Source organism: Solanum tuberosum, unplaced genomic scaffold, assembly GCF_000226075.1.
Source record: "Solanum tuberosum cultivar DM 1-3 516 R44 unplaced genomic scaffold, SolTub_3.0 scf00046, whole genome shotgun sequence".
Taxonomy (NCBI): domain Eukaryota; kingdom Viridiplantae; phylum Streptophyta; class Magnoliopsida; order Solanales; family Solanaceae; genus Solanum; species Solanum tuberosum.
In genome coordinates, this window is record NW_006238971.1 from 31,709 (window position 1) to 103,797 (window position 72,089).

Genomic DNA, 72,089 nt, shown 5'->3' on the forward strand with positions numbered 1-72,089 from the left:
ACTCTTTCTGGGTGAACACATACTGAAGGTTTATAGTCTGTGAACACATCTACGTGAACACCATAAAAGTAATGTTCTCCAAATCTTAAGTGCAAACACCACTGCTGCAAGCTCGAGGTCATGAGTTAGATAGTTCTTCTCATGCACCTTAAGTTGCCTAGAAGCATATGTCATAACCTTACCTCGTTGCATCAACACACAACCTAGGCCGACTCTGGACGCATCAAAATAGATAACATAACCTTCTGAACCCTCTAACAGAGTCAAAACGGGAGTTGTAGTCAACCTAGTTTTCAGTTCTGCAAAATGTTTCTCACAATCATCCGACCATTGAAACTTAACCTTTTTCTAAGTTAACTTAGTCAATGGAGAGGCTACTGATGAAAATCCTTCCATGAACCTTCTGTAATAACCAGCCAAACCCAAGAAACTTATGATATCTGTAGGAGAGGTAGGTCTGGGCCATTGTTTTACTACTTCTATTTTCTGAGAATCCACTCAGATCTCTTCGCTAGACACAATATGACCAAGGAAAGCAACTTATTGCAACCAAAAATCATATTTACTAAACTTAGCAAATAACTGGCGATCTTTGAGAGTTTGCAGGACAACCCTCAAATGATTCACATGTTCTTCCTCATTCCTAGAGTAAATGAGGATATCATCAATAAAGATGATAATAAACAAGTCCAAATACTGCTTGAACATTTTGTTCATCAAATCCATGATAGCTGCAGGAGCATTGGTTAGTCCAAATGACATAACTACAAATTCATACTGACCATACCGAGTTCTAAAGGTTGTTTTCGAGATGTCACTATCTCTGACTATGAGCTGATGATAACCGGATCTGAGGTTTATCTTTGAGAAATAACTAGCACCCTGAAGTTGGTCAAACAAGTCATCAATCCTGGAGATAGGGTACTTATTCTTGATTGTGACTTTGTTTAACTGCCTATAGTCAATGCACATTCTGAGAGAACCATCTTTCTTTTTCACGAACAACACTAGTGCACCCTATGTGGAAATACTAGGTCTGATGAAGCCCTTATCTAGAAGATCTTTCAACTGCTCTTTTAATTCCTTCAGCTCAGCTAGAGCCATTCTATAATGAGGAATAGAAATAGGTTGGGTATCTGGAAGGAGATCAATTCCAAAGTCAATTTCCCTTTCGGGAGGAACTCCGAGAAGATCTTCTAGAAACACTTCTAGGAACTCATTGACTACTAGAATTTACTCAAGAGTTGGGGTTTCGGAGCTTGAATTCTTAACCTGAACTAGATGATAGAGATTATCTTTCTAGCCTGAAGGTAAGAAATGAATCGACTCGTAGGCGCTAAGCTACCACCCTTATTCTAAGATTGGTTCGTCTGGAAATTGAAAATGAACAATCCTAGTTCTACAATCGACCGAGGCATAACAAGAATGTAATCAATCCATACCTAGAATGATATCGAAGTCTACCATTTCTACTTCTACAAAAAAATTTGAGGTGACTTTCTGAGAGACTGTGACATGGCAATTTTTGTATACCCGTCTAGCTATAACTGGGTCACCGACTGGAGTAGAGACTAAGAAGGGTTCTGAGAGAGTTTCTGGACTAATATTGAAGTTGACTGCTACATAAGGAATTACAAAGGAAAGAGTAGCCCCTAGATCTAACAAAGCATAAATATCTAAGTCAGAGACTCATAACATACCAGTAACTACATCAGGAGAATCTTCTTGATCCTGGTGAGCCTGGAGAGCATACAACCTGTTTTGGCATTGTCCGCCACTTGTAACAGATGAGTTACCTTGCTGAGTCGGGCAACCTCCTGGTGCTACTGAAGTTGTAGACTGAGCCCTACCATTATTTCCCCATTTACCCTGTTTTGGCTGAAGGACAATCTCTCAACATGTGACCAGACTAACCACACCCAAAGCATTCTTCCTTTTCTGCAAGACACTCGCCAGGATGGTTCTTACCACACTTTGGACAAGCTGGGTAGGTTCTGGTGCTTGAAATACTACCTTGAGACTTAGAGCCTGATGCCCTACCTTTCTGATCAATTCGGAACTTGGAGGATGGAACACTAGCTGATGAAGGTGCTGGAGCTGAAGACTTTTGCTGAAACTGCGAGCGATTTCCACCACCCAATTTCTGTTGAGAGTACTCATAGTTGAGCACGAGCTTATCTCCTTAGCATGTTCCCTAAGCTTATCTCCGTCAAACTGCTAAGCATGAGTCATGAGCCTAGAGATGTTCATGTTTTCTAGCAACATAGCATTCCTACACTCTGTTTTCACTAGGTCGAATACCCCATACAGAAACTTGTTCATTTGAGCCCTGGAATCGGCAACCATGTGAGGAACATACCCGGAGAGTTTGGTGAACTTGAGTCCATACTCTTGGACTGTCATACTACCCTGCCTCAAATTCATGAACTCCTGAGCTTTTGCCTCCCTCAACTCTCTTGGAAAGAACCTGTCCAGAAAAGTCTCACTAAAGCATTCCCAAGTGATAGGAGTTGCATCTATACCCCTATTCTCCTTCTATTGAGTATACCATATATGAGCTACGTCCTTAAGTTGATAGGATTCCAACTCTAACCTATCATTACATGTCACTTGCATCACTCCAAAGATCTTCTTGACCTCATCTATGAAGTTTTGGGAATCCTCAACAATCTGCGATCCAAATAACTCAGGCGGATTCATCCTAACAAAATCGCAAACCCTGCTTGCCACTGATCCACCACTAGCATTTGTAGGAACTTGAACCTGCTAGATGTTCTGGTTGGTCACACTCTAAGCCAAAACTTCCTGAGGGACTGGAGGAGATGCACTAGCATTGTGTGTATTCACATTCCTTCCATAAGCTCTACGAGGAGGCATGATCTGAAAGCGCATAACGATGGATTAGAGAGGGATCATACCTTACGCACAATAAGAGTAACAAGAAATTGAAGTTTTCCTAAAACACTTTGCAGCCTACTTTTCATTAGATGTGGTGCACTTCACACCCATGAAAATGACTGTACTTAGAGTGGTTTTTCAGACATCCTAAGACTCTTAAACCTAGCGCTCTGATACCAAGTTTGTCACGCCCCGAAGCTACCCCCAGGATGCGGACACGGGACCTAGGATCACGAGTGAACCCAAGCTAACCTTTCTGGCATATCATAAGCATACTAAATAAACTGGAGTAAGAAAATACTATGCGAAAGCTAAATCAGAAGATAAACTGAAATGATGGGGAATACCCAATAATGTCTGAATTTATAAAAACTGAGAGTTTAACAACAACTAAAAAGTCAAACTCAAATACTAAAGCTGATTCTAACTATGTTTGAAATAAATCCTTTACTGACTAGAAATGTTGGGACATGCCCCCAGCTAGATCTAGCAAATACTGAAAACTAAAGACTAAAAGCAAAGGAAGATAATCATGTCAATCGTCCTCGAAGAATGAGGACTCACCACTGATGCTGATAAACTGAAGATCAGGAACCGATCTATGCGTGACCTGGAAGCTGAGAACCTGAACCTACATCACAAGAAGATGTAGCGCAGAGTATTCGTCAGTACTTAAAAGGTACTGAGCATGCAGGATAGAGTAAAACTGAACAATAATATAACTGAACCAAAGCATATATCTAAGCAATGATAAAAGATAAGCATGATGCTAAACTGAGAATACTGAACATGAAATGACTGAATGCAATGACCAAGTTTATAACATTCTGAGACTGAAATCTGATTGTAACTGATAACAAGGTCAATGCAATAGAATCTGACTGTAAGGGAGCTAATAATAACTGACATAAAACCACATGAGCTAAATGTGGAGTCCGATGTATATGCCCTATCGAGAGGACCCAATATACCCTGCTAGAGGTATAAAGGCATGATCACTGAAATGATGCCCACATAGGGGACTTACAACCTACGGGGCATGTAGTTCTGGGACTTGAGGGTGACTGACCCTAGTCCACTTGGTATTAAGCTACTCCTAATTATTATGAAATTAACATTTATGATTGAATTTCTATAATACTAGATGGCTCAAAATACTGACATGCTGACGGAAAATGTCACATTAATATACTGATAATAAAACTTTCAATCTGAGGCATCTATATCTGTAATATCTGACCTGGAATGTGTAATTCATGAACTAAAAGAACTACATAGCTAGGGTTCTGAATTCATGAAGAATTCTATGCAAAATAATACTAAAATCATAGTAATCTGATATGGAACATTAAAGTAACTAATTCATAATGATCTGTTGAAATTCTAGAAACCCTAGGTCTAGATATTATTAAGGTAATCAAGAATTTGACTGAATTCTAGGGACCTAATGGGTGAAAGGAACCCACTAGTGAAATCTGATAAGTCCACAAATTAGACTCATTTAGGGCTTTGTTTTGATAAGAATAGTGTCCTCGAATGCTTATTTTGTCTCAATATCTGATGAAAACTCTTAAGTTTCAGGTATTTGAAGTTTTATTGAAAGCATGGACACTTAGCCTCAAAAAGGAACAAAAAGTCTGAAAAGAACGAAGAAGCTGAAGCCTGAGCATCGCCAAGCACACTTGGCGATTCGCCAAAGGGATTCACTCCGCCCTTTGTTCCAGTGCGCGAAGCCCTGAAGAAAAAGGATCAAAAGGCGATGAAAGGAGCAGTCGGTGCTTCGCTGAATATTTCCGCGAAGCAGTACTATACCGCCCAATGGTCCAAAACGTGAAGATGCTGAAGGCAAGCACGAAATGGCGATGAAACAGAAGAAGGGCAAGTCGCCGAGTCATTCGGCGACATCGACTAATCTCACCGAAAGATCCGCCAACACTATTTTCTGAAGTCTATAAATACTAAACTTATTATTAATTTTAAATAGTCAAATTTTTATTTTAATTTCCATAATGAATTAGACTTTTTTAGATATTTTTCTCTCAAGTTTTGGAGAGGTTTTTGGGAACTTGAAGAAAGGAGTTTCATCTTCCCCAAGTTGGAAGTGGGTCTTCTCTATTCTTCTTCCTTTGCTTAAATTAAGGTTTAATTTCTTATACCCATTTGATTTTACTATCATTTTAGGTGTATTTTGTTATTTCTTGATGTGTGGCTAAAAAACCCTATTCTTGTGGTGTTATTTAGCAAATATGTGTTAATATTATTGTTGGGTCTTGTTTGCTGATAGGTTAGATGTAGTTTAATGCTGATTTCACCTAGTGGTTTTGGTTTAATCTAAAAGGTTTGTAGTCAAAGCCACTCATGTGTTTTCGGCTTACCCGAGAGGGAGGTCGCGAAACCAAGACCACTGGACTGATGGCCTAAAGAGTGGGTCGACATTAGGTTCAGCCCGAGAGGGTGAACCCTAGTCCCATATCCTAACACTCAGCTCGAGAGAGTGAGTGGGGTAAAGCATAGGCCGGTCTTCATGTGGCAAATGGGTGTCCGAGAGGAACGCATTTGAAACAGGGTAAGTTGCTCGAGAGGGAACTTATGTCCATTTAAAGCTTAGCCTAGTCACTATTATCATTCAAATTTCTTGTCAAAAGCATGTACCCAACTATTTATCTCAACTTGTATTGCGGTCACACCCTAAGAATATTTCCCCATACTTGATTTTCTTATTAATTTTTGGTGCTTTTACTACTTGTGACAAAACCCAAAAATCGATATTTGACAGTTTCGTGTCACCCCCTTTAATTTACTATGTTTTTAATCGTTAATGTCTTTATCTACGACTAGTAAGAGCTAAATTGTATTTTTCTATCAATTCTCAAAACCACTCCCTTGGGACACGACCCCAACCTTTAGTTGGGTTACTATACTATCGACGATCGTAGACACTCATACCGTAGGTTAGTGTCATTGGTCACGATAAGCATCAAAATCCCACATACCTAGTGATGAAATTCACGTAGAAATATTTCAATTTTGGGGCTGGAACTGATGAAAACCTTGCTGCATTTTCTTGGAGGGCTGCTCGACTTTTCTCTCTAATTTGCTCTAAGTTTCACTTGATTTTGGTGAATGATTAATTAAGGGAAAGTTCTAATTTTGTTTCTAGGCTAAAACTGACAAAAACCACGTAGTTTAGGGTTTAAAGGACGTAGTTTAGGTGTCCAACGCATAGGGGGAAAGTTCAAAACGACCCTACTTAAAAATCTGACACAAGTGACTACAGCCACTCTGACGGCCCGTCAAACGAACCACGGACCGTGGAGCTGGTCGTGGTCCTGGTCCAGTAGCTGCTGGTCGAGGGTTGGCCTTTCACGGGTGCCACCACGACCCGTCTTTAGGACAACTGCCTGTGAAAGGTCCCGTGGTCTAACATCTAGGCCATGTGGTCTCTGCCTATCGACCACAAGTTCCAGTACGATCTGTGAGGTGGTCCACGACTGTGAAGGGCTCCGTAGTCCACCTCGGCTGGAAGGTACTGAAGTCCATGGGTAGGTCAACGGACCGTGGACCCTATCACGGTCCGTGAACCCTGCCGTGGTTCCCTGGTTCAGGTGATTTTCTGCTGCATTTTCTAAGTCTGGTTTCGAGGTGTTGCAGACATAAAGTAGGTGAGAAGTTTAGGTGTTAATTTTTGATAAATATGAGTGGTACAAGTGTGGAATTATGACTTTTAGATGAGAGTGATGGAGTGTGACTAAGTCATTAGATTAGCAAAAGCATTAAGAGGTGTATCCGAGATCACATGTAGTCAGACAAGATCCTAATTAAGTTTATAGTTTTCATGTATGCCTAGATAATATATTTGAGTTTTCAATGTGGAGTAGGCTGATGTAAGCATTATTTATTACCCTTAAGAGTTTGGTCGAAGGGATCATGTATCGCCAGTTATGAGCCTCTTAAATATAGTTGAAGTTTCCTCCATTTAGGTAGATATGAACTTAGGCGGTATTAGTAGACTAAGAAGGAGAAGTCAGACTATTAAAATTTATACTAAGTGTCTTTACAAGCCAATAAGAAGAGGTTAAGAGAAGCATCTTAGAAAGAGTTCTTAGAAGGAACCCTAGTACCTGCACATGAAGAGTTCAATAGCCATGAGATAAGCCTTTACCGAGTATTATAGTTAAGCAAATGTAGACTAGTTATAGATGACGGAATAGATCCATAACTTTAAAGTGTCGGTTTCAGACCTAAGGAGGAGATGCTAAGATGAGAAAACAAGTCAAGTGTGGAGAATCAGATAGTGATGTGTTTAGAAAGAGTTTTAGTGATATATAAATCCATTCATAATCTAGCGTATTCCTCAAAGTTCAGTCATTAAAACATTCAGTTGATGCCTCTGATATCAAAACTGTGTTTATGACCTATGATCATTCATTTCAGATAGATTCACATCTATACTCAGTCCCACTATGAGGGACAAAGTCTTTTGCCCATTGATTTTAATCTTACTCTATAGAGTTATAGATATCAACCTCTTGATATGAACCTATTTATCTAAGCACTCACGTCTCATGCTCAGTCTAAAAAATTCATGATTTACTCTCAATGGCTAGCAATATAATGTTATGTCATGCATATTCTTATATAAAATTTCTTAAGTGAATAGTGTCAATGATCTTTCACTCTTAGCTCTTTCTTTGATCCTTTCATGAATTTGGAGAATGATGTTGTTAATAGTAGTTGTGTGATGATAGATAAGAATGGATTGATGTTTCTTATTGTTGTAGTAGTGGAGTGATTATTCCATCTAAGCATATAAATATGGAGGAAGAAGGAGATGAGGTTTTACGATTAGTAAAAGTAAATGAGATTATTAGTTGGTTTCATATTAGTAGAGGTGATGAGAAAATGAGAAGTTCTTAGGAGTCCATGGAGTGGTTATAGTTCTAGGCTTGAATGAGCTGTTAATAAAATGTGGATGAATGCATAATGCATTAGGTTGTTCTTGATTAGGACTCGAGGTTGGTTTAATGTTGTAGTAAAGAGTAGTATTCTTGGGATGAGATTCCCTATAGAGGTATAAAACTTGAATCTTGTGGTTTAAATTAGTATAAGCATCTCATGTTTAGCACCTTGTGATTTATAGTTAGGATTGAACATAGTAAGAGCATGTAGTTTAACTTAGACCTTGGTAAGAGTAGTCATAAATCCTTGTGGGAGTTATAAGTTGCAGCTAATGAGGTGCAGTATTCATAAAGGAGGGCATGGTTTAAACGTGTTGCTAGGCTTGAAAGCTAGCAATTGTATTGTTTAAGGCCTAGTAGTCCTATTCTTACTTTGTGCCCAAACACCCTCGTTTCATGTCAAATAACCATAGATAGAGTGTGACTATGTTCAAACCCATATCGTTTGTAACATATGTTCTATAGACAGTTCCAAACTCTTAGTATGAATCAGTTCCACCTATGTTAATAGGCAAATTCAGAAGTTAAAAAAGTAGTAAGAGTAACTCATTTCCTTTCCATGCTCAGTTCAGTTGTCATTCAAGGACGAATGATCCCAAGAGAGATATTGTAACACCCCAAAAATTTATAAGCTAAGACCCAAATCATTTTGTAGAGCCTCGCAACTCTACTCTTAAAATTTAAATCATTTGTCGTAAGTATATGAGCTTGACCCGGGTAATGTACGACTTGCTCATATGTTTTAAGGTCCTTTAAAAAGTGTATAAAGAGTATCTAAAGTTATCTAGAGCCATAAGGGACCTCAAACACCAAGAAAAGTTGAAAGCATTCGTATTGGCTAAGTTCTCTCATGAGTTCATATAAAGGTCAACTTCAAGCACTCATATCTCTAAGAATCTAATGATTTGGGTGGCTTATGATCTATCAAATTAAAGGTGTAAGAGTCTTCTTTCCAACACCCCCGGGTTTACCTTATTCCAAGTTCAGATTAAAAATTTATAGTTGTTTTAGTGGAATATACACGGGCGGGGAAATTGGGCGAACTCACCTGCTCAATTGGCGATCCGCCAAATGGGTTGGCGAATCGCCAAATTGTATTGAAAACCTTAATATTTTGTCCATTTGGACTATCTAACGTCTAAATGGATGATCTAATGAGTATTTTTGGTGAGAAGACCTCCAGATTGCCGACTTGATTGATAGGATTCATTAAAAGGTCATTTTCATTGATTTTTATGGTTTTCTTATGTTCCTAGAAGGGTATTCTACCATCATTATACATATAACAACTCTCAAAATCCCCAATTCTAATTCTTCCAAAGATCAAGAACACGAAGAAGGATTTCTCCAATTTCTCAACATCTAAAGGCTCCAAGTTCAAGATTCCCTTCAATAATCCTAAGGTTTGAATCCAAGATTCTTCTCCACTCTTCATCTCCAAGAAAATAGCAAGGAAGACAAAAGCTAGGGTTTCAAGTCTTCCAATCAAGTTCTTCTTCAAACTTTTACAAAAACTTTATTCTTATAGGTATGTAAGACTATCATAGTGATGGACTGAGTTCGTCCTCACTCCTACATCTACTTCATATGAGTAAAGAATAATATAGGGTTACTTCCTTAGTTTTGATAATTCTTGAGATGAGTTTCGTTGTTGAGTTCAAAATTCTATTTCCTGATTATTGAGTAACTATATCCTGCATTAAGATTCTCGAGTTGATTGTTCATGTCCATTTTTCAGCATGAACCCTATTGTGGATTTATAATTAAACATTTAGTTAGTTATTATTGAGAATCTTTTTAACCAAACAATGGTCTTAAGCTGATTTTCTGAAAAAACAAAGATGGGTTTTGAGAAGAGTTTAAGGGAACACAAGTAGTTCCAGAAGTACTATTTTCACATTGAGAAAGAAGTACGATTCATGATTAGTATGACAGTCGAGTATGCCATTAATGTTTAATCAGTATTGCATCTAGATATGCCATCCGTGTTTATGAAGTATGACTTCCCGAGTCATCAACGATCAAATTACAATATGATTTTGGATATAATTTTCATGAATACAACCTAAATATAGGTTATTTCAAGAGTTTTAAGAGAACTTTAATGGCTCTAAATGTATCATTTTTACATTGAGAAAAGAGAAACTTTGATTTCTAAATGAGTTAATGAGTTCAGATATATTTTAGAGCAGTTACCTCTCTGAAGAGGATATTTTGAACAATTACCTCAAATTAAAAAAGAGTTTGTTTAATACATTTGAGCATCAATATATATTTATCAGGAATAGTATTGAGAACTGATATAGGGATGAGTTCAGACAACTCACATTCCTCATAAGCCATGTAGCCAACTTGGGTAAAATATCATACTTTTTAGATGACTCCTTATTGCTTTATAGCAGAGCTTTAGTGGATCCATTTATTTGAGGTGATCTTTACCTAGACAAGGTATAGGATAATTCTAGTAGCATGGGCAAGACGTTGTATCATCACATATCTCATAGTGATGGTTGTCAGTTATAAAATCTCCCAATAAGAGTAAAGAGTAATTTATTATATTTTATATACATCGTTGAGTTATAATCTTTTATTTATGATGATTTAAATATTTCATCTCTTATTATTTATTTTTATTGAGCTGAGTTGAGGTGAGTATTCTTCCAGCCTTATTAGTTCAGTTATTTATTCATTCACCTTTATTACATACTCGTACATTGAATGTAATAATGTCATTAGACCTGCATCTTTCTATGATGAAAATATAGGTGTTCATGTTCATTAATAGGGGCTCTGTTAAGATCACTTTGAAATTCTTGCTTGCTTTGGTGAGCCTTCATTGCATTTCGGAGGACTCCACTCTCGTCTTTCAGTTTAGTAGTTTTGAGGTGTCATCGGTCTTGTCCTGACATCCATGTTGAACTATAAAGGTTTCATAGATAGTTAATGTTGAGTTTCTGTCAGTATTTCCTTTGAACTATTTTGATAATGTATCATTATATTCAGAGTATTTTCAGACAATTTTGAGTACACTATTTTAAGATAGTTTGAGTTTCGAGAAGTTTTGAGACTTTTGAATTCAAATTATGTTTGAAAGCTTAATTTTTCTTGAGTTAGTCTTCCGCTAAGTAGTCAGCCAGGCCAAGGGTTCTCTTGAGGATCAACAATGGTTCTCCGGTGTCAGCCACATCTAGGGTGTAGGCTCTCGGGGAGTGACACGAGGTGTTACAAGAGATGTACTAAAAACAACCATAACTTTCATTACCAGTAGGTAGAGAGTTCAAAACATACATCCACATACTATTAAAAACATAGGAAAAGATGGAAAAAGAAAGATGTCTTCTTAACAAAACGGGGTAAACCTAAATCAAGTCTTAAACATATCCAAAAGGAAGGGAAAGTGTCCTAATCAGACTGAAGATACTTTGGGGCCGCTCACTCGCCCACGCTTCGTTCAAGAAAGGGAACTCCTAAAAAGACTTCTATGTGAGTGGGGAGCTATCCTTCTAGGGGGTACCGCTAGTGAAAATGATCTTGATGGTCTTGCACATCCTGTCTAGTAGATGGTCCCGCTCAATGTTCTTCTTCCTCTACCAAGCAAGTTCCCTATAAAGCATTGAATTCTCGTTGGTTGTAGGTGCTCGGGTTGTTGCTCTAGTAGTGGTACTTCCCATGTATCTCTAGACATCGGCCAAGTACTCCTCCATACAGTTACTAGAAAATGGTCCTGGGACTGGGAAGAAGGGGTATCATCCTTATTATCAGCATCATCCTCTTCACCCAAACCTACTGTGGCACGACTTCACTATGCCTCGTGTACACTTCTTTTCTTCTACTATGTGATAGATAACTTCCTCACCAGTAAGGGATTGAATTGTGGTTCCATCTTTGTGATCCTATCGATATCATCCTAAGGTACCCCTACCCGTATGCAAAGTACAAATATCATCCTAGGAATGAATAGGTCCTTCTTGTTATCCCTGTATAATTCCTTCCATTCAGACACTATTTGTGCCTCTATATTTAGCAGGATCCATCTGATAGGACATTCCACCATTAGGACTCGGGAATAAGTCACATCAGTCAGGTGATGGGAAAATCCTCAAGCCTAGAGGTGCCAGCCACCTCCATGCATCTGTAGAAAAGTAAGCATTGATAATGCCCTTAGTAGTGGGCCAAATACCCGAGTTTTCCTTGTCGACCAATGAGTCCCATATCTACTTCATATCCATTTCCTTCATCTTAACCTCGTATTCATAGTTGGAATTATCGAGCACCGCAGAACCTCATTCATGATCTGGACGTCCCGGGGACCTCCACCCCTTCGATGTGAAGAAAACAGTATGAGAACCCTAAAGGAACATTGAGAGTAGGTTAAAGAATTCCCTCACCCAACCTAAGCAGGCAGTACAAATAGCCTCACCAATGGACCCCAACTAAACTCATAGATTTGGTTGTAGAAAGCACCATATTTCTCCTTTCTTCCCTGCATGCAGAAAGCCCTCTGGAAAAAAAATCCCATCTTTTGGTATTCAATAAACCACTCCGAAGTAGCTTCATCAGGGAATCTCTCGTAGAAATAGCTTAATCCTTACTTGGAAGCCATTTGATTGTTGAACCTTCAAATACATGAATTTTCATATTAGAAACCATAAAATATAATTATAAGGGTTTTCAGTGAAAAATTAGCTTTTGGCTAGACTGGGAGGCTACTGTCCTCAACCTACTGTTATAGCAGGGTCTCTCAGAGAGGGAATCCATCCGCTATAGCATCTTTCATCGTCCCAAACCTTCAAAGGGGTGAATCAATGGTGCCCTTTGCCCCAAAAATCCTATTTTTACCAATTTTTATTTTAGATAAGTGTTCCTAAAGTACCCTACTACCAAAATATAACAGAATCCAGGAATTCTAACTCATAAATCATGCCCAAATTTCAGTTTCATACCAAGAACATCCATTTCATTTCCCCGACCATTTCGAACCTCTTTTTGACTCTTTTTTTTAATAATACTTATGCCTGGAATGTTGTAGTAGCATTGTAAATGTAAGAGGAAGCCCCATGATTAAACAGTTACAACAATCAAGTGCAAAATTTCAAAATTAAAAATATCAACCCAAACTCCTTTCTATTCTATCGATTTCTAGCATGCAATAATCAATACGTGCGTCATGAAGTAAAGAAAGTAGGGAACGTGATAGTTACCTTAGTTTTAACATTTGAGACGGAGTGATTGGGGAAAGAAAAGTGAGTTTGAGAGAGTAAAAGAAGGAAATAGGAAGAAAATCCATTCCTCTCCCTCTTAATCCCTATTTAGTAACCCAACCAAGCGCTGCAGTGGCTCCACAACCGCTAGAGTGGCATTACACCCACTATAGCAGGGTCTAGTTCGGTGAGTAGGGGGGAATTTTTTTGTGGCTTAATTTGTTTGAATTTCCTATCCTGGTATTCTTGGGTACGAACATATGTTTAGTGTTATGTGGTTCACCTCTTCTTAGCGTTGTAAAAATTAGGCGGTGACCTTTCTTGACCGGCTTATTCTCTCTTTCACCCTGAAAGTCATTCAGGAACGAACGAATAATGGGTAAATTGATATCTATTATAACGTCCTGAATCATCATTATTTAAAGACACCTAATGCGGAACCCAGAAATTCTTGAAGTATGGTGTCAATTTAAAATTTAAGGTGCACGATGAAAGTCTAAGAATTTGAATTGATCCAAGATGACATCAACCAACTATAGAGGGAAATGCCCCGCTATGGGGGCACCTCAATAGAGTGTGCCTACATGGACTCTATAGCGTGGTTGATGGAATTAGACCCTAGAAAGCTTAATGCCTTTTATTTTTCCTCTCACTTTCCATTGAGAGAATAGACGAGGGTTACTCCAAATTTAACCTATGCCACTTTAAGCTCAAGACTAATGGATGGGAGAGATTTCAGCACAAAAAATTTAAAACCTATGGATTTTTTATCTACGCCCGTCAACACCTGACCCCACGAAGCCAACATTTTGTATTCATAGTTCTTCTGCAGTTGCTTCACATCTAGGTAACCTAGGTTTCTTCATAAGTGAGTAGTCAGACCTGTATTTATTTCCATAATTTATTGTAGGGTGTCGGGAGATTGCATGTATAGGCCTTCAAGAATGGAGTCTGGAAGGTCGAATTTGTTGTTAGTTGTGGTTTAGTCTGAGGAGAGATTTGCTTAGTTAATATTAATTTTGTGATAAATGTTGGGTGTTATTTTGGGATAAGTGATTATGGGTAATCAGTTTATGATCAGGAATTGTTCCAAAAAGACTCTTTTCCAGTAGGTGATGGTTTTTGATCCCTTCACGTCATATGGTTATTGATTGTTTCCTCGTTTACCATGCTTGGTACGGGATATCCACATGGTTAGCTCGGGTACATGCCTAGTATATACTAATGGTTGGCTTGGGTACCACGCTTGGTACGTGAATATTCATACATGGTTGGCTTGGGTACCACTATATATACTACTGATTGACACATGTACCACACCTAGTGCCCTAACAGTTTGTGTGTGGGTTTCATGAGATAATCAAGTTTAATTCATCGTGATGTAATAGTTACATATTGGTTCTGTGAGTAGATCATGCATATTTATTGTGTTATAATTATCACATGTTGGTCCCTGCTGGTCCAATCTGGTTTATTTAAATGCTAGGATGGTTCTTATGTAGGCTAGGAGTGCATACTAAATAGTGTAAAAATGTTGTAGACCATGTGAATTGTAAATGTTAAGTTTGAGTGGGGACTTGGAGTCAAACCTATATTTCTGACAGTGATTAAAATTATAAAATTATATGTTATCTATTTGATAAATTGGTCAAGGGTCAGGGTGTTGGCATGAGAGTTTGAGGGAGAATAGTAGTTTGTTTAATGGCGTTTATAATGGCCTTGTATTCATGACATCTCTGTATGATAGAGGGGTTAGGTAATGATCTAATATGAGGGTGGGATGGCCTAGATGGTGGAGTTGGCATCGAAAGGAAGTGGGTGATTTGTGATAGGGCATATGGGTTCCAAGGTAATTCTATGTGGGGTAATAGTGGCGATTGAGAGGGTCATGATCCTAATTTTATCTCCAAGTTTCATATTTTTTTGATTATTTGCATGATATTATGTGGTGGATTCGGATCAACTAATGATGCCTACTAATACATGTTGTTTGTACTGATATTACTCTTGTTATGTCATTTGGCATAGTGTAGTTGCAGGATTCAGTAATGTTTCATAGGAGAAGAGGATCACGATCGTTGACAACTTCTACTCCTCTTTCCTTGTGGTGGGAGCTGTGTTGTATTTTTTTCATAATTTTGTACTCTCTTAGAAGCTCCTTTAACTATTTTGACTAGTTCCTTGAGGAGAGTTCAATGTAATTCTTACTAAGTGTACCCTATTTTAAAGTAAAGTTAATGGTTTTGTTATATGTAAATAGGGCGTTAGTTTTAGTTTGCTCACTTCCGCAGTTAATGTCCCTGTTTGGGGGTTAGGGTTCTCCTATCTAGGTGCCAGAGTAGGTGTCCACACGAATCGGTAGGTTGGGTCTTGACAACTTACGAGCTTCAATTTCATCCCACTCGAAGTGATTTAGACTTTTTATCTTGCTAAGACCTTAGTTTATGAATCTACTTGGTTATCACAAGCTTTAACGTAATTAATATTGATGGTATAGCAGTGACCAATATTATTTCACCAATATGTATTCTACCAATAATATTGGTGCTATCATAATTAATCAAAATTAGAAAAATTAATTTCTCAAAATAAAGTGTTTAATACAATAAAATCAATCCACTTTATCTCTAGTTGAAGCTAAAAACAATTTACTTCAACCTCCAAAGTAGAGTTAGCAAATAATTTAATTTGCTTTTCTCATTTCCAACAAATAGCACAAAGTTTTTCCATATAATTTGATTATACCTACTAAATATTTTTACTGCAAACGCAACATCAAGTCAAGTTGTTAGTTATATATCTCATATTTTTTAGGGAAAAAAGTTCGAAATATATCCAAATTTTGACCGAAATTGTTGTAACAATTTCAAACTTTGGGCAGAACCTATTACCCCCATGCATTATTTTATAGTGTATTTTAAAGATATATAGGTGTCCACCTGAACATCATAAATATTGCATCATTATAAATAGTAACTTGTCCAGCTTGACACTTATTTATCTTTAAAATACACTATTAAATAGTGGATGGGGGTAATAGGTCCGGGCCAAAGTTTGAGATTGTTACAGCAATTTCAGTCAAAGTTCGGATATATTTCAGACCATTTCCCCTATTTTTTATTAGGCTAACAAACACTTTTTTTATTTGCCACATCATTTTCAAACAATTGAACCAAAATGAGTTGCAAGATTCACACAACCAACAAAATTGTATTTCACAATTTTTTCAACATAACGTGACTTGGCAAGAAAAAAATCCATCACAAGTATTATGTTATTTTTCATTTCAAGAATGAAATTTATCTCACCCAAATATTTGATGTTAAAATGACTATTCAACATGTTTTTCATAATTTCTTTGGTAACGCTCATATTAGAGTCAAAGATCGTCAAAGCACATGTGAACAATAACATGTAATTTTTTAAAGATTAATCTATTTTAATTCATTACTCAAAGATGCAAAAATCACATTTTTCAGAGCGATTTTTTAAATTTCGTGAACTCCCACTATTTTAAAAGTTTAAATATCAATTTTGTTCCATAAAAAGAAATATCACATTATTCATGAAAAAAATTGCGTAAGAAGTTTATTTACCTTTTCTCTGCATGAATTAAGCAGGTAAGAAAATACTTTACCTATAAAACTTTTCTCTTTCATCTCTTGAAGAGAGCGTCGTTGAGCGGAATGATGTTGAAATCTCCTATCTTTATATCCATATTTTTCAAACTGTAACAAAAATTGAATCTCGTTAAAATTGTTGGTGTAATATATCACAAATTTCAAAAATTACAGTTGAAATAAAATTACAAAATGAATAAACAAATCATTCAGGCTAAGGCACATATATCTCGCTCTCTTTAAGGAGGTCAAGTTCACTGTGATATAATCTAAACCGATTCAGCAGTATAATTGTCGACTAGTCCCATCCAGGATACAACCCAACAATGTTGTACAACTCAAATAATTTTGGATTAGCTGAAGAGTCCAAAGCTTCACAAAAAAAAAACACTTTCCTTCAACATAAAATTACTCTCTTTTGTAAAGTGAATTAGTTGAAGACTTAGAATATTTTTCCTTGTCTCAACCCTCTCTTTCACTACATTAACCTCAATATAATATTTCTCATCAATCTTCCACTATATTTTCTTGTACATTTCTTATCCCCAAAATAAAGTAAGATTATGGATATTTATACGTGAAGAATTCTTCCTTGAAATAAATAAGAAAAATGTGAATAATAATATGGATCAATAAATGGCCTAAAAATTACATAAGTTACTAAAAACTACTAACACTAATGGGCACAGTTAATCACTAACTAGTAAGGATAAAGAATGCATATAATGCCATTAATCTACAAAACCAAATACTGCACAATTATTAGATGATTATAACATATATATGCCACTAAATGTTACACACAAATGACAGTAAGGAAAGGATGCAATGCCCAACGGAAAAAAGTGATACACAATGTGGCAATGCAAAGGATGCGTTTTTATTAATGCTAGTCCTGGACACGTGCTTTGCACGTGAGTCCCACAAAAATATTATATGTGGTACGAGTTATATTAAAATCACATTGTGATGAATTTCACAAATGATTTAACGAAAAAATATAAATGAAATAAATGAACAATCAACCTATATAAATAACTTCTTCATTGTAAAATGTAAATGACAAATAATTAGATATTCCGGTAACCTGCCAAATTTGGACAACAAAATTTAATGTGATAAATAATTTACTTTTTTATGTTATTAGGTTGAAACCTAGCAATATATTAGTTTGTTACTTTTCTAAGAAAGGGACAATACACACATAACATACCTTCTCAATTTGTACCAAAGTTTGAATTACCATATGTACTTGTAACAAGTATATATGTTGTCTCCATATTACATTCACATGACATAGCGTGTCTATTCTCCTTTGTAGCATGAACAAAAAATTATAATAGTTTGGTCATGGTTATTTTTCATACTTCTTATCATATTTTAATTTTATTTATCCTTTTTTTCTCTTACTTTATTATTATTTTCCCCTAAAATTACTATTTTGTATCATTTGCCTTAATTCTTGTCTTCCCCTTTCGTTTATGTTCCTTCATTTTATTTTTATTGTTTTCTCTCTTACTTTCACATTTTCATTCATAAAAAAAAAAGAAAAAGAATTATCTACAAACACAGAATAATTAAAAGTGAATTTCCTTTCACTTTTGATTGTAATGTATAAATATGTAAAATTTATTTTAAAGAATTTAAGAATATTCTATTTGAATTCATGAAATGATATAAAATAATTAGATAATTTAACCTTCGTATATTTCGAATCATGCATAAGTAAACATGCATACACTTTTCGAGATGGTGAATACATGTGAAAATGCTTTCTTGTCAAAAATTCAAAAAATAAATATGAAATGTTTGTTTAAGGAAATAGAAGTACATATTTTTTTTTATTAAACTTACTGATCAAAGAGAGCATGGAAAAATAATTCTTGAGTGGCTTGACTCCCTCCTTGCATTCACTGTTTCACAAGCTATGCTTATCAAATAATCCATGAACATCCTCATATATATAATTGATAACAATTACATTGAAGTTTGCAATAATAATTTGAAATAAGTGTCATCAAGATAACTCTTCAGTTTTGAAATGCTTGGACTTCGGCTAAAAACTTACTCAAGCTATTTCATCCATTTGAATGACTTTCTATCTTCCAATATCTTTATTACATAATATAATGCACATTTGAATACCTTAAAACTACTTCCATTTATATCTAGTTTTGTATTTAGTTATTAGAGTATATTTTTTATTTTGTATATAAAAAAATAATATTTAAATGAAGGACAAAATGGTAATCCAATTTTGAGAAGCTTCCCACTTATAATAATATATGATTAATATGTTACACTAACAACTCGTATCATACACTCCTTGTTATAAGGCTATACATTACACATATCACGAGTTATATGGTATTTTTTTTTGTGAAGAACTTATGTTCTACTAGATGGGCATGGCCCGTGTCAATACGGACCCAACGCATCATATTCTCAAGTAGGTGATGCTCTACATTGTCATTTGGTGATGAAGGATAAGCTTATATGCTAGTATCATTGACACAAGCAGAAGACATATATACAAAAATGATAAAGCTATGATAGATACGTTTTCAAATATGTATGTTGGCAGAATCAGATGTACAGACCAAAGTAATATGTGTTGCTTCTACTTACCATCAGATCTTATCACATAGATTGTATATTGTCTTTATAATTTTTTTGGCTCAATCAATTTTTATTTCTTAAAACGATTAGTGACTGACTTTTCTAATTTTTTTCCTTGCTCGTTCATTTATTTGCTATACCAAAAAGCACACTTCTACTATCTGCCATCTTAGAACAATTATGTGATGTGATTTGCATATTTTTCCTCTGCTAAAATATAATTAACGGCAAAATTTAAATATAAAGAAATAAGTCAACAAAATTATCTATTGCTTTGACAAATCTTGGTATAATAAATCTTAAAATAAATATGACTTTTACATACTTCACAATGTTAATAGATATATGTCACTAAAATTTTGATATATACGCCAAATACAAATAGTAAATGTTATAATTACTTCATAGTATGTGTAGAAGTGCATCTCACCGACTTTCCACGAAGTCGCCATTTTGAGAAGAAAAAAAAACTGAAAGTTCATTTTATTTTTTAAAAAAGATCATACAATTGCATCTCAATATTTACATCATCAAATATTTTCAACGTCTGCATTTGAATGACTTAGAGTCCGTTTGGATTGACTTAAAAAAGTACTTAGTTTTTAAGTCAATAATAAAAAGTCAATCTGAAATGACTTTTAAGTCAAAAAATAAAAAGTAGGGAGAGACTTAGGGGTGTACAAAACCGAACCGAAAACCGAACCAAATAGCAAACCAAGTCAAACCGAGAAAAAAAATCGACTAGTGGTTGGTTTGATTTGGTTTGGTATTGAAAAAAAAACCCGACTATATTTGGGTTGGTTTGGTTTTAACTAAAAAAAACCAACCCGACATTATATATATAATTTTAAAATTTTATTTTATACATAAAAATATTTACTTTGATATAATTTTTAAACATTTCTTATACTTTTTCATAGTTTTTATCTTTTAATATATTATTTCAAGTTTGAAACTTAGAATTCTGAATGGTTCAATAAAGATTATAGTCCACGGATGTTGGTAATTATAATAAAGCTTAAATCAAAATCAAATTAATACTAATGCAAAAAGAAAATCAATTCAACACTAAGAATGACAATAATATTGAATATTTGTTCTTTGGTTTTACATTAGTTTAGACAATTCAAATACATAATCTAATTTTAATTTCCTTTAATATTTAGTCATGTAACTAATACTTATTAAACTTATTTTAGCATGATTTAGTACTTTTAAATTATGATCATTTTCATTATGACTTGTTAATTTGCAATTTTTGTTTTACGCGATTTCATTATTATTATTTTTTTATTTGGATATTTTAGTGTCATTACTCATATCATATTTTGTGTTATTTTCTTAAGAAACACCTTAGACAGTTGTATTTTGGTAGGACTAAAGAAATATTTGGAGTACAAGTAAATTATATGTTTGTATTAATACTTTACTGGAAAAAACCCGAAAATCTGAAAAACCCGAGTTTTATTGGTTTGGTTTGGTTTATAGATTTAAAAATCCGACACAAATGGCTTGATTTGATATTTGAAAAACCTGAACCAACCCGGTCATGTACACCCCTAGCTAAGACCTACTTTTGGTTTTTGACTTATTTTAAGTCATTTTTGTCCTTGCCAAACACTTCCTAACTTATTTTAAGTCGTTTTTGACTTATTTAAGTTATTTTTTTTATATTTGCCAAAAAACTTCCAAAAGTTAAAAACTGACTTAAATGTAGGTTTGACCAACTTTTAAGTCAAATCAAACACCCTCTTAAACACTAACGCCTACTCAATAAATAACATATAAATTATATAATTAATTATGTATTCCTGGTAAGGCTTGTTTACATAATTTTTAAAACTTATGTAGGTGCATAAATCATGTGCAAGATTAGTTATCCAGAAGTAAGATCATCTTAACATTTAAAATAGAAAACTGCTTAATTGTTTTGGACATTTCATCAAACACTTCAGTAGTGTAAGAAGTTCTTCCTTCAGATTTCATAACAACACCAAAAGCACATAGATTCCATCAATAAAACACGAAGAGTAAAATCAAATATGAACAATTCTTATCCCTAAATACTAAACTAAAACGAAAAAAATAGAAAGCTAAAGATAACTTCAGAGGTTATTCCGTGATGATTGAACTGTGTAAAATGATAAACCAAGGTTAACTCATAAATTTATTTCGTGATGATTGAACTGTGTAAATGATAAACCAAGGTTAATTCAGAAATTTTCTTTCCTCAATATTCAACTATGTCAAACGAATATATTCTAAAATTTCAAGGAACAGAGGATTTGAGAATGAAAAAGAAAGAAGAACACTTTAAAGTACACATGTTCAAAGGAGAAGGACCAAAAAATCAATACAGACCATCAATATAGGAAAAAGAAGGGGTGAAATTGAGAATTTTCAATTTAGTACAACTAACAAAGCTTCTTGTACAACTCTAGAGTGCAGTGTTAGTACACACTCTCATTTCTAAATAAGAGCAATAATATGTTTGACTCTACAACAAAAATAATTTTTAGCGGCAATAAATATACACATTAACAATGAGTACTAAAGTTTTTCCGACATTAGTTAATTGTCATTAGATCCAATGTCACTATAGGCTTTATGAACATTTACAAAAAGTGTTAATTGCCGTTAAAATAACAAATTTACTAGCACTTAAGGTATTACTATTAAGTAATTGTGACTATATAAAGATGATATTTGGTGTAGTGTCATTAGACATGGATGCATATGTACTCTATTTGACATACCATTTTAGGGATAAACAAATATTTGGATGTTGTTGGCACCAATTGCACTTGGGATTTTTGAAAATTCAGTACCACATATTTGTATCTGTTGAAAATGTATCGTGTAATAATTTGTTTTTGAGACGATGGAAGTGTGATAATTTGCGACCTAGCTCTTGTATTATTTTTCCTGTTTAGTTTTCATTATGTCCAGGCTCCAGTATTATATTTTGACAGAGGAGAAGGAAGCAAGATGGGAAAGTAAGTTAAAGAAGAAAGGTAAGGCAAGAATATGAATTAGAACTAATGCAAACTGCTCTTATCCATCATATATACACAGAAAACTAATTAGAAGCAAAAATGCAAGCCGCAAATTAACAAGTAATTGTTGCTGAATGAAAATCTAAAAAGAAGCAATAGCCGGCTCAGATATCAGATCATTTACAGTAGCTCATATTAACTTGCATTGCAATTTGCAGATGCGGAATTTAAATAAGCTTTGAGTCATAGGCCATTCAAACAACATTATTTCTTGTGTGTGTTGGCTTAAAAACCAAAGAAATTCTTTTTTTTCTTCTTCTTCTCAATGTAGGCTAAGAGCTCCTCTTGACGGGAAAGGGCTGTCTCAAGTGCCTGCCAATAATAATAATAATATATTAGTCGTCTTACCGGCCCCTCATGCATATTAATAAATGACACTCCATCAAGACAAGTAAATACCATTTTGGTTGCACAAAGCTCTTGCTCCAATTTATCAACATGACTCATGACATTGTTAAGCATTTCCTCTTTTTCCGGTGGTAAGGAACTAGGCTTGTTGCTAAGACTAATAACCTTCTCCTCTAGCTCTCCCATTCGTTTCATCATGCTGAAGTACTCATTATTTGAGATGGCAGGTCCACTCAACCGATATTCTTGACCATGTACTGGTTTAACATGCATATCAACTCCTTTTAAAGAACCTGACAAGAGAGTCGAATCTGTAAGCTTTCTTGGCATGTTGCGTGTCATTCGCACCATTGTCACCACACCCATCACAAATGTCATCACTCCTGTGAAAAGGTGGTTGCTAAATCCATCGGGGGACTTAGAAATATCATGCATGGGTAAGAAATCTGAAGCTGAAAACAGGGAATATATGTAATAGTTAATATATACTACAAAACACCGAAAGCAAAACCAGATTTTTGACTGATCAACCATTAAAACATGTGGTATACAATTAATGAGAGAGTGTACCTTTAGCAATGGCGTAGTTGTCCGCTTTTGTAGCTTTAGGAATAGTTGGATCAATTACTTTGTCAACAACAGGGATGTATTTATCACGATCATATGCACTAGGATGCTTCTTATTTATACCATCCTATAAAAACATTTCAATTTGTTAGTATGGAATAAGCAAATGCATTAGTATGCTTTTATTCTAGTGAAGCTCAAGCTCATTTCATGTGGATTCTATTCTAATATGTGGTGGATGAAGAAGAACCTTACTTCCTCGTGGACAGTGGAGAGCTGTGTAGGTGATACGTGATCCCGCTGGATCTTGGAAGATGCAGTTCTCATATTAATAGAATTGCTCTTCTTTGCGTCCTACAACATGTATTGAAATCACTTCACTAAAATGTTATTATAAAGAATCAGAAAACAACAAATATGGAAGATCGATGAGGCACCTTTGGCTTGGCATTCCCATCCTCTGAAATTGTTTTCTCATCAACTGGAATGGAAGTTTTCTTTGTGCATTTATGCATACCACTGTGAACCATCTGGCATAAATTAATCATGTATCAATGCAAATGGCAATTGCATCGTTCAAACGTACTTAACACTAGAGGGATGAAATTAACCTTCATTATTTCTGGATCATTCCATGGCCCTTTATCAGAAAGCATACATCCTCCTTTGTCCTCACAAGTGCAAGTACCGCCTAAGAACTCTGGAAGTTCGCTGATGCAAGGCAGTGACAAACAACTCTCTTTAGCCTCTATTTATGAACTTTAGTTAGTCATGCAAAATTCATACTAAATAGATAATTTCTTATATTTTTTTTACTAGAATCAGAGTTGCACATTAGTTGGAGGTATGCTTGAAGAGAATATTTAAGTTCACCTGTATTTACCTGGCATCAATTATTTCAAGCAACTTACTCTGGTATTTGTTACCAAGAACCTAAGAAGAAAGAAGCATGAATTTATTAGTCCTATGAAAATCATAGAGGCAGTCCATTCTGATTGAAGATGAATTTAGGCTTACGTTTATCTTTGCGGTGGTCTTGGGGTCAAGGAATGACTTAACAGAGTTCCATAATAGCCTGAATCCAGAACCAGCATTGATGATATACATACGACACAAGCTCTAAACAGTGGATAAAAATATTCATGTAAGCAACACAAACTTGAAAATTTTCATCAAAAAGTATGTCTAATGGCTTCAGCCGAGCGAGAGAACAAGTACCTCTGGATAATTGTTGCCATCAACACCTTGGAGGCATTGAAGAAGTTCTCTTGCTGATTTGTTGAAATTTTTAAGTCCCTGAGGCATTCATTATTGATGTAAATTAAGTTAGTAATTGCTATAAACTTCCTATGGAAGAAATATCCAAACATACCACTCCTTGCACATCCAAAATTGTTGTGCTTGTATCAATATGTTTTTTTGCTGCAATGGAGCAGGCTGGCAATTTGTCGTTGAACGTCCTCTCAAACTCCTGCACATGGTACTTAAGATATCGGTCCATTGTTGTGACTTGTAGGAGCTTGGTAGAATCTACTTGACCAATTCTTTCGATATAAACTGGTCTTCCTTCTTTGTCAACTCCATGATGCCCTTGAGGATAGTATTTGACGACTTCCTCCTTTTCCTTGAACTCAAAGTCCTAAGAAAGAGGTAATAAAACTTGATTTATCTAATTCAAATTTCGTTACTGAATATTTCAAAATAAAGTACCTGCATGATAGTGTCTGCACCAAATTCCTTCCTCCAATTAATCATATCAGACCACATCTGCTTTGATTTCTCTAATTCAAATTTCCTGGCCTTCAAAAACCTGTAAATATCAAGTACAAATACAATTGTCATCAGGCATCAGACATTGCATCACATATGAATTTAATGAATTTACCTTAGCATCATATGATAATCGTCATGTTGTGCAGGAAGTAATTCATCCAATATAAGTGCTTGACGAAAGGCATCAACTGACTTTGATTCCTCCGCATCATGCTCATCCTCAAACACAACAGACATGACCCTGCTACTATTTCTACGGCCAGTTTTTTTTAAAGATTGTCTAAATTTGTTGGAGGCATTAAGTGCCTTTTTCTTGAATGACCCAAGCCTTGGCTTCTTATCCTCCTCAGTGTTTTCAATATCAATCTTTTCCATACCTGTACACAACATTATGAAATATATTTTACACATCGCCTAACAAGATTCTAAATCCAAGATAATTTCATCGATTTCAACCTCCAGTTCAAGATTAAGGGTAGCTTACTTGGCCTGAGTGGTCGTTCAAGAGGTCCTGTTGACATTTTGCCACTCATGATTGCAGGTCAAAAAAATAATTGTGTCAATTTACTCTCTTGCTGAATGCGTACACCTATCAAATCAAAGTGAGAAATAAATTTCAAATCATTAGCGCAATTTTATTACACAATATCAATTGAAATTCATTTCGTAATACAAAACGAAAAGGCAAATCAGGTTCCGTTTGTAGTGAAAGAAGAATTAAAGGGAAACAAACAGCACAATGTGATGAAACTTTACATTAGAAAAACCATTGTTCAAATTAAATGAAAAACAAACTAGTTATCTCATTAATTATTATTATTATTATGAAAATTTAACAATTTATATGTTGAGGTGAGTACATATATAAAAAGAAAAGAAAATTTACGTGGGGTGAAGGGTATTCATGATTACCAGTGACAAAAAAGAAATGGCAGGGACAATAAGAAAATATGGAGGAGTTTTCTCTTAAATTACCTAACAACTCTGCACGAAACAAACGGGGATCCTTATAAATAAGTGAATGGATAAGCTATAAAGTTTCTCTAATTTTTTATTTTCGAACCATACACACATTATCATATTATAATAAACAAATCATTGGCCCTCTTTTCTTCCAACCAACTACGTAACCGTACGTCTCTCATGCATCTTCTTAATTAATTTCCATACGTACTACCATTTCACCTTCCTGCTAAATTTTAACCTTCTTTCCATAAACTTGTGCCTACTAATATAAGTCTAATATTAATTACGTACATGTATAAGATAACACTCCTTGGATGAATATTCACCAAATGCGTTACATTCATAACAATAATATTAATTATACTTTTTCAACATTTTTCTGAGAATGGATTCTCAACTACACATTTATATTTTAGGAGGCTCCTATACTCCTATTACCCCCCTTGAACTATTTTATAGTAGAATTATTTGCTCCCTAATGCTGAGTTAGCAAAGAAAGTGTAATTCACTTTCTCAAAGTGAGTGAGATGCAAACTTTCTTATTTTTCTTTTTCATATTAATTTTCTGATTTTTTTTAAAAATTTATGTATGCTACTTTTTACTTTTATTTATATTTTCCATTTTATTTTCTTTCTCTTCTTTCTATATCTCTTCAACACTCCGTCTGATTTAAGTTGTCTGAAAAAAAGTATGAAATCACCTCATGATTACTACTACGCTATCTCCTTTCTTCTTCTTTTTTCAAAAGAAATCGACTTCACTTGAAAAAATTAGGAGAATACGAGATCAAATTAAAAATCAACACTTTTGCACAGCTAAGTGTTCATAAGTTGAAGCACAAAAAACCAAAATTGAACAATATAGAGGAAACTCAGTTGAGTAAATAAAATAACAAAGCATCAAAGTCAAAATTAGTTTCTTTTACAGCTAAATTTTTACTACTTCAAGTATAACAACGCACAAAATTGAAGAAACCCAGATTCAAATCAGATCCGAAAGTTGATTAGTGATTATTATACAAGTATATCAACATCAAATTCGTTAACATGAACAATGTCAAGAGCGTCTGAGTTTTGAAGAATGTCAAAGTGCATAGAACAGGTCGTACATATGTAATACAAAGTGTTTTATCTAACACGTATAGAAGAAGGAGTTCACGGTTAAGGAAGTTTTCTTAATCAATTAAGGAAAACTACATAAAGTAGGAAAACTACTACGCGTAAGTTTTTATGTGAATGAAGTCGAGTGCAAACAGGAGTCCAAGTCAAGTTCGAATTGAACAAGACTTTAAGGAGGCGGCAAAGACAAGTTCGAGTTGAACAAGACTTTGTGGAAGCGTGATCTATATATAGGGCAATAGTTTCTTTGAAGAAACTTGCGCACTTACATTGAGAGTAATATCAAAACACGATCAAAAGTTTTGATTTTTATTTTGGGGAATGCTGCGAGTTGAGAGAAATATTGTACGATTGTAGTCAAGAGTTTTTGAATACAATCAAGTGTTTGTGAGTAGGTTTTCATTTGACAAGTTTAAATAACTTGAAGAACGAATAGAAGACTTAAACCTGGAGTTTTTTGTCTTAGGTAGTTAGGAATTAGAGTTTATAATTCCTTAGGTTACATAGCTTTGTAATCGTTGTGTTATTTGGAGGTTTATAAATAAATACAAAGTGTTATACGAAATTGTTTATTGTTAAGCTTCAAATAAAGAGAAACAAGTAGTGAGTACGTGTTCCTTTACAGAATTCAGGAGGGTAGAATTTCAACAAGTGGTATCAGAGCAGGTTATCTTAATCAAGAGTCTAATAACTCAAGATAAAGATCATTATGAGATCTACACCTCCTCTCGGACACGGTCAAGGGTAACATATCAACGGACCACCATTATTCAATGGTCAATACTACTCATGGTGGAAAACAAGGATGGAAGACTTCATTCAAGCCGAAGACTATGAACTATGGGTTAGAATCACTGATGGGCCATTAATCCCTACTGTTAAGGATAGTGAAGGAAAAGATGTTCCAAAACCTAAGGATAAATACGGAGAAGCTGACTACAAGATGCTGGGAAAAAATACAAAGGCTAAATGCATTCTTGTATGTGGACTAGGACCAAATGAGTTTAATCGCATCTCAAGTTGTACCTCCGCTAAAAAAATATGGGATACTCTACAGAATGCTCATGAAGGTACAATTCAAGGTCGAAAATTCAGAATTGTTAGGCTATGCACTGAATACGAAGCCTTCAAGATGAAATCCGGAGAATCACTTCAAGACATGATTACCAGATTTACTACTGTAGTATATGATTTAATCTCCCTGGGAAAAGTATACACCACGGAGGAACAGGTAGACAAAGTGCTTAGGACCTTGCCTAGATCATGGGAAATAAAAGTCACTGCAATCAGAGAAGCCAAGGATTTAACCAATATGACTTTGGATAAACTGGTAGGTAATCTCAAACATATGAGATGAACATCAATAAAAGAAGTGAAGGTAGCAAAGAAAAAAATCTTGGATTCAAAGCAATTGAAAGTGATGAATCAGATATAGATGATGAAGACCTAGCACTGATCAGTAGAAACTTCAAAAAACTCTTCAAAAGGGGAACAAATTCTGGAAAAAAAGGGCACCACCCACCAAAGAGAAGAGTACAGAGAAACCACAAAGTGGAGGATGCTTCAAGTGTGGAAAAACCGATCATCAAATTAAGGATTGTCCTATGTGGGAAGTAGAATGGAAAAAGGAAAGGGCTGAAAAGGAGAAGAAGGAATTTTTAAACAAAAGAAAAAACAAAGAGAATGAGCAAGCTATGTATGCAGCCTGGGGAACAGGTTCAGAGATGTATGAAGAAGATTCTGATGGCATTGCTCTGATGGCCATAGAAGAATCAGAACCTGAACCTGACTCTGACTCTAAAGAAAAAGAGGTAAACCTTCTTGATCTCAAAGATAAGCTAGTAAAATTCTCTAAGAAAAAAATATATTTTCTAATGCTCACATCTATTGAGACAATCCAGGAACTAGTTAAAACCAAGAATCAAATATTTGCTTCCCTAACTAGTTTAAAATTTGAGTATATAGATCTTGAAAAACTCAATGCTGAACTAAAAGAGAAAAATAAGCTTTTATCACAAAAAGTTCAGCAATTAGAGTCTTGTAACATGTCCAATAAAACTTAAAGAAACAGGTAAGGAAAAAATATGTGATAGGTCAAAAGATGAACTTGAAATTAAAAAGCTCAAAAACGAATTGTGTTCTAAAAAGAAAAAGTCAACAAAAATGATACTTGAACTAACTCGGACTAAAAATGAGCTTGAACAAGCAAATAAATGGACTAAGTGATCTATGATTGTATCACATCTTGCCAATAATCACCAAAATCAAAAAACTGGAATAGGCTTTAAACAACCTAGAATTGATAATCCCTTGCTATGAATCATCTGTGGTAACTCAGGACACTCTAAGATAAATTGCCCAAACTACAGAGCCACCATAAAAACAAAAGGCACTTATAAGACACCTCAAAGGAACAGGTATACTCAGAAGAGATCTAATCTACATAAATGGATACATAGATATCTTATTCATCCTTTTGATTCTAGTAAATGATCCAAGTTAATCTGGGTGCCTGAAACTAACCTGTGAAATTTTTTAGGAAAAAGTGAGAGAAAGCAAGCAACATTGGTACATGGACAGTGCTTGCTCGAGACACATGACTGGAGATACATCACAATTTCTCTCACTCAAAGAAGGAAGAGGTGGAATGGTAGCTTTTGCTGGAGGAAAAAAGGGTCAGATTAAAGGCATTAGAAAGATAGGCAGATTAGATGAACACTCAATTGACAAAGTATATCATGTAGAAGATTTGAAACACAACTTGCTAAGTATATCTCAACTATGTGATAAAGGAAACGAGGTAATCTTCTCTGATGTTAAAGTTATTAATCTCAAAACAAAGAAGGTGGTTCTAACAGGAAATAGAGATAAACACGTATATATAGTAGATACATCCAAGATATCTGATGAAAACTTAGTCTGCTTGAGTGTGATTAACAAGGATCCTTTGGTATGGCACAAACGTCTAGGTCATGCTAGCCATGTACAACTAAATAAACTCATCTCTAATGAACTAGTTATAGGAGTGCCTAAAATAAAATTCAAAGAGGCAAGGGTTTGTGAAGCATGCACTCTGGGAAAGCAAGTGAAATCATATTTTAAACCAAAACAGGTTATAAGTTCAACTAAATCCCTTGAACTAATACACATGGATTTATGTGGTCCCATGAGAGTCAAAAGCAGGGGAGGGAAAAGATATATGTTTGTTCTGGTTGATGATTATTCCAGGTATACTTGGACACTATTTCTAACCTCTAAAGATGATGCAGTTGAAGCCTTTTGCTCCCTGGTAAGAAAACTCCAAAATAAATTTGATAAACAATTGACATCAAATAGGTCTTATCATGGTACTGAATTTGAAAATTCAAAATTTGCTCAGTACTGTGACTTTCATGGAGTCGATCATAATTTTTCTTCTCCTAGAAACCCACAACAGAATGGTGTAGTTGAAAGAAAAAATAGAACCCTCCAGGAAATGGCTAGAACAATAATGATTGCTAATAAAGTCACAAACCAATTCTGGACTGAAGCCATAAATACTGCATTCTACACCATAAATAGATGTATGTCACAACCCTTGCTAGATAAAACTCCTTATGATCTATTAAAAGGCAGAAAACCCAATATCTCGCATCTAAGAATATTTAGGTGTAAATGTTTCATTCATAATAATGGAAAAAGCCTGTTAGGAAAATTTGATGCACGAAGCGATGAGGGAATTTTTCTAGGATATTCCACACATAGCAAAGCCTATAAGGTACTAAATAAATGAACATTATGTATGGAAGAGAGTATACATGTTGTATTTGATGAGTACAATACTATGTCTAACCAGAACTTGCAGGAAGATGAGGAAATCTCAGAGGCATCCACTGATAATGCAACGGAACAGGAAAAAGAAACAGGTCGCCTCTATGAAAATGATGAAATCAGCATCCATACTCTTAACAATCAAGAAGAGAACTTAGAAAGAGTGCCTGAAGAAGAACAAACAGAGACAACTGATGGTCAAGATACAGAAACTCCCAATCTTGTCCTAAAAGACTACAAATATCAAGGATCACATCCTTTGGACAATATACTCACTGATCTCATTTCTGGAATAACCACTAGATCAGGTATGAAAAATCATTGTGCCTTCAATGCATTTTTGTCTATGATAGAACCAAAGAAGATTAGTGATGCCCTTCAAGATGTAGAATGGATAATAGCCATGGAAGAGGAACTGAACCAATTCGAAAGGAGGACAGGTTAGTAGTTCAAGGGTACAATCAATAAGAAGGGATACAATAAGAAGGGATAGATTATGATGAGACATTCGCACCAGTAGCAAGATTGAAAGCAATCAGGTTATTACTCATAGCATTTGCAGCACACCTGAATTTCACCTTGTATGAAATGGACGTAAAAAGTACATTCCTCAATGGATTACTAAAAGAAGAAGTGTTCATTAAACAACCCTCTGGCTTTGAGAAGATTGACTATCCTGACCATGTCTATAAGCTTGAAAAGGCTCTTTATGGGTTGAAACAAGCTCCAAGGGCATGGTATGATAGATTGTTAAAATTCCTCCTAAGCCATGGATATTCAAGAGGTAAAATTGACAATACACTTTTTCTCAGAAACAAAGGAAAGGATCTACTGATTGTACAAGTGTACATTTATGACATCATATTTGGAGCAACAAACAAGGCACTCACAAACGAATTTGCCAACCTCATGAGCAATGAGTTTGAGATGAGCATGATTAGAGAGTTAAACTACTTTTTAGAGCTTCAGCTAAAGCAAACACCTACAGGTACATTAATTCACCAACAGAAATATGTCAAGGAACTGCTTAAAAGATTCAAAATGGAAGATGTGAAACAAATAGACATCCCATTAGCCACAACCACTAAGTTAGATCTCCAAGGAACATGTTTTGTTGTGGAGCAAAAATTGTATAGAGGTATGATTGGTTCACTTTTGTATCTTACTGCTAGCAAGCCTGATATTGTGTTCAGTGTGGGCTTGTGTGCTCGATTTCAAACCAACCCCGAGGAATCTCATCTCCAAGCTGTTAAAAGAAGTCTCAGATACTTGAGAGGAACCACTGATTTAGGACTATGGTATCCAAAAGGGAGTAATTTCGAATTAATAGGCTATGTTGATGCAGATTATGCTGGTTATCCAGCAGACAGAAAAAGTACCATAGGTATGGCTCACTTTCTAGGTTCATGTTTAATTTCATGGGGATCAAAGAAACAGAACACAGTCGCACTATCCACCGCGGAAGCTGAATATGTAGCAGCAGTCTCATGTTGTGCTCAACTACTATGGATCAAACAACAACTCAGTGATTTTGGTCTTAGTGTTAAGTGTGTACCAATTTTTTGTGATAACACAAGCGCAATTAACATTGCAAAAAATCTTGTCCAACATAAGAGAACTAAACACATAGATATTCGTCATCAATTTTTAAGGGACAATGTAGAAAAAGGGGAAATTTCGATGAATTTATGTGCCACTGAACAATAAATTGCAGACATTTTCACAAAGGCATTAGCAAGGGAACACTTTGAATGGAACATGTTGGAATTAGGAATGATGAAGATCACCTGAGTATCTCTACTTACGAGAGTAAACTATGACACTTGATTATGTACTATTATGCTAAAAGTTTTTAATACTCATAACGAACTGTAACTAACGAATTCATCATTCTCAGGTAATTAGGAACTCAAGGATTTGGATTTCAAAAATCATCATCCTACACGAAAAGATATGTCTACTATACTTATTTAAGTGAGACCAAAATATTAAGACTTGTGCACTGGTACCCGTTCCTGCATTAAATACCTGTCAAAAAGATTTTTTTTAAATCGCCAAAATCAAATCAATCTGACTTCTCCATCAAATCAACATGTTCCTCTTCTCTAAAAATCCTTCCACTTCCCTGTAATCATTCTCAAAAATCAAAAACCCTTTTCTTTCTCACTCTCCACAGAAACCCATTCTCCTTCATTAGTCTCGCTCCTAAAATCATCAAACCCTATTTTCAAAATCATGGCGTCTCCCTCAAATTTCAACCTTGCCATCATCCCCTTTGAAAATCCAGAAAACTTTCTTGAATTACCTGCTGTTATGATCACTGACCCTTGCGGAATAACCCATCTTGCATATCCTCTTATAGAAGAAGCATTGATTCAGGAGGAAAGGAGAAACTAGAGTATTTGTGATTTAGGAGAAGAAACTAATGGACATAGTGAGGGGGAACCCATATCATCGAAGGAACAAGTTCATCTCTCCTATGAAGATGACGATGAAATTCCAATAGTTCAACTGATTCCTAAGAGACTTCGTTCACGACTTAGTACACAGTCCGTCCAACCACTTGCTATGATTCTTCCTGAGGCTCAAGAAAGTCCTATTTCGAATACATCAGAGCTGGTTCAGGTATGAGTGACTCGTTCTGGACAACGGACTCGGGATGCAGTGATTCGTGTTATGGCTACTCCGAAAACTCGCCCGGTGAAGGGTAAGGTTGTTCTTCCCTTTTTTTTAATAGAGATTGATGCTAACATAGTTGAATCCAAGAAGAGTAGAAAAATAAAAAGAAATGCATCTAAAACAAAGGACTCTGGTCACATAGAGAATGGTGATAGTGATCTTGAAATTGAAAGAAAGAAACATCAGGATCGGATATAGTCGTTTAAGAAAAAAAGTGTGATTCGTGGTAGGTTGATTACTGGTTTGGGGGGGCGGGGGAATGAAATGGGTGAACTGCTTATTCTGTTGAATGCACAAGGTTGGACTGCATTGTTTCTTCGGGGTAATCGACGTCGTAAGATGGCTAGGAAAGCACCTAGGTAATTCTATATAAATGATGTTGGGTTTGGCTCTTCTTTTTCGAGTAGTGTTGGTGGTGTATTGTTCACATTAACATGTGAAGTTTTGGAAAAAATACTAGGTGTACCTAACTTGGGATAGTGTCATTATGTCAAACGTAGTTGGCCTCCCTTAGAGGGTCTATCATCAGCCTTTGAGATTTCTCGTCGGTTTGCGAATGATCCTACTTTAGCGAACTACACTAGGGTGGACAAATGATCCATGCTTCCTCTACATAAGCTACTCTTTGATGTGGTACACAAAATTATTCTCCTTAGGAAGCAGAAATGTACGAAGGCAAACTATTTGGATCTCACACTCATGGAGTTACTGATTTCACAGGTTCAAATTAATCTACCTAAATTGATCGTTAGTCACATTAATAGGATCTGTGTGGATGATAGCACAGAGCATGGGCTTGGGTATGGATTTTGGCTAGGCGATATCTTTAAGTATTTTCAGGTCCCTATCGAGGAATGGCAAGAACAGACTATCAAGGATGTGTTGGGGGTAGTAGATAATGTTGCTATACCTACGACCTCAAGACGAGCAAATGTACCTATGCAACGTTTGAGAGCCTCGTTGACTGCTAAGAATGAGGAAATTACTGTATTACAGGTTTCTCACTATGCTGCAATAGATCGGTTGCACATTGATTATTGATTGGAGCATGCTAGATTGGTAGAAGAAAATTCAAGGCTCAAAGAAGAGTTTGCTCAGACTCAGGCTGCACTAAATGTTGAGAGATCATCCAATTCTGATCGTCTGAAGCACATCTTTGAACTACTAACCAAAGGCTCCCCTTCCTCGTCCTCTTCTTTGCAACCTTCTGTCTAAATACTAATTTGCTTGTGCTATGTTTTGTTATTTGGGATCTCACTTTTTCAAGTCTTTAGTAGGCATTTCTGTTTGGTGTGGATAATGGTTTTTGTCTCTGATCTGTGATGTATCTAATGACTCAGTTTGGTGTTTTTTTTGTTATAGCTTGTTGTGATATTATTGCTTGTGGCATGGATATGTCTTTATTTCCAGATTTTTTGCCTAATTTCAAAAGGGGGAAGAGAAGCGTGCATATGGCATATGTGTAACCTGTTCAATGCAAGCAGATTTCAATCCAAGCTTGAAAAATTTGCCATACTCAAAAAAGAGGAATTTGTTAGGAGCTTCTGAGTTTTAAGAATGTCAAAGTGCATAGAACAGGTCGTGCATACGTGATACAGGGTGTTTTTTTTTTATCTAAAACGTATAGAAGAAGGAGTTCACGATTAAGGAAGTTTTCTTAATCAATTAAGGAAAACTACATAAAGTAGGAAAACTACTACGCGAAAGTTTTTCTGTGAAAGAAGTCGAGTGCAAACAGGAATCCAAGTCAAGCTCGAATTGAACAAGACTTTAAGGCGGCGACAAAGATAAGTTCGAGTTGAACAAGACTTTGTGGAAGCGTGATCTATATATAGGGCAATAGTTTCTTTGAAGAAACTTGCGCACTTACATTGAGAGTAATATCAAAACACGAACAAGAGTTTTGTGAGAGTTTTGATTTTTATTTTAGGGAGTGCTGCGAGTTGAGAGAAATACTGTATGATTGTAGTCAAGAGTTTTTTAATACAATCAAGTGTTTGTGAGTAGGTTTTCGTTTGACAAGTTTGAATAACTTGAAGAATGAATAGAAGACTTAAACCTGGGATTTTTGTCTTGGCTAGTTAGGAATTAGAGTTTATAATTCCTTATGTTACATAGCTTTGTAATCGTTGTGTTATTTGGAGGTTTATAAATAATACAAAGTGTTATAGGAAATTGTTTATTGTTAAGCTTCAAATAAAGAAAAACAAGTAGTGAGTACGTGTTCCTTTACAGAATTCAAGAGGTTAGAATTCCAACAAACAACCCTGAAGATTTTCTCCTTTTAAATTGTTGTGAACCAAATCAATATGTTTACGACTTTGAAAATTCGTACACTTTCAGGGATTTCACCAATCAAATTTATATCTCATTCAAATATACTTCATTTTTTAGCTTCCTAAACTCCGACAATATTCTCATCGGAGAACACCCATTAAATACCAAACCTAGATATTCAAGATTGGCTTGTTTAATAAAATTGATAACTTCTCTGAAAATAATTCAAACAAAGATTAAGAAACTAAATTTTTTTGGATTGGCACCAGCTGAACGGCGATTGTGCTCTCTGGTATTTCTGTCTAACCTCTCGGCTTGCGAAAATAGTGAACGTTCCTAAGACAAAGAAGACCTACTGCAAGTCCAAGGAGTGCAAAAATCACACCTTGCATAAGGTCATACAATACAAGAAGGGGAAAGATAGCTTGGCTTCTCAGGAAAAGCGTCGTTATGACAGGAAACAGTCAGGTTATGGTGGTCAGACCAAGCCTGTCTTCCACAAAAAGGCTAAAACCACAAAGAAGATTGTGTTGAGGTTGCAGTTCCAAGGCTGCAAACATGTTTCACAGCACCCAATCAAGAGGTTCAAGCATTTTGAAATTGGTGGGGACAAGAAAGGAAAGGGAACCTCACTTTTCTAGATTGCCTCTGAAGTCACCCAGAACTTCCTTTTTGGCCTTCTCCTATGTTGCACTGTTGAATTTTAGTAATTTTGGATGTTGGTTCTTTTGTGTTACATTGTCTTCCAATAGATGATTTTTTGTTATGAATAGTTATATGGAGATCCTATCTATATTCTAGTTTTTTGGTAGTATGTTTAATGTTTTAGTAATTGAATTTTAAGTCATAGGGATGCAGTTCAAATGTTTTAGTTTATATAATAGCAATGTCCCTTTAAGGATTGCACACTTTGAATGCATGGTAGTTTGGTTGGAAAAAAAAAACTAAATTTTTTGAGGTTTTAGAAATGGAACTCCACTTTAATGGCAGAAAATTTGTAGTCAAAGAAAAGGAAAAAGAAAAGAAGAATGGGCTAAAATAGAAAAGAATAAAAGGGAAATAGAATAAAAAAGTAGAATAATAATATTTTAATTAAAAAAGTACAATATATTTACGTGGCATCGCGCGTGCAGCCCACCACTTACCACAAATCTGGGTGTGACCTTTTAAGGGGCACTATATTCCACTTTTAAAATATCTAGGGGGGTAATAGGACCCCCGTAAAGTATAAGTGTGTAGTCGAGAATTGACTAATAGATTGAGGGGTCATTTGACCATTTTCTCACATTTTTCTCTTTTTCATCCAATTTCACAATCATACTAGTGAACTTATTTGCATTTCGCACCATCATGATAAGAAACAATACCATCTTGTTATAAACTTAGTCGGAATAGAATTTGATTAATTTTTCATATATATATGTTTATAAAAATATTTTTCCATTATTTAACTCTAAACACTCTCTATATCATTAATTCGAAAGTTTATTTTATTTTAATTGTAAAATAATGATTTCTATTTGATAATTGATAAGGAACTTTCACAAACTTCAAAAGTTTAATATTTAGACTTAAAATATGATCGTTAATATAAACCATGCACCATAAAAAAAATTCTTTTACACTAAATTTTGAATCATTTATTTACCCTATAAAAAAATTGTATGTCTCTAACAAAATGAAAGAGAAAAACTATCAAAATAATTTTCTTAAAATATTCTCTTTTATTGTAGGTGCCAATAATCACCTCTCTATTTATAAATAAAATGATATTGATTTTCTTCACACAAGAATATGTTACTAAAATTACAATAAAGTTAATTAATCAACACTCTTAGAAAAAAATTTATAATAAATAATACTAATAAAAGATAACGAAAAAATTGGTAACGATACCACCTACACATCATTCATGATCTACTTAATTATTCAGGGCATATCTAGAGAGTAGGGTAAGGACTCCTAAAGACACAATATTTTATGAATTTAGTTAATATATAAAGGACAAAAGTTTAATAATGTCAATTCAATTTTCACATATAGCAATCAAATAATTCCCATCACAGACAATCTCCACATGCCCAACTTATAATCAAAACATATCACAATTCCCAGCACAGACGATCTTCACGTGCCCAACTTATACTCAATTTCATGTCAATGCATGCGCACAATAAGATTTCAATAAAAGGGATGATGATGCATCTCAATCAATCAAATATTGGCATGATAAATAATCACCTCAACTATCACAAATATACTGGTCCAATAAAGAAACAATCACACAAACAAATCAAGTCAATAATACATCAGCTAATGACTATATGCTTTGACATTCTCAAATTACAATCCGTCATTCTATAGTAGTAAATTTTCCCTTTAAAACACTGGTACTTGTACCAATGCCCGTCACACCATTGGTATGAGACCCCCATCTTTTTCCCTGACCCATTGTCTATTAATATTCCATTTTTAGTCTTTAATTTGAAAAATGTCCTTCAATGAATTTGAAAGTCTTAACATACCTTGAATGCCGAACACGTGTCATGAATCCTCAAGATTTTGCTTTTTCCTTTCATAAAGCTTCAGAACGTTTCCAATCTATCAAATATGTAATATTCGTAAGCAAGTGAGTCTGTTGACACCCATATTACTATACGTCTAGCCTAGACCCAAAAACTCACCCTAATCTATAATCAAGTTTATAAATCTTGATGTCAACTAATATGTCAAGTCTCATATTCCTAAATTTTAAGTCTAGAGTTAAGTCTCAATTCTTTCAAATATCATAAATTTAATTATATTTATATAATATAAAACACCTAATATTTAATCGCATATTTCACAATATCATAACTAGAATCATAACGTTATAATAAAATAAATAAAAAGATCAACCCACAATAGATGGTATCCCAACAATAGCCTACACGTTGCAGCAAACAAGAAACTCCAAAATTTGAATTTTTTTCCTTTTTTTCCCAACCCAAGTACAAATCATTAGCCAATGATAGTTAATCATTAACCCATTGGCGACAATTACCTTCCAAGATTTACAGCCATATATTTTTCAATTTCAACCCTTCCAATAGCCCACATGCCAAACAAAATTCATAGTTATCCAACGCATACATTAACTGTAAGATTTAAGTTTTAGTATTGATAATTTACCTAGAATATTTGTGTGCTTATTTTTCGTGATGTCGTGATTTTCTTTTTCTGCTGGTAGAAGCCACAATGGATGGTGGTATGACAAAAAGAAATATCAACTCCCACTTACTCTTAATTCATCTCTATATATGAGTCAAGTTACTTGGATATTAAAGAGCAACTTCCAAATATAGCAAACATAAAATTCATATTTGTATGTTATAGCTATAGTTTGCATAATTGCGCTCCATAGCAAACTTTATGTTTGCTATGGCTATTAATATGTATATTTCGCTATACATATATAAAAGAAGCAATTGTATAATCTGTTTCGGTATACATATACAAAAGAATCAATTGTATAATATGTGTTTGTATAAAGCGAGAAAGAAAGAAAGACAAAAGAAAATTGGGCAGGGAAATATCTGTATTTGTATAATCATAAGTGTATAGGATGAAAATATATGTATTTGTATTTGTATATACAATTTTCTCTCGCTTTATACAAATACAAACGCAATTTATACATTTGTGTTTGTATAAAGTGAGAGAGGCGAGTGAGATCTAGGAGAGGGAAGAGAGGAGAATGAAAAGATATGTATATATACAATTTTCTCTCGCTTTATACAAACACAAACGCATTTTTATAGATTTATGTTTGTATAAAGTGAGAGAGGCGAGGAGAGACTACCCAGTGAGAAACGAGAGTGGCGAGCGAGAAATTCAGGGAGAGTGGCGAAATAGCAACAGTTTGCTACGGGTTACAATTAAATCAAACTGTGGTTATAACATTTAATTTGAATTAATAGTTTGCTATTTTATACAATTTTCCCTTAAAAGAATAACAAACATATAAATAAGACTGGCGATTTTTTTTCAAAGAAAATTCAAATATAATAGAGAAGATTACGTGTTAAAAGAAAAGAATATATGTTGGAATAATAATTCAAAGTTCGGGTAGGAATCCTAAGTTGTATAGAATTTGTTATTTTTGGTATTTATTTAATTCTGTCTAGTTAGGATTTGTTTGTCCTAGTTTATATAGGAATACGTTTTCTAGTTTTAGTTTAATTTGATTTCTTGCTTTTATAAATATGGATGTTGCTAGTTACTTCAATATATAAAAAATACATAATAGAGAGGACTTGAATTTTAGATTCAAGAACATCTGTGTTTAAAAAAAATAGTTTCCTTCAAAGTAGTGTTAGCTTATACGATTCTGGTAGAAAATTTGAAAATGTTCGTTGCCGGCGGGCAACTATGATCCATATATGACACTTGTCTGGCCAATGATTATGTTCATAAACATCGAACAAATGATATATGCATGAAAAATATGTTAGGAGGAAAGACTTACAAAAATATTGAAGATTTAAAGCAGTGCAACCCAGCACAAGAGGAAGAAACTATTTTCTAACATTAGAGAGAAGGGTAAAATGACATAGTATTAGGATAAAATAATTAGGAAAAGACCCAATTGCCCCTAACAATAATTGCCAACCTTCGACCTACGACTTGGACCGACGGCGGTCCGTCCTGCATATCCGTCGTCAGCTTCAGAAACTGAAATTTGAGGCCATGATCCACGAACCTCCTTCACGGACCGTGGACCCAACGACGGTCCGTTGGTCCAGGTCATGGTTCGTGATCTCCTGAGCAACTTTGGCTGGCCAATCCAACAAATCTTTCAATTTCTCTTTCAACTCCTTAAGTTCTGTTGGAGCCATTCCGTAAGGAGGAATAGAAATAGGTTGCGTATTTGGGAGAATGTCAATACCGAAGTCTATTTCCCTTTCAGGAGGAATACCGGGTAAATCATCTGGGAATAATTTTGGAAACTCATTCACAACAAGGACCGACTCAAGAGTAGGAGTTTAGGAACCTACATCCCTCACCCTAACTAGATGGTGAATGCAACCCTTAACAATCATCTTTCTAGCTTAAAGACAAAAGACAAACTGATCTTTAGGCAAAGAATTTCCACTCTTTCCACTCTAGGACGGGCACATTTGGAAACTGAAACTTGACTACACGGGTTCTACAATCAATAGAAGCATAACATGAATGCAGTCAATCCATACCAAGAATAACATCAAAATCTAGCATATCAAGCTCTACCAAATCAACAAGAGTAACTCTATGGGAGAAGGAAACAAGACATTTTCTATAAACCCTCTTAGCCACAACAGAATCACCAACAGGGGTAGAGACAGAAAAGGGATCTAACAACACATCCGAAAAAATATCAAACCTCATAGCCACATATGGTGTCACAAAAGACAAGGTAGCACCGAGATCAAGTAAAGCATAAACATCAAGTTCGAAGACTTTCAACATATCGGTAACTACATCGGAAGAACCCTCTTGTTCACCTCGAGTTTGAAGTGCATAGATTCGGTTTTGCTTGGGAGCATTGGAACCCGAACCACTATGAGGAGCTTGCTTACCCTCTGTTCCTTCAGCGGTAAGCATTGGGAAATCCCTTATCTTATGGCCACTTTTACCACAACCGAAGCAACCATCTGTGTCGGCTAAGCACTTACCCTCATGCTTCATTCCACACCTAGCACAATTAGGCAACAAGGACCAACTACCATTTCCTCCTTGAGGCTTAGGGTTAGACACCCTATTTTTGTTGAACTTTGAAGGAGCATTAGAGGAACCTTGACCGAAAAACCTTTGTCGGAACCTAGAACGACCATGTCCATCGGACCTTAAATGTGAGAAATAACCATCACCAGTCTTAGCTCTCTTTGCCTCCCTAGACCTTTTCTTAACTTTCTCCTCTTCAATATGTTGAGCATGAACCATGAGACGAGAAATATCCATATCATGGATATGCATAGCTGTGTGACACTCCTTAACCACCATTTCAGACACACCCGAAACAAACTTACTCATTTATTCCCTAGATTCGGCAATCAAATAAGAGGCATACTTAGACAATTGTGTGAACTTCAAACCATACTCTTTCACACTCATACTTCCTTGATGAGGGTTGATGAATTCAAGCACCTTTGTCTCCCTCATCTCAAAGGGAAAGAACCTATCAAGGAAAGCAACTTTGAGCATTTCCCAATCTAGAGGATCTGCATCTTCCGATCTCCCTGCTTTCCATTGGTTGAACCAACTTTTAGCAACAACCTTAAGTTGATAAGCGGCTAACTCCGTCTTTTTCACCAGTGTCACTCCCATAATCATCAATAACTCGTAAACCACATTAATGAACTCTTGAAGATCTTCCTCAACCTTAGAACCATCAAACTCCGGAGGATTCATTCTAGTGAAGTCCATCACTCTAGATGTTGTCGTACCACATTTGGGTTCACGGGAAACACAACCTCCCTATTGGTTTGGGCCGTCATGGCTTGAGCCAATACTTGAAAAGCATCCCTAAACTCCGCATTAGTCACTTGCCTGGTCAAAGGGTCAACCGGAGCTTGAGCAGGAGCTTCTTGTTCCACATTTTCCTTCACATTCCTTCTAGTGTAAGCTCTTCGAGTAGCCATGTAATGTATAACATCAGGTAATGATTAGGAGAGAGACCTTATAGAGTTAAACTCTATCGCACGACTTTAGAGTAATGAAAGAAGCGGAGTTTCCTAATCATCTTGTAGCCTCTCATTCATAAATGTAGCGCGCTTCACACTCATGAACAAGACTCTACTCGATGTGGTTTATGAAACATCCTAGGACAATTCTAAACCTTGTGCTCTGATACCAAGTTTGTCACGACCCAAGGGTACACCCTACATGTAACATGGCGTACAGGACCTCGAGAGGCACAACACAAGCCACTTAGCATTCATAACACAAGAAATAGAACAAAAGAGATAAATACAACATTTCAAGTCCAAGAGTTTTATAAAAGTAAAGCGGAAGTCTAAACACTTGTCTCATTAGACATCTAGTACAATAGAATGAAATTGGACCTAGCCCATACATCACGTCCAAAACTAAAAACAAGAAAGAAAATGAAATCAATGATAATTCTTCGTCGAAGTATGAGGACTCACCAAAGCTCGGAAATCTCGCAAATCAACCTCTAGACATGAAACTAAGAACCCTGACAATCGGATCCTACATTTGGAGAAATGTAGGCAAGAGTATGTGTTAGTACAAAATATGTACCAAGTGTGATAGCCATGTATATAAACATCTAAAACATAATAAGAAGGGACATTTTCATGAGTAAGCAATGATCAAGCTAAAACACGCATCTTGAGAGTTAGAAACCATAAGTCATAAAACATGATCAATGCGAATGAACATCATCTTAAAACACACTTACGATACTTCCTTGAAGTAACCTGGTTCACCATAAAACTTTGCTTATTTGTGGGAAGTAGCCTTAACGGACGTATAAGACCATGTGAGCTATCAACATGGAATCTGGTGTCTATGCCACACCGAAAAAGGATGTCCTACTTGCCACAGAAGGACCATGAACTTCTAGCTATTGTGGATCCACTAGCTAATGTCTATCTAGACATTATCCTATGGGGGCACATAGGTAAGGGATAAGGAGATTGCTTCTAGAAACCTGGCCTCTACTAACGGGAGAGCTTCCATCTCAATATCCTATCGGTGTTAAGCATAAATTCCACGGAGTAGTCATTTTCTTAACTTATTCTTATTATCCATGGAAGGGCACGTCATCTTGTCAATCCAAGCTAAGTCATATGTCATTTATGGAAAGGCATCATTCAATGACCAATCCAATCTAGCCAATGCATCATCCATGGAAAGGTACAATTAAGTAACCAATCCAAGCTGGGTCTTATTAGAATAGCTCCTAAAATCTTTTTTTAAAAAATAATTTGTGGGCCAGTGGTCCTTTTTATTAATCAATCCTCAACCAAAATACAAAAAAAACAGGTCTCCTAAAATCCCTCTTTCAGCCCAATTGCTAAAAAAGCCTAATAAATCAGGAAGTCTAAGTGGATGACTTAGTTCTTTCCATTCCCTACAAAAAGGTTTCCTAAAGCACTCTTTCTTCTTCTTGCTTTCAAAAAATCCTCAGCTTCTATTTTCCATCTCCTTTCTCAGACTTTTTGCTCTTTCTCCTTCTTTGGGTGATCAATGTTCTCCATCCTTGGAACGGCAGAGTAATATCAGCTCGCCAAGGTACTCCCCCTTGTCTTCTAGTGTCCACTTCCTGATTTTTTTCTAACTTTACTTTTTGTGTAAATGTGAATCCAATGGAGGTGTTTCTGGTTCTTGGTGAACTTTTGTTAGGATGAACCATAGTACTCCTTCTGGAGCTCGAGGTATATCACTCTTGAGGCGAGTTTTCTCTGTTAATGTTGAATCAGTTTGGCATTCCCCTTTTTCTGGTCCTTTTTTGTAAGCTGAAAAAGTATAGGCTAGGAGGTTTAGTTACGGCTAGGAAGCTTTCTTGCAATCTAAACTTTAATATGTATATATGACAGATGTGATCTTCTTTCTGCATATTCTTTGTTAGCATGTTTGTACTATCCTTCTGGTCTTGATTCGCAATGCTAGTAGTTGTTGCTTGTCTACATTGATAATTTTCCTACCTCTACTAGATAGATCATGAAAGTTATGTGCTTGTATTGTCTCTGCTTGCTCCATCGCTTGATTTGCTAGATAGTCCGCCAAGGAGTTTGCCTCTCTGAATATATGCTTAATGTGAACTTGTTTCCTTGTTATGATCTTTTGTATCTCTTCAATATTTTCTGCATACTCCCACGGGATTTTCCACTGCCTGGTTAATATGTTCTTTAACGTCAAGAAATCTGTTTCTAGGATGATCTTCTCAAAGCTTTGTGTTTTACAATATACCATCACCCTTCATACTCTCATTACTTCAACATCCATATTTGTGGCTTTCCCAATATGTTGTGCTTGTATACAGTAGGTCACCTATGATATCCCTTATACTGAATCCATATGAGTTGTGTCCCGGCTTACCTCTGCAGGCTCCATCAGTGTTGCATTTGACACATTCGCCGTCTGGAGGCTCCAAGTGTACCATTAAATAATACAAGGTTGGCTTATGTATTTATTGTGTGTATGATATCCTGCCACTCTAGCTTAGTTCTCCTTATCCATGGGTACTTCTCCTTGAGTAACAATTTTATTGTATGCCAGTTTTTTGCCATGCCTTTTACTGTTTCTTCTCTTCCATAGTTCCCACGTGATGATTGTTGGTATTGCCTTGTAAATTTGCCTCAACTTATGTTGACTTGGCCACTCCCATCAGGTTGTGATTAGTTGTTGCAAATGTAATCCTTCAATGCTTATACCTGCACATGTAGCAAAATGCTTTCATAGGCGTTGGGCTACAGGAGCAGTTAGAAAAAGGTGATGTATTGTTTCCTCCCTTCCTTCGTCACAACAATAGAAATTGGACACCATGTTCACTCTCATTGTCTTGAGAATATCATCTGTGGTATTCGCTTTCTCCAGACCCTCCATAGGAAGAATGCAATTTTAAAAGGATGCCCTTTTACCCATATGTTATCTCGCCATTCCATTTCTTCATTTTCCTCTTCACTAGCTGATATGTTGATTTAACATTAAATTCTCCTTGCGAATTTCCCATCCACCACGGCTTGTCCTTCTCTTTCTTGTTCAATGTCGGACTAATGTTATCCACAATATGATTCACCATTTCCTGTTAAATGAGTTGTTGTAATCTTTGTGTGTTACACTGCCCATTAAGTATCATCTCTTTGATCTCTATTTCCTCCTCTACTCCTTGTATTTCTGTATAATATAGAGCGCCCTGTTTAGTCCAATTATCCATCTAGAAGTTGGCACTTCCCTCTTTTTGTTGCCACCAGATCTCGTGCTCAACCTCCTCCTTGACTCTCATAATTTTTTTCCAAATCTGTGACGCCCCTTATTTTGTGCCATGATTGGATGATGTTTTTTACAATATTTATTCCACATAAAAGAACTCCAGAGAGATGTTGAAGTTCTAAAAATCCACCAGAGTTTCGCAAACATAGGATTGGAAACATCATGCAATTATCTTAATCCTATGCCTCCTTCCCTTTTTCCAACCAATTCATCCAGTGTTTGCCCTTGACTCCCGTCTGATTGCCCCAAAAGAACTTTGCAAACATTTGATGAATTTGATCAATCACACCTTTAGGGGGTTCATAGTTGATAGTGTGTATATAGGCATAGACTGTAACACATGATTTATCAATATAAACTTTCCCCCAAAAGTTAGAAATTTATTCTGCCATGAATAAATTCTTGCAACAATCTTCTTGATGACCCCTTCATAGTATCTTTTGTGTTTCCTGTCATAGTAAACTGGACACCCCAGATATGTGAAAGGGAAATTTCCGGGTTAAGTCCTCTTAATTTTCTCAATCTTATTGTCATAATCAGCGGTGTTTTTTCATGTAGGTAGAAAAAACTTTTATCTTTATTGACCTTTTGACCTGATACAATCTCATATCCTCTCAATACCTTCATCATTTGGATAACTGGTCCTCTGTCCCCTGAACCAAACAAAATAGTGTCGTCTGCATAAGCTAGATGGTTAGTTTTAGGACTCCATTTTGGCATCCCAAAACCTTTAAAATTATCTAGCTCATGTAGATGATTTAAATTTATGGACAACACTTTTGCAACAATAATGAACAAGGTGGGGGAGAGGGGGTCTCCTTGTTTTAAACCTCGAGCAGATCGAAATTCATAGTTTAGTTGAGAAACCTTTCAACTCTAAGAATCCTTTATGTGGGAATGTCCTTTCACAAATCATGCTTTAATGTGTGTATGAGAAATCCTTTCAACAACACCACAACAATCATCATCATTGATACTTCACTCTCAAAGCATTCTTAAAACATTTACGTAAATCTCATAAGAACATGCTTAATTTCATAATCTCCTCTTTCATAATTCAAAATCCACATCATATCATCATAATTGGAAAACATGAAATTTACATGGGTTCATGGGGAATCATCATAAAATCATAGTATTTAATCAATTCATGCATATAAGATCATAATTCAATCATTTAAATCAACATTGAAGAGAACCCATGGCAATTGAAGAAAACCCTAACTCAATTGGGGATTTCTAACTTTAAAATAGGAGAATTTGGGAACTCCATGAATGGAAGGAATCCATGGATGAAAACTATCATACCTCAAAGCCAATTGCTTATCTTCAATTGAGGAATGAAGACTTGACTTGAAACCCTAGGTTGAATCCTTCTTCTTCAAGCTTTCTAGAAAGAGAAATATTTTTGGAGAGGAGACTTGTTCTTCTTTTAGAAATTTGAGAGAATGATTTCAATTGGGGAAATTTTGAGGATTAAAACACTTATATGGGGGTCTTAGAGAAGGGTAAAATGACATAGTATTAGGATAAAATAATTAGGAAAAGACCCAAATGCCTGAAGAATAATTGTCAACCTTCGACCTACGACTTTTACCGACGGACCGTGGTCTGACTGATGGTCCAACCTGCAAGTCCGTCGTCAGCTTCAGAAACTGAAATTTGAGGCCATGATACACAGGCCTCCTCCACGGACCGTGGACCCAAAGATGGTCTGTTGGTCCAGGCCGTGGTTTGTGATCTCCTGAGCAACTTTGACTGGCCAATCCACGGACCAGACCTACGGTTCGTGGTTCAGTCCACAGGTCGTTGTTGGCCTTGGTCGAATGGCATCAGAAAATTTTGAAAACTGCCAATTTGCCCTTACTCGAATCCGAGGTGTTACATGTGATCACGTGCTAAAGAATTCTATAAAAAATTGATTGAGACTTTTTTCAATAGGATGTTCACCAAATATAATGATGAATTTCTGAGTTAACAATAATTAATTCTTCACTAATTTTTATATAGATAAAGGGGGAGAACTAACTGAAATTTTGAAGATTCTTTTGAATAATATTTATCTAAATAGTTTGTTATGATCATTATAATTCTATCTAATTCATATATATATATATACTAGGTACAAGAGTCCTTGTACGGCCCAACATATGTTATTTTTTTATTTCAATTTATGTGTCACACAAAATTTGAAGAGTGAATCAATTTTTTATATGACTTTTTGATATTTAAAGTTACTAATTATTATAATTTATAATATTTTTTATGTAACTTTCAATAGTATATGTTACTCTGGTTGTGCCAATTTATATGACATGGATAATTTATCATGTCTTATAGATTTTAAAGTTATTAATTATTGTGACTTATAATACTTTTTATATCATCTTAAAATAATACATGCTACTTACTTTGTTCCAATCTATGTTGCAGATATAAAATTTTGAAAGGATATCAAAATTTTATATGTCTTTTAAATATTTTAAGATTTTAATTATTTTAATTTATAGCACTTTTTACATAAATTTAAACAATATATGTTATTCTCTCTATTCAATTAATGTGACACTAATATTTCGAGCCCTATTTAATATTTGTATATGCCTTTTAAATTTTTAAGTTGATAATTATTGTTACTTATAATACTTTTTACATCATTTTAATAACATAACATAAATTGGGGAGAGAAATAACCTTATACTATTTGAAAATAACGTAAAAGTACAAAAAGTCTCAACTTAAATTTTTTAAAAGCCACATAAAAAATTTGATGGACTCTCAAAATCCTACTAATACCACATAAATTGATAGTTTGATACAATTAAAATAACATATATTATTTAAAAATTATATAAATAATACCATAAATCACAATAATTAAAATATTTTCCGCGTCCAAAGAAAGAATAGCCATTAATTCCGGGTAAAATGATGTAAGAGTTTATATATATGATTAACTAATGATGTGTCCAATTTGTGGTCTTAGGTAACATAAAAATTTACTCCTAGTAGATTATATAAATTATTTTAGGAGATGAAAATAATCTCAACTGCATGTTGTGGGTAACCCACCAATCCAGAAGGTAGTTGAAGCCATTCAACCCCCCACCCTCTCTTCCTCCTAATATCTGTTTTAGGGTTTCCTTCACCCTTTGATCAACAACCATGGATATTGAATCCACGGAACTTCAAGACTGGGAGCTGCTCCACCCAAACTCACCTTCGGATTCCGAGCTCGATCTCAACTCAGCCAAAAACCACGATACTTTCGTCGAAATTGGCCATGAAACAGAGGCTCTTATTCAAACCAATTACTTCTCCATGGCTACTCCTTTTCATGCTTATGGTGTTGAAAAGGGCTCTGAGGAATCAGATAATTCGGGTGAATTCTGGTCTGATGATCATCAATTTGAGGGGGTAATTGATGTGGGTATGCTAGAAAACCCGAAAGGACAACTGGGTCTTGGAGGAATTGATGAGATGGGTGGTAAAAATGAAGTGAAATTAAGGGAACTTAAGGGTATAGCCGAGGTGGGTGTTGTGGAAAATTCAAAATTACAAATGGGATTTGGTGAAATCGAAGAGATGGAGAGTGAGGGTAAAGCCGATGTGGGTGTGGTGCAAAACTCAAAAATGGAAGTGGAATTTGAAGAAATTGGTGATATAGGTAGTGAGACTCGGAAGGAATTTTGGCCTGATTCTGATGAAGTTGGACATGGTGGTGTCAAGTTTGGGGATGTTGAGGAGATGTCAGAGTCTTGTGTAGAAGAAAAGGAGGAAAATGAGACGATTGAAGGTGAAAAGAGGGATGAAATTGTTGGAGTAGAAGTTAGTAAAGCAGGAGATCAGAAGAGTAGTGTGGTGTGGTGGAAGGTGCCATTGGAGCTTCTGAAGTATTGTGTGTTCAGAGTTAGGCCTATGTGGGCCTTCTCCGTAGCTGCTGCTGTGATGGGGTTTGTGATATTAGGTCGTAGATTGTATAAGATGAAGAAGAAGACCAAGGGCTTGGAGCTCAAAGTTACCGTCGATGATAAGGTTAGATTTCAATACCGTTATGTTAGTTCCATTCTTTTTTCCTTGCTATAGGTGCTAACGGCTAATCTTAAGCAGAGGCGTATTCAGGATTTTGATATGATGGGTGCACTATTACAAAAAGTGGATATAAGATATAAATTTGATCGGTTTAACATTTAGGTTCTTATCATTAAAAATAATTAAAATTTTAAAATTATAGGACCAAAGTTATTTTTACCTATCCAAACCACTTGGAGAGGCATTATACCAATTTTAAAAAGGAAAATAAAACATGATAAATAAAATATTCAAATTTCTAACCTCACTTGGAGAGGTGCACCCAATCATAATTGCACATTATGATACTTCAAGTGTGGGTTTACATATTTATATTTAAATATTTTTTAAAAAAACATAACACTACTATATCAGGAGGGGAGCATGGGTTCACATGAACCCGGTGACCCCCTCCTGGATATGCCTCTGACCTTAAGCTTCAATGTGGGTTTAGATTGGATGCTGCTTCATCCTCTTTATCCTAATAAATAAATGAAATGTTTTATGCTTTTGACAAAAATACATAGACAGTTTTTGTATATAAGTGCTGGGCTATTTTGATGGTAATGTAGAAGAGGGTGAGTTTAAAACTCCTAACTGGAACCCAAGGGGTCATGACTCTTTAGCAGTTTAGTGAGTATAGAAGATCGGTTTTATGGTATTCTAGTTATATGACCCTCTTCACAGGAGATCGGTAAATAAAATAAAAGAGATCTTTGTAAGGTCATTTTCTTTTATTCAACTACTCGTGAATACAACAATATTGTACAGCAGATTGCCTTGTCTATATGCAAGACAGAGTCGGAGGAAACCATAATTAGTTTTTGTCTTTATCAGTTTGGGTTTTAATTTCATCTTCATCAAGGTTTAAGTTCAAATACTAACATACTTCCATGATATTTTCTTCAACCCCCCAAATCTTTCTGATTGGATGTCTTATACTTAGATTTTCATTGTTTTTTTCCTAATTGAGAACTTTTTTTTTAGCTAGCTACGCATTGTGGTTCAAAAAGAGTGATATTTTAAGTTAGCTATGTATTATGGTGATCTGAAGAGAAGGTGTCAGACTTTGGCATTTTCTTGATTTTTTCGGTTGTCACTTGCATCATGTTCAAATTGTATCTAGGATATTGGTTCCAGTGTGATATGCATCTTGAAGGTATAGGATATGGCTAGTTATGCATCACATCTGGCTCCTGATGAAGTGTTGATTTTATAGAGCAATAGTATAATGGCTGATAAAACCCTCAGACTTTTGTTACTTTGTATCAATTTCGGTTAATCAGGATTTCTGTTTCTTCTTTTACAAGTGAATGCCAGCTTAAAATGCGTTGTTGCAACATAACTTGTTTATTCTAGCTCAGCCTGATATCGCTTGTAATTACTTCTCAGAGCATGTAATGGTCACATGATTGGACAATACCAAAATTGGTGATTCTTTTGAAGTAGTTGTTTCAACAAGAGAGTAAAGTGCAAAAATATTTCCCCATGGATGCACATGCTACTGCCAAAATTAATAGTTTTTAAAAGATAAGGCTTGACTTACAGTGATATCAGATAATGAAGACCATAGAAATGTTGTTTATCAATATCCCTGTAGCTAGATTCTAGAATGTCTCAATCATAAAAAATTTCTTTTTCTAAATCCATAAATTTCATCAATAAATACCAAGATGGTGTTAGAAATATGTACAATGTTAGCATGTGATTTAACCACCTTCATCTATCAAATCAGAAGGGGCAGACACACATGGTGTGAAGGGGCTTCGTTGAAAAATTATATTTTGTAGATGAGTAAATCATATAATTAAAACAAAGACAATACATATAGAAATAATGTTTTGAATCTGCTTGGCATAAGCATGTCCCTTGTTCAGGCAGTCCAGAGGGTTCATTATCTATGTGAGGTTTGTGTTTGAATCACCTTCGTGCCAATGTCAATTTATTTTTTAGTCTGTATTGGAGTAACTTCAACCGTAAGCCAAGATAAACTAACCTTGCCCTTCTAAATTTATTACTCTTATGTTCTCAATTTTTGTCTTTTTGTCATTTCTATATTTCACTTTTCCTTGCTTGAATTACTACAATTGACATAAACTGACATGCCCAGTATAGTCCCATATAAGTTGGGTCTGACAAGGGTGGGGTGATGTAAACAAATCTTACCTCTATCTTTGTTGGGGTAGAGAAGTTGTTTCCGGTAGACCCTTGGCTCAAGAAAATCGTTTTTTTCATAATATGGTTTGAAAGAAGTGCAAGAATAGAGTGCTACTGTGAAACTATTGAGGAAAGAAAAGTAGTGACAGTACAAATATTGTAGACTTGAAACCTCTGAAACATTGTCATTGTCTATGAATCCGATTCTTTGCCTTGGGCCTATTTCTTCTCGCAGTCAAATATGTCTGTTTTAATTAATTTTCTTCATTGTGTGCAGAAGGTGTCTCAATTCATGAGTCGTGCTGCACGTCTTAATGAAGCATTTTCTGTTGTGAAGCGGGTTCCTGTGATTCGGCCTCAGCTGCCAGCAACTGGAGTTTCACCATGGCCTGTCGTGAGTTTGAGATAGGGAGTGTAATGTTTGTAAAGCAAAATATGAATGTTATGTATAGTGGAAGAAGCATGGTGTCCATTTGATATGTGGCTGTGTTTTTGCTTTGCTAATTTGTGTGTTCTGTGGATTACGTTCTCAGTATATTCCTGAACAGTCTGAAGTATAAAGCTATGTATAAACTCTTTCATCTGTTTCCCATAAGTTTCCTTGTTATTAGGTCTTCTTAATAGTTTTTTCATTAAAAAACTTTGAACGCCTTCTGTTTTCCTACCATTAGTAATTAGTAATTCAAGGTGGGATATGTTCTTGCTTGACATCCCTCCAACTTTTGATGGACTGGTGAACAACGATGTTTGTCTGATTAAGTTGTGCAGGAAAGTCGTAAACAGAGTTGTACATTCTTTGTTTCTTTCTACTTTCTACTATAGTAGAAGTGTGGCTAAAAGGCCATCGTATTTGACCAATTGAATTTGAGATTGAGGAATTGAAAACCTTGGGGACCCCATGGAGGAATGGACTCCATGGGTGAATACCCACATACCCCCTGCTACTCAAAGCCCAAGATGAATGGTGAATTGATGAGAGGGAATTAGGAGAGTGAATTTGGTTAAGTTTTGGGGAAATAGGAGAATAGGTTCAAAGTGGGTAGATCCAAGACTTAAAAGCTTTTTTGTGTTTTTTTTTTTTGGTTTTCCACCCGTTGTCCGGAGCCCACATTGGAGCTCCGACTAAATTCGGATCGCGCTCTGCAGGGCCCATTCGAGGGTGGCGCTCCCAACAGGATGTTCTCCATATCCAGGTCTCGAACCCGAGACCTCTGGTTAAGGGTGAAACACTCCCACCAGTGCACCACAACTCATGTTGGTAAGACTTAAAAGCTTTATGTAGGTCTTAGTGTTGAAGCCAAAACGACATGGGATAGAATTAAAACAATTAGGAAAAAACTCAAAAGCCCTTACAAAAATAACTGTCAAACTAGTCTAGGGGTGTGACCTACGGACCGTAGAACTTTCTACGGTCTATATTGGTCGACCGTAGACCAAGTACTGGGACCTAAAAATTACCCAACTTTTGATGGAAACCTTCTGCGGTCCGTAGACCCTAACAGTAGAACTCAACTTGGACCTCAAAATATCACTAAGTCTAGGACCTATCTACAAGATCTATCTACGACTCGTAGACCATTTGATGGACTGTCTTGGTTAACCGTAGGAAGAGGTCCCCCCTTTCTACGAAACTGATCTACGAACCGTAGATTGGTCCCGTAGACCTAAACCAGTAGTCAAAAATTCATGTAATCTTTTCCCTTTTCGAAATTCGAGGTGTTACAAGTTATGAGGTGAAGAAGCCCGAATTACTCCCTTATCATGGTTATGCTCAAAAGTTAATAGAATGGCTTGGAGATGTAACCCTCAAACATGTGCCTAGAATGGAAAACAAGAAAGTTGTGTGTTAGTTGCCCTAGCTACAATGCTAACTCTTCCTGATCGGGCACAAGTTACTATCTGCAAAAAATAGGTAGTACCTCTACCAATTGAGGACCAATATACAGAAAATGAGCTTGAGCATCTCGTCGTTGTTTCTGAAGCCGCAAAGAAAGATTGGAAACAACCCATTATCGACTATCTGTGTTATGGGATACTTCCAAAAAATCCAAGGAGAAGGACTGATATTCGTCATCATGCACCCCGTTTCCTTTACTACAAGGACACCTTATATAGAATATCATTTGAGAGAGTACTCTTCAAGTGTTTGGGAATAGTAGAAGCTTTCTAAACTCTGCACATTCAAGAGTTGTGGATCACATCATACTGAATCCAAACTCCACTTACCATGGTGAAAGATTGCTTAGACTAGGCTCGAAAGGGTAAGGCTTGTCAATTTCATGTAAATTTCATACATCGGCTGCCCGGAATATTATACCTAACTATCAAATCTTGGCCATTCGACACTTGGGGATTGAATGTTGTTAAACCATAACCTAAATCTTCTGGTTGACACTTGTACATCTTGGCCGCAACAGATTTCTTCTCAAAATGGGTCAAAGTTATCGCTCTTTAAAAGGTGAAGAAAGAGAATGTTGCAGATTTCATCCGAGTGAATATCATTTATCGCTTTGACATCCCTCACTACAGAATAACAGACACTGACAAGTCATTTGATAACAAATGAATGAACGAGATTTGTGATCTCTTTGGCTTCAAGCAACACAAATCTTCTATAACATCATGTTGCCGCCAATGGTCTAGCTAAAGTATTCAATAAGACTCTATGCAAACTGCTGAAGAAAGTTGTCTCCAAGTCCAAACGAGATTGGCGTGAAAGAATGTAAGAAGCTTTGTGGGCATATAGGACGACATATCACACACTGACTCAATCAACCCCATATTCAGTTGTTTTTGGAGTTGAAGCACTCCTGCCACTTGATCATCAAATACCTTCCTTAAGACTTACTATTCAAGAAGGGCTCATTGAAGAAGAAAATGATCGACTACGTCTTGCCGAGTTAGAAGCACTTGATTAAAAGAGTCTAGAAGCTCAATAAAATCTTGAATGTTATCAAGCTTATCTATCTCGTGCTTTTAATAAAAAAGTTCGCTTGAGGTGCTTCCAAGTTGGAGATCATGTCCTTGCAATAAGAAGACTCATTATTACTTTGCATAATTCTAGGGGCAAATTCACCTAGAAGTGGGACGATCCATATGCCGTACAAGAAGCGTATTCAAATTGCGCTTACAAGCTTATTGATGCAGATAGTGTGAGGATAGGTCCTATGAATGCAAATTTTCTAAAGAGGTACTACCCTTGAAGTAAAATAACGCTCCTTAAGGTACGAGGCTAAATTGCATGTCACTCTTGGCGCACAAGAGTATAAACTGTGTACGTCACCCAAAAAACAAAAAAAAAACACTCTCCAAGAACTATGTCGTGACTTGATCCTCCACTGAGGTACGTAGGCACTTAGAATTACATTGTAATTTCAATTGCACGAGTTTCAAGAAAACCACATATTCCCACTTGATCGGTCACATGAAAATTAAAGATATGAGTAATCTTTCACAAATTTCAAACTTGCACCAAATGGTGGTGACTCGATGGGGGCAAACCCCTATGAATATGAGTTGTTTCAAAACTTGATGTCTTCAAAAATCTCCACGACTACAAGTTGAAGTATTCAAATTTTTGAAGTCAGCAAGTTGAAGTCTTTAAATCTGCAAGTTGAGGTCTTCAAATTCTTAGGTTTGTAAGTTGAAGTTTTCAAATTCTTCAAGTTTACAAGAGAAAGTCTCAAATCAATCAAATTGCAAGTTGATGTCTTCAAATTCTTCAAGTCTGCAAGATGAAGTCTCAAATTAATCCAGTTTGCAAGTTGAAGTCTTCAAATTCTTCAAGTCCGCAGGATGAAGTCTCGAATCAGTCAAGTATGCAAGTTTAAGTCTTCAAATTATTCAAGTTTGAAAGTTGAAGTCTTCAAGTCTTGACATTCAAATTACCTTTTCTTAGGGAAAAGATGAGTATCCATCCCTTTCCACCAAAAGAATATCATAAAGTTACCTTTTTTATGGCAGAGATGAGTCTCCATCCCTTTCCACCATAAGATTTCCTCCAAATTACCTTTCTTAAGGCGGGGATGCGTATTCATCCTCTATACGCCAAAAAACTACCTCTAAATTACCTTTCAAGGACTATTCTCCATCCCTCTCCACCATAAGATTACCTTTAAATTACATTTCTTAAGGTGGGGATGTGTATCCATTCTCTTTATGTTAAAAGATGACCTCTAAATTACCTTTCTTATGGCAGGGATGAGTCTCCATCCCTTTCCACTATAAGATTACCTCCAAATTACCTTTCTTGAGGCGGGGACGCGTATCCATCCTCGTTACGCCAAAAGATTACCTCTAAATTACCTTTCATAAGGCAAGAATGTGTATCCATCCTCTTTACGCCATAAGATAACCTTCCTTAAGATGGGTACGCGTATCCATCCCTTCACACCTCAAGACCAAATTCTTATGTTTCGACAAAGCTCTTCATTATGTAGACTACACAAAGTATATATATTGCTTCCGCTAGTCTATAAAAGAAAAAAAAAACACAAAAGAAAAAAGGATCAAGGCAAAAAATAGGGAGAAGACATAAGTAAACATATAATTGGAAAAACATATTTTGAGTGGAAAGTGATATACCAATATTACATGGCAAATTGCCACTTTCCACTAATTTGCCAATTGAAAAAAAAAAGGGGAAAAGAACAAACACATAATTGTTTCAATTAGAATACGGAAAGGATAAAAATATTTTCGCCAAATTTGAATCTTGCAAAATTCGAACTTCTTACCTAAAAAGGGATTACAATTAGTCTAGGAAAAGGACTTCATATATTACCTTCCTTAAACATCTATAAATAGATCCTTTCCCTTTTATTTTTTATTATCAACAAAGTTTCAGAACTTCTTCCTTTCTGTAGATCCTTTGGTGTGCGACGTGCAGGCATGGTATGTTGGGAAAAGGTAAAAGTACCCCCTAGATTATGACCCAAATCTCAGAGACACACCTTAACTAAACTAAAGTCCTATTACCCCTGAACTCCTTTTATATATAATTTTGTGCACCTTTTGGCCTACGTGGCACACTCCGTGACTACACGCAATTGAGGCGCATGGAAGATACTTGGATGCCACGTAAGCCAAAAAGGTGTACAAAATTACAAAAAAAATGAGTTCAAGAGGGTAATAGGACCTTAGTTTAGTTAAGGTGTGTCTCTGAGATTTGGGTCATAATCTAGGGGGTACTTTTACCTTTTCCCAACATACCATGCCTGCACGTCGCACACCAAAGGATCTACAGAAAGGAAGAAGTTCTGAAACTTTGTTGATAATAAAAAATAAAAGGGAAAGGATCTATTTATAGATGTTTAAGGAAGGTAATATATGAAGTCCTTTTCCTAGACTAATTGTAATCCCTTTTTAGGTAAGAAGTTCGAATTTTGCAAGATTCAAATTTGGCGAAAATATTTTTATCCTTTCCGTATTCTAATTGAAACAATTATGTGTTTGTTCTTTTCCCCTTTTTTTTTTCAATTGGCAAATTAGTGGAAAGTGGCAATTTGCCATGTAATATTGGTATATCACTTTCCACTCAAAATATGTTTTTCCAATTATATGTTGGAGTGGTCATTAATTAAGTATATTATTGGCGCACTTCAAATACAATTATCGTATAGTCAACGTTTCAGTCTAGTCCTTAAAAAATAAAATATTTTGACAAGACTTGAAGCATGGTGCATTTGTAATTATCTAAAATTTATTAAATATAAATTTATAAAATGATTAGTATTATATTAAATTCATGAATATATTAGTCCAAATAAATATTATGAATTAATATAATTGAATTAATTATTTAAGTCTAATAAATATGAATTTAACTAAAGTCCAAAGTAATTGATTTGAGCTACAATAGATGAGCTCAGTTTGCTAAGTTAAATGTCATTTCATCCTAGAGGTATAGTTTGGTGTCATGTGTCAAATGACGTGGCATACCTAGTCAAACAAAGAAGTCAATAGGATCATGTCATGAGTCAAAATGACAAGTCAACTTCATAAAACCCAATGTCATATCACTTAAATCTGATTGGACGAAAGAAACTTTTTCCTATCACAACTCCTCTATTTCCACAACTATAAATAGGGGTCCTCATAATTCAGAAAAGACACTAGAATTCTAACAAGAAGTTAGAGAAAGCTCGTGAATTAAAAGCCGCATATTTCTTACAAGTTCAAGAATTCAATCATTCAAGTTCAGGAATGGTCAAGATCAAGACCACCAGATTCAAAAACAAGCTTGAAGCCCTTGAATTCAAGAATAAATCAAGTCAAGATCAAGATAAAGTTCAAGTTCAAGATTCAATACCGAATTCAAGTACAAGCTCAAAGCCTTTGAATTCAAGTATATACGTCAAGTCAAGATCAAGATCAAGTTCAAGTTCAAGTTCATCGAAGATTCAAGAACAAGTTCCAAAGCCCTTGAATCCAAGATCAAGTTCAAGAACAAATTCGAGATCAAGATCATGAGCCTTTGAATTTGTATCTGAAAAGACGAATCATATGAATAATAGATATTGTAACACTCATATTCTAAATCAATAATACGATTGTTGCATTATTTTCAGTCTTGATTATTATAATCTCGACTCAAATTTTATTGTCTACAAATTCTTGTAGGCATTGAAAATTTGTAGGAGTCTACATGAAGTGGTTCAATTTCAATTAGGGTTGTTAAAGGCTACTCAATCCTAAACCTTAGCATATGTCTTTATAACGGGTATTATATTACCTTATAGAGGCATCTAAAAAATTTCACAAGTTCATGGAATATTCGCAGAGATGAGATCAATATATGTATGTCTTCTTGATAATCAAATATTTCAAGAAGATCTACAAATTCTTCAAATATTTTAAGAAGATCTCTAAATCCTTTCACGGAGATAAAGTTCAAATCATCTTATCAAGTCAAAATCACCCTTGTTTGAGAAATCTGTGACTAACGGCCCTCGAATTATAGAGATCAAATCTAAATCATCCTACTTTGAAAAATACACCACTAACATACCTCTAATCATGGAGAAATTCTATTCATCCTAGTTTGGGAAATACGTCACTAACGACCCTTGAATCACAATAAGAACTTAGAGAGAAAAATTGAGGGAAGCACGCAATTGTACCCGTATTATTTTAATAAAATATTTTTATTTCTTCATATTTTTATTTCTGATTGCGATTTATTTTTTGTCACTTTAAAATTTGTTGCAAATAAATTGTCACGCCCAGTAGGACCAAATATGCCCTTCATCTCTTCTCTCGCAAATCACATATGCAAATCTGAAGTCACAAAACAACAAATGTGGAAGAATGATTAGTACTTCAAGTCTCGTCTTTGAGTTTCATCAAGTCTACACTCCGACAAGGCTTGAAGCAGGGAAATCTGTAGACACTGAAAATTTGTGGTACTCTTCAAGACATGTTCAATTTTACTTGTGATTCTACAAGATGTATTTGATTCAAGTTAGAATTTTTGGAGGCTACTCTAACCCTAAACTCTAGCTTATGTCTATATTAAGGATATTATGTTCCCTTAAAGAGGAATCTCTATAATCCATATATTTATGAAATTTTCATAAAGAGAACAAGTCTAAATCATCCTAGTTCGAGAAATACGCCACTAACAACACTTGAATCACGAAGAAATTCAAATCATCATCCTAGTTCGCAAAATATGTCACTAATAGCCCTCAAATCATGGAGAAAATTATGAGAGAAGAATCAAGGATTAATGGATTTGTACTCACAATCTTAATGAATAAACTTATTCTTCTTAATTGTTTTGTGATTGTACTCACAATTGTGATGAATAAAATTATTCTTCTTATTTATTTTGTGATTGCAATATATTTTCATAATTGAAAAAAATTGTTGCAAACAAAGTGGCACTCCCAGTGGGACTAAATCTGCTCTCTCCTCTCATAAATAATATCTGCAAATCTGAAGCCACAAAATCGCAGAGGTGGAAGCTCCATTTTTATGGGTAATTCAGTCTCGTTTTTTAGTTTCATCAAGTCTACACTCTAACAAGCCTTCATCAAGTCTACACTCCAACAAGACTTGAAGTAGGGAGAATTTGTAGACACTGAAAATTTGTGGGACTCTATGATGAGTCCGAGATTTAGACTCATTTAAGGCTTTGTTTTGATAGTTATAGTGTCCTCAAATGCCTAGTTTATGCTATAAACTGATGTTAAAACATTGATTTTCAAGTATGTAAGCTAAGGAGCAAGGCAAGGACACTACCAGTCAAAAAGGAGCAAAACAAGCTGAAGAGGTGAAGAAACGCGATCTTGGTGATCTCCAAGACCACTCGGCGAACCGCCGAGTGGCTCTTTAGCTCGCCCAAAGTTCCAGCGTGCCAGCCTTGTGGAGAAAAACCAAGTTGGCGATAGAAATGGGCATTCGGCGAAATTTCGATCCACTCCGTGATGGCAACCTTGATCGCCTAAAGTCACAGAACTCTGAGGACAACTGACCAATGCAAACCGGCGATGGATTGGAGCAAACAACGGATCGCCGACTTATCTCGCCCAATGGCTTTTCAGGCCAAAAATTGGGCAACTATAAATTGAAAATTGAACTGAAGATTTATTATCATGCAAACATTCAGTAGAGTTTTCTCTTAGTTTTTGAGTTTCGTTGTAGACTTTGAAGCTTTTGAGGCTCAAACTTGAAGATTTACAAGTGAGTTTTTGAGTTTCTTCAATTTGGACCATTGTAAAGAGTTGGGAACCTTTACCCAGATCATGGCTAATGTATTTGGTAATCCTTTCTCTATTTTGATGATGTGTAGCTAAAACATCAATTATTGGGGTGTGATCATGTGATTATGAGCTGAATTAACTTATGGTTATTGATTATTACTGATTTAAATGCTTAATTGAAGTGGGTTTAATTGATAGTTGTGTTTTAAACTAAGATTTGTAGTTGCAAATGCAATTCGAACTTAGAATTCTAGGATTGCTTGAAAAAGGGGCTTTAGAATCAAAGCTTTCAATTGATGATTGTAGTTATTAGGTTTATATGGGTTTAGCTCAAAAGAGTAAATCCTAATATCGATTCTACCTATCTAACTCGAGAGAGTGGATGAATTAAGGTGTGTGTTGTTCTTGTTTGCTATGCTTGTTGATGTTCGAAAGAAATCACTTGAATCGAGATAGTTGTTCGAGAGAAAACTATCTCACCTATAGTCTAGCCTACCCACTAATATTTAGCTATTTATTAGTAGTTTCAATTACCCATATAGTGAAATTTGCCTATAATCGATCACATCCCGAGAATTCCTCTCTAGATTGTTATTTCCTCCATGTTTGATTGTGTTGTAGACTTGTAGTTGATAATTGACAATCCAACCCCCCCCCCCATCTAACATTCGTGTCATTCCCTTAGACTTGTTTACATGTCTTTTCGATAAATTCTATTCCTATAACCGAATAGACCACATTTGCACTTCATAATTGAATTTGAACACGTACCGCTCCCTGTGGGTTCGATCTCAACTCTTCGTTGGGTTTTATACTAGTTAACGATCGTTTACACCTAGAATTGGATGAGGTGTACTTGAAAATTTAATCACTCTGCAAGCTTCAATATGTATTCGATTCCAGATAGGATCCTTGGAGGCTACTCAACCCAAACCCTAATTTATGCTTATATAAAGGGTACTATATTTCTTTGAAAAGGCATCTTGAATATTCCGCAAATTCATGAAATATTTATATTGTCTTTCTCAAATAAATTTTGAATATCCCATAAATTCATGGAATATTCATAAAGAGATCAAAATCCAAATCATTCTAGTTCAAGAAATACATCACTGACGGTTCTCGAATCATGGATAAATCTTATAAGAGAAGAATCAAGGGAGGAACAGATTTTTACCCACAATGTTTTTCAATAAAATTATATTTCTTCTTATTTTATTTGTGATTGCATTTTATTTTCTGTCACTTTAAAATTTGTTGCAAACAAAATATTTGTACAACTAAATTCAATGACCATTTGAGGAATAGTGAAGGGAATTAATTCGGGCATATTGATGTCATTCTCATGTCATGCTTAGGAATTCATAATAAAATGCATCAAGGGGTCGTTTGTATATTAAGGGGTTGTTTGGTACAAAAATTAATAACACGTGAATTAATAATATATGGATTAGTAATGCAGGGTTTATTTTTTATCAAGTATCTGGTCCACTGCTTTCCACCCGATCTTGTGTTTGGTTTAAAATTCTAAAAAAATCTTATTTCCAATAATTATATCCTTGAATTATTATGAGATTTTTAAAATTTATATGATTAGATCAAGGTATATAACTACCATACAATATTATTTTTTTGTGGCCTTCTAACTAGCTAGAAGAAGAACGATTTTGTCTTCATGTTTGTTATTTTTTTTCACTTGAATTATTTGAGAGAAAATAATTGTCATTTTAATGAATTAAGGGAAAAAGGACAAATATACCCTTGAATTATCATAAATGGTATGTCAATACCCTCCGTTATACTTTAAGGTCGTATATACCCTTACCGTCATTCTTTTGGATTGTGTATATTGTTGAAGTTAACGGACGAACACGTAGCTTCATCTAAATGATTTACCCGATTTTATTTATTTATTACCCAAAAATTAAAAATCCATCCGACCCACAAAAAAAATGGATGGTGCCAAAATTCACTCTTCTTTTTCATAAAGAAAATCATCCTTCTATTCTTCTCAACCCACCATGACCATGGAATCAAGAACCCATCTTTTAAGAAAGAAGATGACTTGTTCACTAAAACTACTCTCTTCTTCACTTTCACTTCAAACTTTGTATCTTCCCCATTCCATCTAGCTTCAACATGTAACATTACTTTCAAGTTCTGTCAATTTGGTGTCTTTTGAATTTTTTAAATCTGTAGACTTTATGCTTGCTAACCAAAAAAAAAACTTCATCTTCATTTAGCATAGTAGGAATCTAGGTTATTGGGTGTTTTGTACATTATCTATTTCAAGAATATTTTCAATCCCTTTCAATAATAACAAATCAATTTGAGCTTGAAATTTTTTATTTGATTGTAGACCCACTTTAAGGCTTGAAGCTTTGTCCATTAATGGTGGCAGTATCTCAACCCCTTTCAATAATAGCAAATCGATTTGAGGTTGAATTTTTTTATTAGATTGTAGACCCACTTTAAAGCTTGAAGTTTTGTCCATTAATGATGGTAGTATTTTCTCAACCCCTTTTAATACCAATAAATCAATTTGAGTTCGAAATTTTTGATTCAATTGTAGACCCATTTTTAAGCTTGAAGCTTTGTCCATCAATAGTGATATTGTTTCCTACCCCTTTCAACAATAATAAATTGATTTGAACAAAAAAAATGAATTTGATTTCTAGATTTTGATTGAAATAATATGCTTCTGGGTTTTTGTTTGTGAGATTTGGAGAATGGTACCAATGAAAATGAATTGAAGAACATTTTTCCTTTTATTTGATATTTAGTGGAGATGAACAACTATGCTTTTTATTTTTTATTTTAAATGTCAAGGTATTTTAATTTAGGTCATGGGTGGGTAAGTTATGAAAAATGGGTGAATTTTTCAGTTTTTTGGATAAATAAAAATAAATAAATCAGGTAAATCATTTAGATGATGTTATGTGTCCATTCGTTAGTCTTAAGGGTATAGACGATACAAAATATTGACGATAAGGGTATATACAACCTTAAAGTATAACAGAGGGCATTGACATACCATTTATGATAGTTCGAGGATATATATGTCATTTTTCCCATGAATTAATCATTCACAAAAGGTTAATTTACAATTTAAAAATTAGAAAAAGGGTCTAAAAAATACTCTAACTTTGGCCGAAATTGCTATTACGATACCAAACTTTATGGAGGACCTTTTACTCCCCTGCACTATTTAATAGTGTATTTTAAAGGTATATATGTGTCCACGTAGACATATTACTATTTAAAACGATGCAATATTTATGATGTCCACGTAGACATATTACTATTTAAAACAATGCAATATTTATGATGTCCATGTAGACACATATATACCTTCAAAATACACTATCAAATAGTACAGGGGGGAAAGGTCAATTCCAAAGTTTGGTATCGTAACAACAATTTCGACCAAAGTTGGAGTATTTTTCAGACTCTTTTGCCTTAAAAATTAGACATCTACTTTCAAAAGCGAAAAGACAATAAATAGTAGTAAAATTGAATAAATCGTCTACTTTTACACACTTTTAAAATTACAAATCTTATAGTTTTAATATGTATGCAATTTTATAAAATCTTCAAAATACAAATAATCATAAAATCATATATATCAACAAATAGTACATTCAATTAAGATCACAAACGTGGTCATATATTTGTCTTTTCAACCAGTAAATATTAAATAACTCACATTTCAAATATTGTATTAATTTGTATTGAATCTATTTAGCAACAAACAACTCTCTCTAAATAACAAAATTTATAAGTTAATTTATTTAAATAAATTTACTAGTACAAATATAAGACATAAAATCAAGAAAATAAATAAAATAATTAAAAAGATTTGAGGGATATTTGTCTCTATATATATAAATCTCATGGTACTAAATTATATGCATTACTAATACCACCAAATGAAAGATATTAATTATACATAATATATTATATGTATGGTGTAAAACTAATACATGTATTAATTATACGTAAATTCAAAATTTCTATAAAATATTATACTAAATAATAGTATCATACAAAATGCATGCACTATTTCTGCGCACTTTACCAAATGACTCATAATTTTTTTTTGGAGTATGTGAGTACACGTGACGAGCAGAGAGAAAGGTTCATTGATTACCCACCGCAATTTGACACACACTATACTCCATTTACACACAAAAAAAAAAACTCTATTCACACCCATTGCCGATATTAGTTTGAAGAGTAGTGCATTTAGCACAATGATGCCCATTTCCACTTGTGACAGAATAATGCAATGAATATATAATGGGCCTGCTCTGTAAAGTTCTTGTGACCACACATCAATACAATTTATTTATTTGGAAGAAGAAAAAAAAACTTAGAATGGTTTTGTGACCAAGAAATTGGAAGTTGTCATTTTTAGAAAGTAAGATATTTTTAATAAAATATTTTTTTAAAAATATAGTAACTCTTTAGTAGTTTTTTTATTATGTCTAAGTAAACTTAGAAGAACGTTAATAATGTCACTTATTTTAAAATAAAAGCAACAATTATTTAGAGGGGGGAGGAAATAATAGTTCTATTTATTAGGTTGTTGTTATTGGGAGGCATGTGAAGAAAGCAGGGAGTTGGGAGAAACAAAGCTATTCATACTGTTCCTCTTGTGACTTTGCTTCCTAGTTGGTATTACATTTATTTATTAATAAGTACTCTTTTTTGTGTGTATATATATATATGTTGTCAAGTGTTTTTTTATTATTATTTATGTAAAGAAGATATGAAGAGAATGAGGGGTCATGCCATGTTTTCCCTCTCTTTCTTATATTGGATGCTCTCTGTTTCTCCTTATGGTAATTATTTCTATTAATTAATTAATTAATTTCTTATATAATTTTGAATTTGAATTTGAATAAAGAGTAGTTTTAGTGGCTTAATATTGTTGTTATTACTGCAGATGGGCCACTCTATGATTCTTCAGCTTTCTCTGAGGTAATTACATACCTCCTGCATTTTCTTCTCATATTTATTTCCTTTCTTCACTTTTGTTTATTTATTTATTTTAAAAATAACACATAGTTTTTTTGTTTTCATGTTTTATGCTTATCATTAATTATTTTTCAAGATTTAATACTAACCATCAATTATAATAAAAATAAGAGAATAATAATTTATTAAAATAAATAAAACATTTCTTTTGATACAAAAACCATGTATTCGAAGTTGTACTATTTTATTACATATATCCATTTTTCTTTTTTCCACATAGTAAATTATTTTTGTTCTAAAATATTGGGTTTATTTATCTCATTAGAAAATTACTCATTTTCAAAAATAGTAAAATGTATTTTATTAACTTATTCTTGGTAAATATTTTTAAGAAAATGTAACTTTTTAGTGGTTTTTCAATTATGTAAAACTCTCTTTATTTAATAAAGGGTTAAATTGAAAAATATCATTAAAACATCACTTTCCATCCTTAGTATGCATCTGAGCACATATATCTTCTTCTTTTTTATAAAAAAAACAAGTTTGTAATCATAAAATCAAATGTTCCGTGATTATATATTTGTATGTATACGCTTCTTTGTCGATATACATTTAAAGCTATGAAGAACGAAAATTTTTAGAATGGTTGAGGCACAACCAATAATAGTTGTGTGAGGCTCCATTCTTCTTTTGACACTTAAATAGTGGGACCTTTTCTTACTTTTTACATGTTATCCACCACTTCTCTTCTACTCACTCCTCTCTTTTTCTTTTTCTTTTGTTTACTCCTAATAAATATCTATTTTTTAAATGCATAATTAAATAATTATTACATCTGATAAAAATATAGATGAACATATTTTCTGTTAAATTATTTAAAAACTTTTAGAACTATTAATTTTAAAAATAAACTTACTGCTCAATATTTTTTAATAACAACCGACGAATTTATAAATGATTTAAAAAAATTATGCAGCGTAAAACAAATCACATAGTGAAATTTAAGTCTTTTGAATTAAAACTTTAAATGCTTAATTTATTCTTCAAGAATCAATTGGTTTCGACAGCGTTTAAATTAACTACTCATTATATATTATTATTATTATTATTATTATTATTATACGTTTTCTATATATCAAGAGGTCTTCACATTCACTTACAAATTTATTTCTTTAGTGTTTTTCCATTAAGTATTTTAAAAGATTGTAACTAAAAAAATTAAAAAAAATTAACTGATAATCTATGTTAAGATAATGACGGCACATATATGAACTAAAGTCTAAGACAAAACAAAAAGAGCTATCAAATAATAAATTTAGTTTTCGAAAAATGCTAATAATTAAGAAACTGGATTTTTTTAGTTAATTTTATACTATTAACAATATTGAATAATAAGATTATTTTTAATATTCAGTCATGAGAACGTTTTCATTTGATAAAAAAATATTTATTAGTATTTTTATTAATTATATCAATTGTTTACTTATATAGTTGGGAGTTAGATCTTTATTAGGACTCATGAGTAAAGAGAATTAAAAAAAAATGAAAGAAAAGAAGAGTGAGTGGAAGAAGAATAGTAAAAAAGTAAAAAAATGGATCTACTATCCAAGTGTCAAAAGGAGAATGGAGCCTCACACAACTATCGTTGGTTGGGCCTCTACCATTGTAAAATTTTTCATGAAGAACTCCTACGTAAAGTGTAATTTTCAAATTAGGTAGTGGGTGCTCTTTGTGGGCTAACCCAACCCTCTTAGAAGAGGGCATAAAATTACTTCTCTATGAGAAGTTAGAAAAGTAGTATAGGGTTGTTGGTAGCTGATTAGAGTTATGTAGGTATTGTAAAGTTTAGTTATGCGGAAGTTTATATATTATTTTATGCCGAAATTAGTTATTCATATATTACTTATACATGTATTCGTTATTTCACCCTTTAGCATATATAAAATAATATATAAATTTTCTCATAACTTATATTGTTGTGATGAAAACCCAAAAATAAAGAACACAAAGTTTAATCGTGGAAAAATCCTTCAAATTTAAGGTAACAACCGCAGGATCGACGAGATCTGAATTGCTTTACTATAACAATAAGAGGATTACAAATATTCTCCTAAATGGCAACACAACAATTCCAAATACGAAGAAACAATAGCTACACCAACACAAGTAAATAGAAAGAAAACCACTAAAACCCATTTATTTTTCAGGACCTAAAACTGGATCTTGCTAATCTTCGAATCTGATCTCCACCGTTCAAATCCATCACCAAGATGTTAGAAACACTCAGTTAAAATTTCAGTCCGATGCAATGATTATTGAATCGGACAACGTGATCCGAAGGTTGCTTGACGAAGATAAACCTCTCTTGTTGAAAGATCTCTCAAAAACATTTCTTATATCCTAATGTCTTTCAAAAACAATACTAACGAGCAAATGAATAATTCTCTCAAAAGGCTTGTCGTAAGGGTCGTAGAGATATGACTAGTAAAGTAAAGCCTTACCTTAGTCTTGCAAGTCTTTTCGTGTGCATGTATGTTTTCATGTTCTCAGATGCTACATAATTGCTCTTTAAGGCATTCCTTAGCTGAATAACTTATCTTAGTCCACCTTTTAGGTTCTTGCGCCTTATCCGCCTCATTGAGGAAATTACCAATCAACATTAGTTGGAATGTGATCTTTGACTTCTTATCCGGATCTATCTACACTCTCATCTCGTGCAAAGCGCTAACTATCTGATGGAAGGGTACGGAGTTGATCCTCGCACCTAACTCTAAGCGCTAGTTGATCTTATTTATAGAGTGGTGTTTTTTCTGTATAAAGCTAAAATCATTTTCAAATAGGACTACAATTTCATTCCCTTTCTGAATATGATTGGGAACTTAAAAAGGAGAATTATTCCAATCATTTTCAAATAGGATTAGGTCATGGGCATTTGGCTGGAACATGGACATAACCCAACAAACTCCCCCTCCAGCCAAGGGGCTAAATTGACTTCAAGTTGAGGAACTCTTGAATAATTCTCGTAAAGTGACTTCATCTCATCTTTCATGGCTTCAACCAACTTATCTCTATGAGTATCATGCTTAACTTCGTCATAACCTTTAGGTTCTTCCATGTCAGTCAAAAGGATATTCTCATTAGGAGAATAGTGTGTTGAGATTTGCTTCTCCCTAGTAGATCTTCTACAAGAGGTTTCTGGAGCATATGAAGTATTCATCTGAACATGGGCTGGTTGATGATCAACCATAACATTATCAATGGGAGAATCTATATGTTCTACATCCGATGATCATTATCTCCATTATTATCTTGGGTTTCTTCATGTGCAAAAAATGTATCAATAATAGTGATTGGATCAACATTAACTAAGCTCTCATCAGTTTGAGAATCTGGTTTCTCGATCTTGTTAATATCTTCACTAGTTTAATCTCCAAAGAACACAACATCACGACTTCTGATAAGCTTCTTGTCAACTGGATCATAAAAGGTATCCAAACTCATCTTGTTCATAACCAATGAAGATGCACTACTTAGTTCTAACATTCAATTTCAACCTCTCATAATTTGGAACATGCACACAAGATTTACACCCAAACATTTTCAAGTGATCATAGGAAACATCCTTAGCAAAGCAAACTCTGTTTGCAACATCACCATCCAAAGCAACAAAGACAAATTGATAACATAAACAACAATTTTAAGTGCTTCAACCCAAAAGGAATTTGGGAGTTTAGCCTCTGAAAACACACATCTAACTCTCTCAACTAGAGTGGTATTCACCCTTTCTGTCAAGCCATTCAATTAAGGAGTATTTGGCGGAATCTTCTAATGACGATTTTTTTGCGATTTTTAGTAATTATCAAAGGAATCAATATGCTCATTGTCATTGTCAGTCCAAATATATTTTAAGTTTTTTTTCCATTTGTCTTTCAGATAAGGCTTGAAACTCCTTAAACACACCAAGTACTTGATATTTGTATTTTAAAGGATATTCTCAAAGTTTGTGAGAATGATCATCAATGAAAGTTGCAAAGTGAAGTGCAACACCTCTTGACTTCACTTTAAAAGGACCACACAAATCAAAGTGTACTAGATCCAGTAGTTCAGATTTTCTTGAAAGAGGATGATGATAACACTCAAATTACCCTCAAAACAAGTTAAAAGGATAAGCGATTGTTGTTAATAAAATTATCCAACTAAGAGTCAGTGTTGAATCCCACAAGGAATAATTTGTCGGTAATTGAAAATACAAAGAATAAATAGGTACAAGCTTGAACCTATAAGAATGCACGATTATCAATATCAAGAGTGATTACCCAACTAAGAGTCGAAGTTGAATCCCACGAGGAACAATTTGCTGATAATTGAAAAGACAGAATGAATAGATACAAGCTTGAACCTAGACTTAAGAATATATATGATTATCAATATCAAGAGTGATTTTGGTAACCAAATGATGGCTTTGAGCAAACACAATATTGAGCAAGGGATATATGAGTATTGAGAAATTCGAAATTCAATCAACACTCAATGATCCATTGCAATTCAACCGTGCTAAATCAATCATAGATAGGCTAGATCATCATTAGTCAACACTAATCTATTTTTGGTCTTAAAGTGTTATATCAAGAAATCTCTTTTTGGTCTCAATCGTGTTCAACAACAAAGTAATCCAAGACCTAAATCTAAAACTTTATTTCTAGCAAGTTTAGCATTCAACAAAGTAGACCTAAATTATCTCCTTTCGGTCTCAAATTTAGGACTCAAAGCCAAATATGATTAATAATTCTCCATTTCACGAATTCTCTTTCGAGCAATCCACAAAGATCAGAAGCTAGATTTGAGTGTACACTCTTAAATCATTAATTCAAGCATGAAAATTAGATTAAACTCTTTTCATTAAATTAAGCGTGGAATCAAGGAATCACAAAAGCAATAGATTAAGCATATTTTTAATCTCACGATCACCAATACTTGAAGAATTATGACTCATCTCATAGAAAGAATCATATTCCAATAAATTATCACACAAAAATCGATTCGGCACTAGAATAAGAGAAGAATCATCTAACACATTTACAATCCTCCTCGCACAAACATCACGTTGTTGCGGAACCCAAATAATAAAGAGTGATGAAATCACAACTGTTATATCTAAAGACAGATAATAAATAGTAAATGAGACAACAATAAAAAGAACACCGAGAATTTACAAAGTTCAATAAAATTTTCTTTTTTTTTTGCCTAATCCTCGGACACAACCAACCAATATTTATTTTAATCCAAAAGAATACAAGTGAAATGCTATAAAAGAGGAAGAAAATCAAATGTCTTAGAAGATAAAAAGGTGCGCAAGTGAAGGTGTATTACAAATGAATCAAGAGCTACCTATTTATAGGAATAAATTCCTCCTCCTGAATGATATCACTATATGTCAAAATGTCAAGGTTTTAGGCCTGAGATAAAGGGAACAAATTGCCGGTCAAGATAAAGATTTTAGGTCTCTAATAAAAGAAGATATGGAATTCAACCACGGACGGACAGTTGGTAACAACAATTGAAAGCTAACATCTGTTGAATCTTTTTCCAAGTCAAACGAGTAAGTGACGATTTGGAAGATGACTACTTTAAAACACTCTGTTTCTGTTTGCCGTGTATAATAAGACTAGTTTTACTTTAAATGAGCCGGACAGATCCATGTAATTTTTACAAGTCAGAGCAACACTATATTTCATGATTTCTATATTCTTTCGAGATTGGTAAGGCTAATTTTTATTTAGGATATCAATGAATAAATCACAATACGTGATGAAAGTCCAGTATTTAATTTTTGCAAGTGTGAAATTCTGGGTGGAGAAGGGTGGTTCGCCGACCAAGAGGAAGAGGGCTCTCTCTGCGACACATCTCATCAACAAGTGAGAATCCGCAATCAACAATTTCATGCTCAATTTTAAAAAGGAGTGAATTGCTCTTATTGGACTTAGCAATTGCGGTTAATGACATATTATAAAGAAAAATATCATCACCCTCAAAATTAATGAAGTCATCAACATAAGAATTAAGAGTATAGTTCATTACTTCTAAAATGACCTTAGGTGTTTTAGGAACATTGTCCCATAGAAACGCTCCATTCCATTTGGGCATCCCTCTATGCACACCGGGTGTAAAGTTTCTGCGATTTGTGGGATCATGTAAGCCCGGTGCCATTCAGGGGATCCTCTTCAAACTAGCGGTCAAACTTGCTGACGTGTCTGTCTCTTCTTTCTTCTAACATGACTTTAGGCCACGAATTCCTGCCTTTACCAAC

The 72,089-nt window shown here is 34.7% G+C and overlaps 4 protein-coding genes across 6 annotated transcripts in view; 3 read left to right on the top strand and 1 right to left on the bottom strand.

The window, feature by feature from the left end:
* Positions 1-22,346: 22,346 nt before the first annotated feature.
* LOC102592305 (phosphatidylinositol/phosphatidylcholine transfer protein SFH12-like) lies at positions 22,347-25,999 on the bottom strand. Its single transcript, XM_006343442.2, has 14 exons — positions 25,953-25,999; positions 25,525-25,629; positions 25,153-25,417; positions 24,978-25,077; positions 24,640-24,906; positions 24,486-24,563; positions 24,285-24,386; positions 24,151-24,200; positions 23,879-23,978; positions 23,705-23,797; positions 23,523-23,621; positions 23,271-23,394; positions 22,752-23,152; positions 22,347-22,664 (listed from the first exon to the last, which is right to left on the bottom strand). The coding sequence occupies exons 2-14, from the start codon at positions 25,571-25,573 to the stop codon at positions 22,578-22,580; spliced, it is 1,815 nt and encodes a 604-aa protein (XP_006343504.1). The 5' UTR covers positions 25,574-25,629; positions 25,953-25,999; the 3' UTR covers positions 22,347-22,577.
* A 10,146-nt stretch (positions 26,000-36,145) lies between these two features.
* Positions 36,146-36,789, top strand: LOC102592650 (60S ribosomal protein L44-like; the record flags this gene model as incomplete). Its single annotated transcript, XM_006343443.2, has 1 exon — positions 36,146-36,789. A coding segment is annotated over one exon (387 nt), but the record flags the coding sequence as incomplete, so codon positions are not given.
* Positions 36,790-48,909: 12,120 nt separating this feature from the next.
* LOC102583038 (uncharacterized) lies at positions 48,910-52,707 on the top strand. Of its 2 annotated transcripts, none has more exons than XM_006343415.2 (2): positions 48,910-49,904; positions 52,378-52,707. In XM_006343415.2, the coding sequence occupies exons 1-2, from the start codon at positions 49,035-49,037 to the stop codon at positions 52,504-52,506; spliced, it is 999 nt and encodes a 332-aa protein (XP_006343477.1). In that variant the 5' UTR covers positions 48,910-49,034; the 3' UTR covers positions 52,507-52,707. The 2 variants fall into 2 exon arrangements, with proteins under 2 accessions (XP_006343477.1, XP_006343476.1); XM_006343414.2 differs by having other exon boundaries at positions 48,911-49,904; positions 52,375-52,707.
* A 12,659-nt stretch (positions 52,708-65,366) lies between these two features.
* The window catches only part of LOC102583591 (endo-1,4-beta-xylanase A-like), a 9,302-nt gene continuing 2,579 nt past the window's right edge, over positions 65,367-72,089 (top strand). Inside the window, exons 1-3 of one of the 2 annotated variants that reach the window (XM_015306984.1) lie at positions 65,367-65,479; positions 65,569-65,646; positions 65,751-65,785. In XM_015306984.1, the coding sequence (XP_015162470.1) occupies positions 65,574-65,646; positions 65,751-65,785 (108 nt within the window). In that variant the 5' untranslated portion in view covers positions 65,367-65,479; positions 65,569-65,573. The remainder of the gene's footprint in view (positions 65,480-65,568; positions 65,647-65,750; positions 65,786-72,089) is intronic. The other variant, XM_006343416.2, reaches the window with a different exon arrangement.

Bases quoted from the DNA above. Each gene is read 5' to 3' on its own strand.
- LOC102583038 (XM_006343414.2), top strand. From the start codon at position 49,035: ATGGATATTGAATCCACGGAACTTCAAGACTGGGAGCTGCTCCACCCA. The intron at 49,905-52,374 runs GTTAGATTTCAA...CATTGTGTGCAG, and splicing joins AAGTTACCGTCGATGATAAG to AAGGTGTCTCAATTCATGAG.
- LOC102592305 (XM_006343442.2), bottom strand. From the start codon at position 25,573: ATGAGTGGCAAAATGTCAACAGGACCTCTTGAACGACCACTCAGGCCA. The intron at 24,564-24,639 runs GTATGTTTGGAT...TGAATGCCTCAG, and splicing joins TTTTGGATGTGCAAGGAGTG to GGACTTAAAAATTTCAACAA. The intron at 24,387-24,485 runs GTACTTGTTCTC...TCCACTGTTTAG, and splicing joins ATGGCAACAATTATCCAGAG to AGCTTGTGTCGTATGTATAT.